The sequence below is a fragment of the Mesocricetus auratus genome, unplaced genomic scaffold (genome assembly GCF_017639785.1).
Source record: "Mesocricetus auratus isolate SY011 unplaced genomic scaffold, BCM_Maur_2.0 Super-Scaffold_100004, whole genome shotgun sequence".
Lineage (NCBI taxonomy): Eukaryota > Metazoa > Chordata > Mammalia > Rodentia > Cricetidae > Mesocricetus > Mesocricetus auratus.
The window spans coordinates 55,025,617-55,097,705 of record NW_024429189.1 but is presented as its reverse complement, the minus strand read 5'-3'; the positions used below and the strand labels follow the sequence as shown (position 1 = coordinate 55,097,705).

Here is a 72,089-nt window from a genome sequence, read left to right as displayed (position 1 = left end):
AAAGAAATAATAAAAAAACCAAAAAATAGTATCAAATTTACTTCATTGCTTTATATGTAGTTCTATAGTGATATATCCTGAGAAAGTCTTAGTAGACCTAGTCATTTTCAGGAAGAATTTTTTAATTTATTAATGGGAATGATGTTAATTGTTCTTGGGAGAAATTTTTCCATATCAAGAACCAGGCAAACAGAAAGTTCCCTGTCTCTACTTGTATAAGTGGATGGAGTTTTCCTTTTTCCAATTTCTAAGGGCTGAATTTCTTTCAGAGACTTGATTTTTGTAGGCATTTCAGCATGAACTCTTCTAAGTGGATCCAAGTACATCCATGGCTTCTGTTTTTGTGTTGGCAATGAGGCTCCAGCCAGATACCATGGCTCTCTTTATTTTGATACCACTCTTAACATCAGAACATGTCAGCATTCCATTCTTTATACCATGACTAGATGCCCATTGAATCCATGTATTTTAAAAGTAAAAAAAATTAACATCTAGAAGGGAAAATAATTGAACGAGAATGATTAAGTGGGGGCAGAGATTGCGATGGTCAGGTAGAAAAAAGAACATGAGTTATACTTAACATTAATTTTTGAAAAAGTCAAATGGGAATCTGCCAGTATACACTATACACACACACACACACACACACACACACACACACACACACACACACACACACAGACTATCCAAGAATCACTCATTCATTATTTAAGATTTCAATCTCTAGTGTTCCATAAAATAAAGGAAGTAGGAATAAATCCATATGAAACTAAGATAAGCATGCTGATACAATTATAGCCCTGAATGATGAATGATTCATTGTTATCCAGTTGTGGTGGCTCACATTCTTAATGCAAGCACTCAGGAGGTAGAGATAGGCAGATTTTTGTGAGTTTGAGGCTAGTTTCATCTATAAAGTGATTTCCACAGGACCCAGGGATATGTAGTTGCTTAAGTTAAACATGGCTAAAACCCCCTTAGATGGCTAGATTGTTGTGAGTATATTGAGATATATATTGAGCAATTTCATTAAACCTAGGAAAGAAGGCAACTGAAGAATGATGTATTCAATTTAGAGTAGGTAAAGAGAGCTTATTATAATACATAAAATTGAAAAGAATAGATTCTCAATGACGTTAATATTGCAGAGAAATCAGAAGACAGGAAGACAAAATACTAGTATCACTAGTATTTTAATACATCTGTGTTTCAATTTATTCATAGCTATATGTGATGTATTCATTATTACCTTTGACAAGCAGAAACAGAGATGCTCTTAACAAGTTACCTCTAAAATTTTGGAGTGTAGGCACTATTATCAAAATCTCATGAGATATTTTTTTCTCTGAATTACACAGACAAACATTGGGAATTATTTTAGTGGTTATTATATTTTAAAAACGTAATTTATTGATAAATGAATTTCTCTCAAACATTTTTTTCATTGCCCCTTTTACATCTTTGTTTCTCAGACTGTAGATGATGGGATTCAACATTGGAATGACAATAGTATAAAATATTGACACTATCATGTCATGTTCCAAAGCATAGTTGGAATTGGGTCTCACATACATGAAAAGAATTGTCCCATGATAAATGGACACTCCTGTGAGGTGAGAACCACATGTAGAGAAGATTTTTCTTCTCCCTTCAGCAGAACGCATCTTAAGAATCGCAAAGAGTATGAAACTGTAAGAAACCAAGACAATCAGGATGGTGATGATCTCAATGGAACCCACACAATAGAAGAGCAGAAGCTGGTTTATATGTGTGCTAGAACATGAAATAGCAAGCAAAGGAGGAATATCACAGAAGACGTGCCTAACTTCATTGGATGCACAGAAAGAAAGGCTGAAAGTAGCCACTGTGTGTATAGTAGCATGCATAATTCCACCTGCATAGGAAGCTATGATCAGAGGTAAGTAGACTCTAGGTGTCATGATCACTGCATAGAGAAGTGGGTTGTAGATAGCTACATAACGGTCATATGCCATTGCTGCCAACAGGAAGCATTCTGTGGTTCCAAAAGTAACAAAGAGAAACATCTCCATCACACATCCAGGATATGAAATGGATTTATCTTTTGAAAGAAAATTGACCAACATCTTTGGGGTGACAACTGTGGAATAACAGGTATCTAGGAATGATAAAACACTTAAGAAATAGTACATGGGGTTGTGGAGCCTGGAATCTCCAAAGACTAGCAAAACCAGTCCCATGTTACCTATAAGAGTAAAAAGATAGATGACAAGAAACAAGAGAAATAAGAAAACTTGCAGGTCGGCATCATTTGTAAAGCCTGTTAGTATAAACATGGTGATGTCTGTCACATTGTTGACTGGAATTCTTTGTACATCGTAATATAGAGGACTTCTTGATATTTCTGACATTCACCTGTTAGAAAGAAAATGCCCTTTGATAACTGTGTTCATCCATTGCATCCCTGGCTCATGTTCAAGACTTCATAAAAAAGCCTTTCTTCTTGGTGACAGTAGCAGTCATACAGAGTTTGAGAGCATGTAGAAGCATTACTCTGTTAAAAATAAATTAAAAAATATTTTCACATTTTTGCTGTATTTTTCATATTCAGTATCACACACTCTAATTATCAATTTGCCTGTTATTTTTTCCTACCTACTTTCTATACTACATTGTATTCATAAATATAAACCTCAGGATGCATCCTATGTTTCACACAGGGTCTCTAATAATTTTTCTCAATGATTAAATATAAATGTTAGCAGTCATATATAGATAGTGAGATGATTTGAATTTAAATAAGGAAAACTGTATGGGTATCAATTAGCACATATGAGGTAATGGAACATGGCATGAATTTGTCTTAAATTTCAAACTCATTCAGGTATGCCTTTATTTATTTTGGCAATGACTTTTTTCACTAATACACATTATACTACAATGAGCGGAATAGCTGCATTCAGGCATAGATGAGTGGTTTTTCTTTTTTGAAAATGAAAATCAAAATATAAAAAACAACAGCTAAATTTGAAATGTATTTTTCCTTGAAAAGTTACATTATAACCATTTTAGACACTTAGGCTTTTACTGTATTTTTAAAACAATTACAGGTTTGAAATTATTAACACAATTATAATATGATGGATCTCATTTTATATGTGCATATGAAAAAAATGTATCTTTGGGAAAGGCATGGTGGCTCATGCCTTTAATCTTAGTAGAGCTAGGACTGAACTCCATGATTTTTGTTAGCTTCATCCACATTGCCATCTCCAACCCAGTCAGGTGACCCTGTCTCAAAAAATTAAAAGAGATACATTTGTTTCAGAAATAATGCTTGATCATACTCTTGGTACCTGTGCCATAGAATTGATAAATATGCTGTAAACTAAATATCTGTCAGAATGAACATTAGTTGTTCAGAAATATTCCGCAAAGGAAATGTGATATGAACCAGAAACATACAGTGACAGGAAATCCTGACAAGATTCTTCAATCATGTATGACGCTTCCCTGGTTTAAATGCAAATTTCAGATTTAGTGTAAGCAGGAAATGTTCATGTACTGAGGCTGATTATTAAGGTTCAGTTTCCAAAGTATTGAAGTTCAGCAATAAAAAACTGCCTTTGGCTCACCTAACTAACATGCTGAAATACAATTAAACACCTCATTCTAGCATGGGGTTTCATATTTGAATTTTATAAACCACCATTTGCCTATGGGCAATATCTGTCTCCCCTCTATCTAGAACCAGTCCTTTCCACTGTCTCCCCACTGTCCCTGCCTCCCCTGGCCTCTTCTCAGAAGAATATCCTTACCCCCTTTCTCTTATTCCCTTTGCCTTGTATCTTCTCCTCTGTCCTCTATCTCATGTGTTTGCCCCTTATCCCTGCCCTCTATCCCTCTGGGGCAAATAAATCTTTGTGCTGAGAAATTGTCTTTGAGAGTCCTAAGCCAATACTTTTTCTTTCACTGACCTATAGTGAACAAATCCTGGTTTTAATCACTAAAATCAGAAAAACAAAACATCATGACTCTTACTTTCTTCTCAGGATTTCAGAAAGATCATCTTGTTACAGTTTATGAACATCCTCCTTTCATTGGCTTGACTGAGTCATTTGTAACCAGCTGATTTATATCCAATATGAAACACATGGTATTTTTTGTACTAAAATCTCTCTCTGTCAGCAGTACAGCATTTGGAAATTATTCTAAAAGAAGGGAACTGCTTGTTTTTGTATTCCAAGAAAAGTCTCTGTGATGGATGGCTACTGACAGTCAATATTGTGGCATTAAACAAAATATTCTGTGAGTATTACATATAATTTCAAAAATTGAAAATAAGATAAAGTAAAAAATCCAGATATTGTATAATATCAATAAATGCATTTTCATAATGATACACAAATATAATAACTCTTCCTTAGTTTGATTGTACTAATGAAAATTATGAAGATATAGATTAACACATATAATAAAACTGTGACTTAGCCCAGTAATATTCGTTGCCTTTTACCATTCCTTATTTTCTACTTAAAGAACCATTGACAGGCCGGGCGTTGGTGGATCACTCCTTTAATTCCAGCTCTCGGGAGACAGAGATAGGCAGATCTCCATGAGTTTGAGGCTAGCCTGTTCTCCACAGAGAGTTCTAGGATAGCTCCCAAAAAGCTACGGGGAAACCCTGTCTTGTAAAATTAAAAATGGTAAAAAGAAAGAATCATTGACAGACATGTGCAAACGATGGTTGAAACATACCAGGAATACAATCTAAATTAGGTAGGTCAGAGGGTACAAAACTACACAATTTACCACTGAGACCCTTTATGAAACACATCTTCATGTGTTGACTCACACATTTGCAGAAGAAAACTCAGCCACATTCCAAGTTTTACCTCCAAATTCCTGATATACCTGAGAAAAGATGGTTGTAAATAATTAGAAACATTATATTTTGAATGAAACTTCTGTGCTATCATCTTAAATTTATTACTTATTTACAAGGTGAGCTGGGAAAACTTGTTTCTTAGCACCAAAGTATAAATAAAATTGAATAAAATTGTTGGCATAATTATTCATTATTCTATTTTAAGGGTAAATAATTGTGGAATGTTTCTTATGATATTTATTAAAACTGTGGTACAAGACCTGAAAAAACATAAATATTAATTCATATTTTATTCAGATTTAAGAAAATAAACAAGGAATCTTAAATCACAGTCTGAGCTATTAATGGGTCACAACAAGCCAACGATTAATATTTTCACATCTAATATATATATTATGAGAGAACATATCTTAAAATGAAATTCCATGAGATTATAATTATTGTGTACCAGTCATATAAGGTTTACTGATCTTAAAAATATACTGTTACATCTGCTTGTAATCAGGTAATGATGGTATTAACTTAAATTTCCAATACACTTTTTGGATACCAAATGTCTTGCATTGAGTGATCAATTCATTTTAGCCATTTGATCATATGTTCACTTAAAATTTTTTGTTTGCTTATTCTCTTGGATTTAAAACAAATGATTTTGAAATGAACCAATATACTTTGGCTCTGCACCAAATTTCACAGAAACAGTTATCTAACTCTCCAATTCCCATTAGGCATCTGGTAAGGGTCCCAGTAGCCAAAATTAAATGTGGTGATTTAGACATTTTATCACAAATGCTCACAACACAAACATTTCAGTATACACACATCACTGCAACAGCGTCAGAAACAGAGTTAACAGGATGAAAACAGTAACTTCAGCTGCTACATTACTATAATGCTAGTAGAGGTGATGAAATGTGTGCAGGGCGTGTGTGTGTGTGTGTGTGTGTGTGTGTGTGTGTGTGTGTGTGTGTGGTTGTGTTGTCTTGTATAGTCCTTGTGACAACCTCTAAAATAAATGATTCAACGTACTTTTCTTGGATTCGGAATTGAGACTCAGTTGGACCATGCCATAGTCAGCAAAGTCAGGATTCAAATCTAGGCTTCCCTGCACCCATACCTATGCTATTTCCAGGGAACTTGCTATGTGTCAATACTCAGGAATCACTACTTCCTTGAATCAACACAAAACCATTTTATTAAAAATCTGATTTGTTTTATGAAGTAGCTATGCTTATGTAAGATATTTCTATATAAAGGCTGAATGTTTTGTATATTGAATTCTTAACATTCAGAAATAAAAGTAAATTTTGTTTAAATCACTTAATAACTAGATCCCCAGAGAGCATAAACCTTATTTTCTTGGTTTTAATTCTCTTTATCTTGCTTTCTCATGTAAATAAAACACATTCATAAACAACAACTTTTTGACCAAAGCAAGACACAATAATTTACCTAGGAGATATATGCTTCAATTGCAATATACATTTTCTTAAGGAGAATCTTATTATTACATGTTAAGGTAATTGATAAGTTCTTTGAGAAATACCAGCACCTTCAGTACCACAGTGCCAAATAGTCAGACCTGATAATATAAAAGCAACATTATATGAACTGAGCTTGCCATATTTAGGAATACATATGTATATCCATACATACAGATGCATAGAATAAGAATGAGTAAAAACTGAGGCCATAAATTTGAAGAAAAATAGGGATGGATATATGATAGGGTGTGGAGGGAAGAAGGGGACTGAAGAAATTTTGGAATTATAACTACAAAAATTAAATAAAAAAATTACAGAATTTTCAACATTAAGAAAAAATTGCATGTAATATAATTTCAAACTAAAGAATACAGTTTCTAATTATATTGCACATGATAGATTTTCCTCTTACTTTGGAAATGCTTGTCTCAGTCCCACAAGACAAGCAGTGAATATTGTGGGTTTTTTCTTGTAGCACCAGACCTTTAAACAATTCGTGAAGTATACAGGATGCCCAGGGGAGAGAACACATTGATTATCCCAGGATAGATAGAAAAGTACCCAGGTGATTTAGGTTTCTCATAATAAACAAGTGAATAATTTGCAAGTGAATGTGATATATAATGTTTGGCATCAAATAATCTCCCAGTGAATGTAGAATATACTCAGGCCCAGAAAATAAACATAATAGAATAGAGGTCCAACTCTAATAAGGTGCTTAGAAAACTGTGCATAAAAAGCTTATGTGAAATTTAGTTTCCTTCTCTTGAAAATATAACTGATTCCACTCAATAATCTACAGAAGTTATGCATTAGGATTATATGAAATCACAGCATAACTAAATTAAATATACTTCAAAAAACTATGCCTATTTGAAAGTAATTATGCCACAACTCAAGGTGGTATTCAGAATAGCTGTAAAAACTTAGTGCAACGGGATCTCCTGGCCTGGGGACTGCAGGCAGGTCAACTTTTCCCTGGCTCATCAAGCAACCAGTATCTGCTGACAGTACTATGCTAATCCAGCTCCCACCTACCAGGAGAGGGAGTGCCTTAGACCCACCTGCACTCACTGTGAGACCATCAAAGTATTGGACCTGCTTGCACACACTGGAAGAGAACCTTGGACCCATAACCACCAGGAGAGGAAAAGATGCCACCTGTACCTACTGGGAAGATGACAATATAAGAACATATTTAACAACATTTAAAGCAATATGATGCCATCAGAGTCTAGGTACTCTACACTAGCAAGAACTGAACAGACCATCACAGATGAAGCAGAGGAGGACAACCTTATAAACAACATTGTGAAGATTATAGTGACCCTAAAAGAGGAAATGAGAAAATCTTTTAAAGAAATGGAAAAAAGAACAAACCAAAAATTGCAGGAGACAACTCAAACAGTACAAGGCTTTAAAGCTGAAATAGAGACAATAAAAAACACAACTGGAGGGAATGCTGGAATTAGAAAAGGTAGATAAACAATCAGGAACTAAAAGTGCAAATATAACCAACAGAATACAAGAGTTGGAAGAGAGAAACTCAGGCATTAAAGATACACTAGGAGAAATAGATTCATCAACCAAATAAAATCTTATGTTCAACAAATTCCTAACATAAAATATCCAAGAAACAGGGAACACTGTGAAAAGGCCAAACTGAAGAATAATAGTTATAGAAGAAGGCGAAGAAATCCAACTAAAAGGCACAGAAAACGTACTCAACAGAATTATAGAAGAAAACATTCAAAACCTAAAAAAGGCATGCCAATGAAAGTACAAGAAGCCTACAGAATACCAAATAAAGTGGACCAAAAAAAGTTCCGAAGGCACATAATAATTTAAAATACCAAACATACAGAATAAAGAAAGAATATTAAGAGCAGCAAAGGAAAAAAAAAAGATAAGTAACACATAAGGGAAAACGTATCAGAATTACACCAGACTTCTCCATGGAAATTTTGAAAGCCAGAAGGTCCTGGATAGATATTCTACAAACACTAAGAGACAATGGATGCCAGTCCAGACAATTACTCCCAGCAAAGCTTTCAATCCCTATAGATGGAAAAAACAAGATATTCCACGACAAAATCAGATTTAAACAATACATATCCATTAGTTGAGCCCTACAGAAAGTACTGAAAGGAAAATTCCAACCTAAGGAAGTGAACTACACTCACAAAAACATTGGCAATAAAGGAAACAAGCTAATTGACAAAATCAGGAATAAAAGGGGAACGTAACAACAGACACATAGGAATTCCAGTTAATCTTCAGGTCATACTTTGAAAACCTGTACTCCAAAAAATTCAATAATTTAAAGGATATAGAAAGTTTTATGGATAGATATCACTTACCAAAAATTAAATCAAGAGCAGATAACCAATTTAAACAGACCTATAACTCCTAATAAAATAGAAGAAGTCATCAAAGTTTTCCAACCAAAAAAAGCCCAGGACCAGATTGCTTCAGTGCAGAATTCTACGAGAAATTCAAAGAAGAGCTAATGCCAATAATCCTTCAAAGTGTTCCACACAATAGAAGCAGAAGGTTCATTGCCAAAGTCTTTTTATGAGGCTACAGTTACTTGGTACCCAAGCCACACAAAGACATAACTAAGAAAGGGAACTACAGACTAATATCCTTCATGAACACTGACGTAAAAATACACAATAAAATACTCGCAAACCGAATCCAAGAACACATCAGAAAATCATCCACCATGATCAAGTAGGCTTTATCACAGTGACACAGGGATGTTTCAACACACAAAAATCTATAAATATAAAACACCATATAAATAAACTTAAAAAGAAAAACCAAATGATCATCTCAATAGATGCTGAAAAAGTCTCACAAAATCCAACAACCTTCATGATAAAGGTCCTGGAGAGATCAGGGATAACAGGACTCAACGGAACATAATAAAACTGACAGTCAACATCAAACTAAATGGAGAAAAACTCAGTCTGATTCCTCTAAAATCAGGAACAAGATATGGCTGTTCACTCTCTCCATATCTCTTCAATATTGTACTTGAAGTTCTAACTAGAGCAATAAGACAACAAAAGGAGAACAAAGGGGTTACAAATTGGAAAGGAAGAAGTTAAACTTTCACTATTTGCAGATGATATGACACTTCACATAAGTGACCCAAAAAAACTCTACCAGAGAACTTCTAAAGCTGATAAACACATTCAGGAAAGTGGCAGGATACAAGATTAACTGTATAATATATAATATATATATATATATATATATATTATACAGACGATCAAGGGGCTGAGAAAGAAATCAGAGAAACATCACCCTTTACAATAGCCACAAACAACACAAAATATTTTGGTATAATGCCATCAAATCAAGTGAAAGACCTGTATAGCAAGAACTTTGAGTCTTTAAAGAAAGAAATTTAATATACCAGAAAATGGAAAGATCTCCCATGCTCTTGGATAGGTAGGATCATCATAGTAAAATTGTCAATCTTGCCAAAAACAATCTACAGATTAAATGAACTCCCCATCAAAATACCAAGACAATTCTTCACAGACCTTGAGAGAGTAATACTCAACTTTATATGGAAAAACAAAAAACCCAGGATAGTCAAAACAACACTGTACAATATAGGGACTTCAGGAGGAATCACCATTCCTGACTTCAAGGTCTATTACAGAGGTATAGCTTGGTATTAGCAGAAAAATAGACAAGTAAACCAATGGAATTGAATTGAAAACCCTGATATTAAACCACACACCTTAATTCTTGAAAAAGAAGCTAAAATTATACAATGGAAAAAAGAAAACATGTTCATCAATGGTGCTGGCATAACTAGATGCTGGTATGTAGAATACTGTAGATATATACATGTCTATCACCATGCAACAAATTTCCATCCAAATGGATCAAAGACCTCAACATAAATCCAGTCACACTGAACCTGTTAGAAGAGAAAGTGGGAGGTACCTTTAATGAATTGGTACACTATAGTTCTTCCTGAACATAACACCATTAGCACAGACACTGAGATCAACAATTAATAAATGGGACCTCCTGAAACTGCGAAGCTTCTGTAAGGCAAAAGACACAGTCAACAAGACAAAAAAACAGCCCACAGAATGGGAAAAGATCTTCACTGACCTCATATCTGACAGAGGGCTGATCTCCAACACTTACAAAGAACTCAAGCATCAAGTCTCCAAAACACCAAAGGATCCAATTAAAAAGTACTAAATAGAGAAATCTCAATATAGGAGTCTAAAATGTCTTGTAGACACTTAAGAAAGTGTTCAGCATCCTTAGCCATCAGGGAAATGCAAATCAAAACTTCTCTGAGATACCATCTTACTGCTGTCAGAATGGCTAATATCAAGAACACCAATGACAGTTTATGCTGGAGAGGATGAAGAGAAAGAGGAGCAATCCTCTACTGCTGGTGGAAGTGTCAACTTGTATGGCCACTTTGGAAATCAGTATGGAGATCCCTCAGGAAAAAGGGAATCAGTCTACCACAAGATCCAGAGATTCCACTATTAAGCTTACGCCCAAAAGATGCACATTCATACAACAGGAAAATCTTTTCCACTATGTCCATAGTATTTGTAATAGCCATAACCTGGAAGCACCCTAGATGCCCTTCAAGTAAAGAGTCGATAGAGAAAATGTGGTACATTTACACAATGGAGTACTACTCAGCAAAAAAACAAAGAAACAAACAAACAATGGAATCTTGAAATCTGCAGGCAAAAGAATAGTACTAGAAAAAATCCACCCTGAGTGAAGTAACCCAGTCACAAGAAGACAAGCATGGTATGTACTCACTCATGCATGGATTTTAGACATGGAGCAAGGAAGTGCCAGTCTACAATCCCACTGCCAGAGAGCCTAGGAAACAGGGAGGACTCTAAGAGAGATATGCATGGTACCCTGGAGAAGGGAAGTGGGGCATCATCTCCTGAGTGGATTGGGAGCATAGGGGGAGGGGAGATGGACATTGTAGAAAGAGACGAAAGAGAGGGAAAGAAGAAGTGGGGATAGGAGGACATAAGGGAGCAGGAATGTTGCGTCTGGGGAAGAACAGAGGAGAGCAGGATGAGAGATAATATAATAGAGTGAGTCTTTATAGGTTTGTGGAGAGATGTGTCACTAGTGAGATTTCCAGAGATCTACAAGAATGACACAAACTGATAATCTAAGCAATATTGGAGAGCAGGCTACCTTAAATGCCCTTCCTCGAAAATGAGAATGACAACTATCATGTATGCCATCCTAGAGCCTTCATCCAGGGGCTGATGGAATCAGAGACAGACACCATCCACTAAACAATGAACTGAACTCCAGGAACCCAGTTGCAGACAGGTAGGAATTATGAGCAAAGGGGTCAAAACCAGGCTGGTGAACCCCACAGAATCAGCTGACATGAAAAGGTGGAGTTCATTGACCTCAGACTGATGTCTGAGAGGCTAGCATGGGACTGATGCAAACCCCTAAATTTGCATGTTAGTGAGGAGGCCATGGCAATCTCTGGGGCCTGGGATAGTAGGTCAGTATTTATTCCTGGCATACGAATGATCATTTGGAGCCCATTCCACAAGGAGGGATGCTCTATTAGCCTGGACACAAAGGGGAGGGCCTAGGCCCTGCCCTGGATGATATAACAGACTTTGATGATACCTCATGGAAGAGGGCCTCACCCTCCCTGGGGAGCAGAATTGGGAATGGGTGGGGAGTTGGGGTATTGGTGGGGCTTGAGGGAGGAGGAGAAGGAGAGGGATCTGGGATTGACATGTGTAGCAAAATTTTTTCTAATTTGAAGACAGCAAAACTTTATGAAAATATAAAAGTTAACCAAGGGATGCTAATAAGATATACAACCAAAGGGATTAAGACTGGGCTGTTTTAACCCCAGAAACAGCTGACCTGACAAGGGTTAGCTCTTGAATCCCAGGCTGATGCCTGGGAATCCAGCATGCGACTGATCAAGACCCACTGAATGCGGGTGTTAGTGAGGAGGCCTAGGTAATCTATTGAGCCTTGGGCAGTAGATCAGTATTTATTCCGGGTATACATATGGACTTTGGACTCCCATCCAACAATGTGAGATGCATTCTCACCCTGAACTCTTGGGGGAGGGTCTAGGCCCTGCCCTGGATGAAATGACAGACTATGGACACCCCCATGGAGGGCCTCACCCTCCCTTGGGAAATGAGGAGATATTGGGTGGGGTTGGGGGGAGTGCACGGGAGGACGGGAGGGAAACAGAGGGACCTGGAACTGACTTGTGATGCAACCTTGTTTCTAACTTAAGTTCAAAAATAAATAATAAAAAAGATATACAACCATGAATATATATTTTAATAGGACATTTAGAATATATAGAAATATAAATGTTATGATACATGATAAGTAGTATAATATTAGAGATAGTTTATTGTTTTGAATCTTTTTTCTTTCTTTAGATATCTGTCTAAGCATTTTATTGCTATGGAGAGGTACCATGACCTCAGCAACTCTTATAAAGGAGAACATTTAATTGATGGAGCTTGCTTACAGCTTCAGAGATTCAGTCCATTATCATCATGGTTGGAAACTTAGTCGTGTGCAGGCAGATGGAACTGAGAATACTACACTTTGATTCAGAGGCAACAGGAAGTTGACTGAGTCACTGTGCAGCATCCTAAGCATAAAAAATTTCAAAGTCAATTCCCACAGTGACAAATTTCCTCTAACAATGCTATACCTACTATACAAAGCCATACATCCTAATAGTGCCACTTCCTATAGTCTTATGGGTGCAAAACACATTCCATATCCAATGTAGTCATCAGGAGTAATATTCATTACATGTTTATTAATGTATATATATTCATAAACTTTTCATATCCATATACAATGTATGTTCACAAAAGGCAGACTATCAGAAATAATATTTGTAGAAATATGTCTGATACAGAAATATCATTAAAATCTATAGTCCATTAAGCCGTAATATTAAAGGATGATGAGTTTCTAGATAAATTAGATGAACTTCTAGGTCTGGCCCACCAATGTTAAATAAAGATGAGGCAAATAATGTGAACATACCTACAAAAAACAAGGTAACTGAAAAAATTATTTTCAAAATGTTCTGAAGTGACTGCTGGGGTGGCTGAGCAACTAAGAACACTGGTTGCTCTTTCAGAGGACTTGTGGTTTATTGACACCTTATACTTGGCAGCTTGCAACTGTCCACAACTCCACTTCCAGTAAATACTATGCCTTTCCAGAATCCACGAGCATTGCACCCACATGGTACACAGACATGCATCTACACAAAACATCCACACAAATAAAATGGAATAAAATAATTCTCCTGACTAAAATTTCACAGATCAACAAGTGGTCACAGCGGCTGGACAGAACATCATATAACATCCTTAAAGAAGAGTTATAGAAGAATTTTTCTCCAGTTATTCTATGACGTTAATGAGAAAGTAACATGCACAAACTCATTCTACCAAACCAGTATTGTTCCTAAACTAATACCAGATAGGTACTTGCCAGCAAGGTAATACAGATCAATGCCCTGCTTGAACAGAGATGACAAGAATCTAAAGAAAATACTTAAAAGACAAATAGGTTCATGTCAGAAAGATCATCCAGCATAATCACTGTACCAGACGTACATTTATTTCCACTGGAGCAGGCTTTACATCCAACTAAAAGAAGTATTTGGGTATGCAAGAACACCCATGCCATCATTGCATTCATGGGCATGTCTTCTCATTCTTGTCTTTTTATTGTAGCTCACAAGGTTCAAAGCAGAGTAATATTGTTGATAGTTTTTTCCCCAAGAAACGTGCATAACACCAGGCATTACTATGGAAGCTAGGAAGCAGGGAAGAAAATTCCTAGCACCATCATTTCTATTTTTTATGTCTCATAGTGAAAGAAACAGCTTCTGACTATCAAGTTCAGATGAAACAACAGCAATAGTTTTTATTGTTGGGATCTCTGAGTTAACCATGATCAAGCAATTCAAGGGAATCCTTCTCACAATTGCCAATGGGTATTGCATTTGGCAACCTATTGTTTCTGGATGAAATATTATCACATCTGTTGGGTAACTGCAACTCTTTTATATGAATATATTTGAACACATATATACTTACACTTTGTATATACGAAGCTTCTAAAATAGGCTTCCTGTGACTGTTTTACCCATCCTTAATGATGGTGATGGGAGTTGTGAAGCTTATAGGCTGATGAGTGAACCTAAAATGATTATTTTGGTAAAGGAAGACAGTATCAAAGTGTTCTTAAATTCATATTTCTGCATCTATCAATTATTACAACTATCAAACCTCATCAGTTATGTTTCATTGCTAGGTGGATAAATGCTGAGATGTTTCTCTTGAGTGCTCAGCTACAAATGGGAGTTTTATACCACACCCACAATGTTCAAAACTCAAGGCATAGAAAATGTACTAAGGTTTTGTAAAATCTAGATGTAGAGATGTTGGTGATAGACAAGGAATAGAAATCAAAATTGGTCTGATTAGGAAAATAATTTGAAAATTGTATTTTCAGATGACATGGTGCTTTACATAATACCTTCTAAAGATTCACCCAGAAAACTTCCGAAACTGATCATCATTTTCAGCAAAGCAGGAGTACAATATTGAAGAGGGATGGAAAGAGGGGACAGCCTTGTCTTGTTCCTGATTTTAGCGGAATCGCCTTGAGTTTCTGTCCATTTAGTTTGATTGGCTGTTGGTTTGCTGTATATAGCTTTTATCACGTTTAGGTATGTTCCTTTTATCCCAGATCTCTCCAAAACCTTTACCATGAAGGGGTGCTGGGTTTTATCAAAGGCTTTTTCAGCATCTAGTGAGATGATCATGTGATTTTTTTCCTCAGCTTGTTTATATGGTGGATTACACTGATATATTTTCATTTGTTGGACCATCCCTGCATCCCAGCCTACTTGATCATGGTGGATGATCTGATGTGTTCTTGGGTCCTATTTGCTAGTATTTTATTGAGTATTTTTGCATCAATATTCATGAGGGAAACGTGTCTGAAGTTCTCTTTCTTAGTTGTGTATTTTTGTGGCTTGGGTATTAATGTTATTGAAGCCTCATAAAAAGAGTTTGGCAAAGACCCTTCTGCTTCTATTGCATGGAATACTTCGAGGATAATTGGTATAAGCTGTTCTTTGAATTTCTGGTAAATTTCTGCACTGAAGCCATCTTGCCCCGGGCTTTTTTTTTTTTGGTTTGGAGACTTTTGATGACTGCTTCTATTTCCTCAGGTGTTAAAAGTCTATTTAAATTGCTTATCTGTTATTGATTTAATTTTGGCAGCTGATCCCTATCCAGGAAGTTGTTCATTTCCTTTAAATATTAGAATTTTGTGGAGCACAGATTTTCAATGTATGACCTGATGATTCTCTGGATTTCCTCAGAGTCTGTTGTTATATGCCCTTTTTCATTTCTGATTTTGTCAATTTTCATGTCCACACTTTGCTGCTTGGTAAGTTTCGAAAAAGGTTTTATCTGTCTTGTTGATTTTCTCAAAGAACCAACTCTTGGTTGCATTGCTTCTTTGTATTGTTTTCCTAGTTTCTACTTTGTTGATTTCAGCCCCCAGTTTGATTATTTCCTTGCATCTACTTCTCCTAGGTGAGTTTGTTTCTTTGTGTTGTAGAGCTTTCAGCTGTGCTGTTGATTTTCTAGTGTAACTATTCTCCAGTTTCTTCATGTGGGCACTTAGTGCTATGAACTTCCCTCATAGAACTGTTTTCAAAGTGTCCCATAGGTTTGGATATGTTGCATCTTCATTCTCATTGAATTCTTGGAAGTCTTTAATTTCTTTTTTTTATTTTTTCTTCGACTCAGGCATGGTGCAATAGCACATTATTCATTTTCCATGAGTATGTAGGGTTCCTGCAGTTTGTGTTGTTGTTGAACTCTAACTTTAAAGCATGGTGGTCTGATAAGATATATGGAGTTATTCCAACTTTTTTGTACCTGCTGATGTTTGCTATTTTGCCAAGTATGTGGTCAATTTTTGAGAAGGTACCATGTGGTGCTGAGAAGAAGGTATATTCTTTTGTGTTTGGATGGAATGTTCTATAGAAGTCTGTTAACCCCAATTGGGTCATAACCACTATTAGTTCCTTTGTTTCTTTGTTAAGTTTCTGTCTTGTAGTCCTGTCTAGTGGTGACAGTGGGGTGTTGAAGTCTCCTACTATTAGTATGTGAGGTTTTATGTGTGGTTTGAGTATTAGTAATGTTTATTTTATGAATATGGATGCCTTTGTATTTGGGGCATAGATGTTCAGTATCAGGCCTTCATCTTGGTGGAGTTTTTCCTCTGATGAATATGAAATGACCTCCTTCATCTCTTTTGATTGATTTCAGTTTAAAGTCTAGTTTGTTAGATGTTAGGATTGCTACCCCTGCTTGTTACTTGGGGTCATTTGATTGGAAACTATTTTCCCATCCCTTAACTCCTTGGTAATGTCTGTCTTTGAGACTGAGGTGTATTTCTTGTATGCAGCAGTAGGATGGGTTCTGTCTTCCAATCCATTCTTTCAGCCTGTGCCTTTTTATGGGCAAATTATGACAATTAATATTGAGGGATATTAATGACTTTGATTGCTTGTTCTCATTTGTTTTGGAATGGTTGCTCTTGGTGAAATTGTATGTGGATTTCCACTCCTTTTCTCTTTTGGGAATTGATAAAGTAAGGAGTGGATAGAGAAAATGTGGTGCATTTACACAATGGAGTACTACTCAGAGGAAAAAAAACAACAGAATCTTGAAATTTACAGTCAAATGGATGGCAGTAGAAGAAATCATCTTGAATGAGGTAACCCACTTACAAAAAGACCAACATGGTATGCACTCACTCATATATGGATTTTAGACATGAATCAGGGGAGTGTCAGGCTACCACTCCAGGTTCAGTGAGTCTGGAAAACAGAGAGGTTCCCAAGATAAATGCATTATACCCCCATAGAAGTGGAAAGGGGCAAGATCTCCTAGGCATATTGGGAACATGGGGTGAGAAGAGAGGGAACTAGGAAAAAGAGAGGTGGATAAGAAGAGGGTAGAAGAAGACATGGGGGAGCAGGAAGGTTGAGTTGGGGTAAAATAAAGAAGACCAGGATGAGAGATACCATAGTATTTGAAGTCATTATAGCTTTGAGGAGATAGCTGACACTAGTGAGAAACCCAGAGATGTACAAGGATAACACCAACTGGAAAAATATGTAATAGTGTAGAGACTACATTAATAGCCCCTACCTGATTATAAGGTTGATGACTACCTTATGTGACATCCTAGAACCTTCATCCTGTGACTGATGGAAGCAGAGACAGATACTCACAGCTAAAACACTGAACTGACCCCCTGGAACCCAGTCACAGAGATGGAGGAGTGATGAGCAAGGCTCTCAAGACTGCATTGGTGAAGCCTACAAAGACAACTGACTGGACAAGGGGGAGCTCTTGAACCCCAGACTGATGACTAAGAGGCCAACAGGGGACTGATCCAGACTTCATGAATGTAGTGTCAGTGAGGAGGCCTCATAAATCTCTAGGGCCTTGGGTAGTAGACTCGTGTTCACCATGGCATACAAATGAACTTTGGGAACCCATTCCACATTGAGGGATGCTCTCTGAGCCTGGAAACATGGGGAAGGGCATAGGTCCTGCCCTGAATGAAATGACTGACTCTGGAGATCTCCCCAAGGAGGGCCTCACCCTCCCTGGGGAATGATGTGGTGATTGGGCTGGGGGTGTGGGGGATAAAGAGGGATTGACATTTGAAGCATGCATGTTTCTAATTTAAATAAAAACATACTTAATAAAAATAATGAATGAAAAAAATCTTCATTACAGTGACTGAATATGGTGATATTAAAAAATATGTGATACTCTGTACATAAAAAACAAGAAATAAAACATTAAACCTCCAAATATTAAATACTTACAAAATTATTTAATGAAATTTTGGTTTCATACTTGTAATAATGACATTGTATACTGAGAATTTTAATATTCAGTAGCAGAGAATATATTTCTGCTTTGTTGATACAGGCTTTTTTTTAAATGTGAGAATTATTTTCATTTTAAAAATTTATCATTTTACACACAAATACCATTATCTCTACCTCTCCTCTTGCTCTCCCTGTGTCCCCTCCTTCCTGGACCATATCCACTCCTCAGAGGGGTAGGGCCTTCTTTTGGGAGTAAACAAAGTCTAGAATACCAAGGTAAGGCAGGACCAAGTCCCCCTCCCAAATCCTGTATCAAGGTGAAGCAAGGTATCCTATCCCATCATAGGAAATGGGCTCCAGAAAGGCAGTTCATGCCCATCTTGGTGCCAGGGGCCAACCCAACATTTCAAGTCACATAACTGTCACCCTCATTCAGAGGGTTTAGCTTAGTCCTATGCAGGTTCCCCAGCTGTTAGTTCATATTTTGTGATGTCCTACTAGGTCAGATCAGCTATCTTTGTAGTTTTCCCCATTATGGTTTTGGCCTACCTTGATCCCTGCTACCACTCTTCAGATGAACTCCAGGAGCTCAGTCCAGTGCTTAGGTGTAGATAACTAAATCTGCCTCCATAAGTTACTGGATGTAGGTTCTATGATGAGAATTAGGGTAGTCACTAATCTTGTTAAAGGGAAAGGTCCATTCACACATCCTCTCTATTATTGCTATTAGTCTTAGCAGGGGTCATCCTTGTGGATTCCAGCAAATTTCTCTAGCACCCAGTTTCCCCAAACACTATAATTGCTTCATCTCTCAAGATAACTTTTTCATTGCTCCCTCCATCCCTTTCACAACTCAACTAAACAAAGAATTCTCAATAGATCAAATATTATTAAATAAAATCAGGAGTGTTTTCCTCTACCTTCTGTTCATAAACCTATGGACTTACAACGGATCTATTTTTTGGATTACTCGATACTAAACTTATAAATTTTTCATAAACCAATTTACCTAAAAGACCTTTTTCATTGCATATTTTAAATCCTATTTCCTTAGACTACAGATGAAGAGATTGAGGATGGGATTAACAATGATATAAAATGTGGACACTATCATGTCATTCTCCAAGACACAGCTGAAACTAGTTGCCATATACATGAAGAAGATGGTTCCATGATAGATAGACACTCCAGTGAAATGAGTTCCATATGTAGACAACACATTGATCCTTCTGTCATCATAATGTATCTTCAGAATGGCAAAGTCAATGAAACCACTGGAAATCAGGATGAATAGGACAGTGATTAGCTCAACAATGCCCACATAGTGGAAGATAATACCCTGTTTGATATGGGTGTCAGAAAAAGAAATGGCCAGAAGAGCACAAACTTCACAGAAGACATGCCTAATTTCATTGAATCCACAAATGGACATACTGAAAGTGGCTGCTGTGTAGACAGAACCATTTATAATACCTCCAACATAAGAAGCAATGAAGAATGGCAGGTAAATTTTTGGTGACATGCTCACTGCATACAGAAGTGGATTGTAGATGACTGCATAGTTGTCATAAGCCATTGTGCTAAGAGAAAGCATTCTGTGTTCCCCAAAGCAATAAAAAGGAACATCTGTATTACACATCCAAGATATGAAAGGGTTTACCTTTTTTTTTTTTTGGTTTTTCGAGACAGGGTTTCTCTGTATTGTTTTGGAGGCTGTCCTGGAACTCACTCTGTACACCAGGCTGGCCTCGAACTCACAGATATCCACCTGCCTCTGCCTCCCAAGTGCTGGGATTAAAGGCGTGCGCCACCAACGCCTGGCTGGGTTTATCTTTTGAAAGGAAATTTACCACTAACTTTGGTGTAACAACTCTGGTATAGAAGGCATCTAATGGTGAAAAAACACTTAGAAAATAGTACATGGGATTATGGAGCCAGGAAAATCAATCCCAAGTTACTTATAAGTGAAAAAGCAAATTTCAGGAATAATACAAATAGTAAGACCTGCAGGATATGAAGACTTTTAGTATAAACTTTGTGACCTCAGTGACTTTGCTGACCTGAACATTATTATCAGATAGAATCCTTGACACTTCTGTTTTGTTATTAGGTTACAAAGGCAAAATTCTGTGAAAACTTTGTCTTTCCAAACATATTCTCATGCTTGTGTATTTCATAGTCCCCCTGGGGATTTTGTTTTTGATGCAAGCACCTGAAATGAAGGAGTTAAGTCTGAGGAAATTCACTGGTCTGCATAAGTAAAATACAGAAATTCTTTTTATAATTTGGGTAATGCCATGCTCTTAATATTGTCTAACATAATACTTAGAGTTATATTTTTGGTAGGTTTCTTTTCCACCTTTCATAATGCATTATGTTCAAACTCAAAAAGCCAGAAGATGTCTTTAGAATCACACAAGATTAAATGAATAATTTGCTTTAGTGATTTGGTCTTAGCTATGGGATCAATGAGACTTAATTGAATCTGCTCAAGAGTATGTGAACACCTTTTAGTTAATAATATCAAAACATGTGAAAACAGGAACTATTGGTTTTACATTTCAAACACATTCAGAATACCTTTCTACTAAGCAGAGCATTTCAAATCCTTTCTTTTGATAATTATTTCATTCAGTTAGGACATAAAGTATAATGATGAATAATACAATATGAGCATTCTGGAGATTAGTTATACCTCACTTGAACATAGAAACAGATTCAATATGTTCTTGTAATTTATTCTGATTTTTTGCTAGCTTCTTCTTCTTTTGGTCTCTTCTTTATGACACAAGCATTTGAAGATATCCATATGTGACTTCTGGTGTTTTCTTCTTTAAATTCTACAGTTTTTCATTTTACTGAGTAAGGTCTTCATGTAGGCCACATAAGTCTTGAAGTCAATATGTAGTCAGGGAAGACATTGCATGTCCCATTCTCTTCTTTCCACCTTTGAAGTTGTGGAATTATAAGTAAGTGCCCACCATGTCTGATTATCTGAGTTGCTGTGTCTCAAACTGAGGGTTTTATATTTGTTAAACTAAGGCTCAACATATTGAGCCACATCGATACGGTTGGCTCTTCTAATCTTAGAGTATAATTTAAAGAAATCTCAATTGAAATGGCCAATATACATGCAAAGTGGATATGTTATGAGGAATATTTGTTTCAGAAATAATTTATGGTCTTTTCCTGAATGGGTAAGATTTATTATGCAATGGATGAAACTCTCAAAGTTAAGTAACATATAGCAGTTCCCAGTAGACTTATCACAGAAGTTGTTGCTCAAAGAAAATATCAACAAATACCATATTTGTGCCATTCAGGGAAGCCTTTCACACTACAGTTTACTGACCATTTTGAATGCACAGTCATGTATAGACAATTGGAGTTTATTGTGGTTACATCTGTCTGATATCCCTAGAAAGATAAATAATTGTCTAATAGAAAATTGAAATCAGTTCCTCAAATCTCTTTCAGAACTCTTTATTTAATAATCCAGAAATACAGAGGTAATAAAAAAGGATACACAAATAGAAGCAAATGCCTCACTAATGCTAGAAGGAGTGCCATACTGTGTGTGTACTGTTTTCTTAGATCTCTGGGAAAATCTGTAAAATACATCATTCAACATTGAGAAGAAAATAGATGAAGGTAGACAGCAAGTCTGACCAACTCATGGTCACTACAGGATTTATGCCAATGCCATCCCCAACTAATTCTGTCCTATGTCAAAATTCAGAAATCATTATCTCTCAGAAATAACAAAGTAACTAAACTTAAATAGAACATAAAATAAAAACAACAACCAACATGAACTGATCATTGCATCAATCTCTTCAAATGAAGGAGTAGATTTAAAATTCACTAACATCCTTTAACTACAAAAAAAATCCCACATGAATTACATTAATGATTGGTGGAAATTTTATTTTTCTATATTCTTTTAAAATATTTTCATATTTTAGGAGCACTCTTATTTACATATCAGTCCCCCAATTCCCTTGTCCTGCCATCTTCCCTTGTTTCCCATTGAACCCCCAACCAACCGCACACCCACTCACTGGGAATGGTGAGGCCCTCCACAGGGGTGGGAGCATCAAAATCCCTCAAATCATTTGGAGGAGGGCCCAGGCCCTCTTTCATGTATCTGGGCTACAGTAATATCCCTCCATAGGGAATGGGCTCCCAATGTCCATTTGTGCTCTAGGGATAAACACAGGCTCCACTGTTAGAGGTCCCATAAACTGCCATATTCTAGCTGGTACCCACATTCAGAGGGCTTGGTTCGGTCCAATGCTGGTTCATCAGCTTTAAGATTAGGGTCTCTGTGCTCTCACTAGGTCAGGTCAACTGTTTCTGCCAGTTTATCCAGTTCTGTCTTGGCTCCTTTGCTCATGCCTCCTCCCTCCCTGACACTGGATTCTAGGAGTTTGACTCCATGTTTAGCTATGGGAGCCTGGTTCTGCTTAGATCAGTGATTGGATGAAGGCTCTAGGAATAGCAACCAAAGTTGTAACATGCATTCTTCCTGCCAGCCTTGTCCCTGAGCTGCATTAGTACCAAATGAACATGCAGGATGCTTTACTAAATATGAAGCTGTTGGCTATTTGCTATGGTTTCTTAATTGCTAGCTCTGACTTAATTATTAACCCTTAATTACTAATATATATTTTATAAGGTTTTTTCTTACCAAGAAGACAGACTTGCATTCTCTCCTCCCAGGATCATATGGCTACTCTCCATTCTTGTCTACATTTCTGAGAATACTTCTTGACTCTTAGTTCCACCTAACTTGCTTCCCTATTGGCCAATAGTGCTTTATTTATCAACCAATAAGACAAACACACAGACATGCTTCCCCCATCATCTCCTCTTTTCTGTCTGAATAAAAAGAAAGTTTTTAACTTTAACATAGTAAAATGTATAGCAAGAAATTTACTAAGCAAGAAGTATAAATACAATATTTAGTCCATTTATGTTTAGCAAGCTTTAAAGGAAATACCATCTACCCTTTCTGTGTGAGTCAAAAGTCTTATATGTAGCTTATCTTTTATCATAACTAAGGAAAACTATAACCATAACTGTCTTCAGCTCCATCAAAGACCACAGAAGGATAATATATAAACACTAGAATTGACAGAGACATCTCGCTACTTGGACAATCATACAAAGTTTTCTGTAATGTTGGGGCATCCATCTTCAGTCCATAGGCCACAGTGTGTCTGGGAGACTTCTCAGCAAAGCAGGAAATTTTAAACTGTTTGCCTGCATTGGCAGTTTGTCAGTCATTTTTCTTTGTCCTGCAAAATGTCTGCCACACTTTTCCATGAAGCACAAACCCTGTTTGACTGTCTATCCTGTTGTGTAAGTTCTATAGTAGCTTTCCTGAGGGTCCTGCATTTCCAGTTTACACAGCAACAGTCAAACAGTCCAGGCAAGAGAAGTTTATTTCCCAAATAGCTAATCTTGACATGTTGAAAGCAAACTCCATAATGACTTTCTTCAATACCCATCTTCCTCTCAGACATTGATTGATACTGTCAGGAGCAGACATTTCTCATTGTCAAGAAAAATCCTAAACAATTTAAGTGCCATGTATTCTGTAGGTCTGTGAAAGATTTGAATAATATCTATCTATCTTAAATAAATCTCTGTGTATCTAGAAAACCTAACTAAACTAAGTTTTGACTATTATAGGTAACTATAATCTGTACTTATTTGTACATTTAATTTTAAAAGAGCTGTATAAATACAATATCTAAACAAGAGGAAAATATATATATATATATATATATGTATCACAAAATTGATTTTATATTTGTATCGATAAATGAAAATCCATACCAATGCAAATTGTTCATGTCTATATCATGACATCTTTAGAAAGAGATTGACTATGATAATTACCATTTATAACAACCCCATTTAAATGAAAACAAAATATAAACAATATTTGGGAATTTGGGCATTGTTCCAAACTGCTTCCTGCTTGATGGGGGCACTGTCCATACCATGGGGATCATGACAAAACACAGAAACCTGGCTAAGTCCTTATTTATTGTAGTTTGTAAGACTACATCATCTCAGCTTTCTTAGATTTTGGATCACCTGGCACACCATTTTAGGGGAACTTGCTTCATGAAACCACAGAAGCATGGAAGGAATCTACAGCCTTTCATTTTCTGTAGAAACACAAGCAGAAACTCTTTTCCCAAGTAACCTGCCCCTATATTTAAATTTAGAAGTCAAAGTATTTTCAAAATATATAAGTTGGATTAATTCAGTAATATTTCTTTCAACAGTTGTTGTTATTTCCTTAGCAGTCAAATAATTCAAAGACAACACAATGGCACACAGTGTCCAGACTCTCTTTGTACTCTTCATCTTTATGTGACTTTTTTATTATTCTATTTTTTAACTTCACTTATTTTTTCTCTGAGGCAGGGTTTCCCTGTGGAAGTTTTCTGCCTGTGCCTCTGGAGACCTGTGATTAAATGCTTCTGCAACCATACCCAGACATTATCCTGTTTCTTTTTTAAACACACTATAAACATTTTAGAGGTTTTAGTTCATCTGGATCTGACTTTATTGTAAATCTTTATGTTTCTCTGGTCATGTGTCTGTTAACTGGTAATTAATGTTGCTAAAATCAAAGCTGCTGCAGCTGTGTTAAATGTAGTCTTTCCAATATGGTGGGTGTTGGGAGAAGTCCTGTGCATTTGTCAATAAAGTACTGTTGAGCCTATAGGGAACCAAGATAGGAGGGACTAGGAGTCCTGGAGAACTCTGGGAAGGAGAAACACAGAGAGTCGAGATGTAACTGCCATTGGGGTAGGAAGCCTGGAAACCTCTCCGGTAAGAGACATACTTAGATTAACAATTATGGGGTAATTACTTAAGTCAGAGCTATCCAGTAAGAAACAAGCAAGGCCAACAGCTTCATAATTAATATAGCCTCCTGTGTGTTTATTTGGGACTGATGCAGCTCTAGAACCAGGCTGGCGGGAAAGCAGCTCTAGAACCAGGCTGGCAGAAAAGCTTCTCACAAAGAAAAAGCTTCTCTTTACAGATTAGTGCAAACACTAGGCTTGAAAGTCTCTGCTTTTCTCTAGCAAAACAGAGCTCAGCTGAAAAAAATGCTACTACTAAGCAGTCATGCTTCTCTCTGTTCTTCTGTTTCTAAAATCTCTTTTAATTTCTACATGAAAATTCATGCCCCACATTGCAGGTGCCATATGTAACATGTACTCTTTTTCACCAGCTACCTGGGTTCCTGCTGCTGTCTCAGACCCCAAATAAATCATGAGACACTATATTAATTATAATCTGTTGGCTGGTGAGTAGGATTTCTTATAGGGGAGCTCTTACTTAATTATTAACCCATAATTACTAATATATATTTTTATAAGGTCTTATGTTACCAAGAACACAGACTTGTGTCCTTTCCTCCTGGGATCACATGGTTGACTCCCCACTCTTGACTACATTTCCCAGAATGCTCCTCAACTCCTAGTCCCACATATCTCATTTCTCATTTGGCAATCAGTGCTTTATTTATCAACAAATCAGACAAACATATACACAAAAGGGAAATAGTATCCCTCCATAGGAAATCGGCTCCCAAAGTCCATTTGTGCTCTAGTGATAGACACTGGCTCCATTTTTAGAAGTCCAATAGACTGCCCTGTCCTAGCTGGTGCCCACATTCAGAGGGCTTTTTTCAGTCCAAAGCTTGTTCCTCACATTTAAGACTGTTCTCACTAGGTCAGATCAACTATTTCTGCATTTCTCTCTAGCTCCTTTGTTCATCCCTCCTTGCTGTCCACAACTGGATTCCAGGAGTTTGGCTCAGTGTTTACCTGTGGGTGCCTGGTTCTGCTTCAATCAGTGACTAGATGAAGGTTCTAGTAATGACAAGCAAAGTAGTCATCAATATCATTATAGGGGAAGGGCATCAAAAGCAACCTCTCCACCACTGCCAAGACTCTCATGTGGGGTCATCACTTTGGATCCCCTAACATCTCCCCTGTGCCAGACTTCTTTGCAAACTTATCAAAGCATCTCCTTTCTTGTCCTCCTCTATTCAACTCATCTGGGTCCTCCTATTTTCATTCCCCATATCCTTCTCCCCCTGTAGCTTTTCCATATCCCTTCATGTTCCCAATTTGCTCAAGGGTTTGTGTTTCCCTCCCCTTCTTCAGGGGGATCATGCAATCTTCTCTTGAGGAACTCCTTGTTTTCTAGTATCTGGTCATGTGAATTGCAGGGTGGTAGTCCTTTGCTCTATGTATAATATCCACACATGACTGAGTACATACCCTGTTTGTGTTTCTGTGATTGGGTTACCTCACTCAGGATGTTTTCTTCTAGTTCCATCCATTTGCCTGAGAATTTCAAGATTTCATTGTTTTTTTCTGCTGAATTAGACTCCATTTAAATTTAACACATTTTCCCCATACATTCTTCAGTTGATGGACATCTAGGTTGCTTCCAGTTTCTGGCTGTAACAAACAAAGCTGCTATGAACATAGTTGACCATATGTTCTTGATGTATGGATGTGTATTCTTTAGGTATATGCCCAAGAAAGGAATTGCTAGATCTGGAGGTAGACTGATCCCCATTTTTCTGTGAGAATGCCATACTGATTTCCAAAGTGGTCATACAAGTTTTCACTCCCACCATCAATGGAGGAGTTTTCATGTTTCTCCACATCCTCTATATCATAGACTGTCATTGGTGTTTTTGATTTTAGCCATTCTGATAAGAGTAAGATGGTATCTTGGAGTTGTTATTTGCATTTACATGATGGCTAAGGACGCTGAGCACATTTTTAATTGTCTTTCAAACATTTTAAATTCCTCTATTGAGAATTCTCTATTTAGTTCTGTACCCACTTTTTATTTGGATTGTTTGGGGTTTTGGTGGCTAGTTCACTGTTTATTTTGGATTTCAGTTCTCTTCCAAATATGGAGTTGGTGAAGATCATTTCCCACTCTGTGGGCTGCCATTTTTTCTTGTTGATTGTGTCCTTTCTCAGTTTCAGGAGGCTCAATTATTAATTGTTGATTTCAGTGTCTGTGCTACTGCTGTTATGTTCAGGACGTTGTCTCTAACAATTTTTAGAGTACCTCCACTTTCTCTTCTAAGAGGTTCAGAGTGGCTGGATTATGTTGTGAGGTCTTTGATCCATTTGGATTTAAGTTTTGTGCATGGCAATCGATATGGATTTATCTGGAGTCTTCTACATGTTTACATTCAGTTCTGCCAGCACCATTTGTTGAAGTTGATTTTTTCATTCTATAATTTTAATTTCTTTGTCAAAAATCAGGTGTTTGTAGGTGTGTGGGTTAATATCAGTGTTTTCAATTTGATTCCATTGGTCTACTTGTCTATTTCTGTGCCAATACAAAGCTGTTTTCAGGATTATGGATCATAGAGCTTGAAGTCAGTGATAGTGATGCCTCCAGAAGATGATTTATTGTATAGTGTTGATTTCACTATCCTGGTTTTTTTGTTCTTCCATATAAAGTTGAGTATTGTTCTCTTAAGTATGTGAAGAAGTATATTGGGATTTTGATGGGGACTGCACTGAATCTGTAGGTAGCTTTTGGCAAGATTGCCATTTTTACTATGTTGATCCTACCTATCAAAGAGCATGACACATCTTTCCATTTTCTGGCATCTTCTTTAAATTCTTTCTTTAAAAACTTAAAGAGTTTGCTATACATGTCTTTCACTTGTCTGATTAGAGTTCCCCAAGATATTTTCTGTTGTTTGAGGCTATTGTAAAGGGTGATACTTTTCTGATTTATTTCTTGGCAAGGTTATCATCTGTATATAGTAGGGTTACTGACTTTTTGAGTCAATCTTGTATCCTAACACTTTGCTGAAGATAACTGTCAGCTTTAGGAGTTCACTGGTAGAGTTTTTCAGGTAACTTATGCAAACTTTCATACCACCTGTAAATAGTGACAGCTTGACTTCTGCCATTCCAATTTATATCCCCTTGATCTCCTTTTATTGTCTTTTCACTCTAGTTAGAACTTCAAGAAAAATATTGAAGAGACATGGAGAGAGGGCACATTCTTCTTTCTGATTTTAGAGTAATTGCATTGAGATTCTCTCCAATTAGTTTGGCTGTTGGATTGCTGTATATTGCCTTTATTATGTTTAGGTATGTTCCTGTTATCCCTGGTCTCTCCAAGACACACACAATAACACAGTCACCAACAAATCCAAAACAAACAAGAATGAACAATCAGTGGTCATTAATATCCCTCAGTGTCAATGGTCTTAAATCACCTATAAAAAGACACAGGCTAACAGAATGGATGTGAAGACAGAATACATGTTTCTGCTACATACAAGAAACACACCTCAACTTCAAAGACAGGCAGTACCTCAGAGTTAAGGGTTAGGAAAAGATTTTCCAATCAAATCTACCCAAGAAACAAGCTTGTGTAGACATCCTAATTTCTAAAATATTAGACTTTAAATTAAAATCAATTAAAAGAGATGAAAAAGGGCATTTCCTATTCATCACAGGAAATGTCCACCAAGATGAAGTCACAATTCTGAACATCTGTGTGCCAAATGAAAAAGCACCCACATTTGTAAAAGAAACATTACTAAAGCTCAAATATTTCTGCCAGGGCAGCTCCACTCTAAGAGAGGAGCATGCCCAGGAAGATGCAAGAAAGGGGTTGGAGTTGGGGCCCATGCAGATCCCACATTCAGTTCAATTAGAGGGCTGAAGTATTTTTCTATATTCTATGTTGTTTCAAATTGTAGATCAGCCCCATAATTTTATTACCTTTAATCTTATTTTTTCAACCAAATCATTAACAATTCTGAATTAATAACTCTTTTGAACTGTGTAAACAGGAAGTCTTCCCTAGTCTCTCTAAGATAAATATTTCATTTGTGAGCAGAGTCCCACTATAAAGTTCCAAATTCTTAAACTTAGTTAAAGTTTAGTTTAAGATATAAAACTAGAATTTCAAAATATTTCACAAAATAGATTTCCTCTTACATTTTGATATGGATTTTCAATCAGAGAAGGCATGCTCTTAACATCTTTCTCTTTCTCACACAAGCCCTTTGGGATCTTTTTAAAGGGCACATGATCCTCAGGGAGGGAACATGCTGATTCACTATGGTACAGTACGTACACAGGTGATTTTGATTATTTTCAAAGAAATCAAGAGGATATTTAATCAATCAGTCTCTACATAAAGAAATGAGTCAGAATGGATATTATGAATCGATATTTCACCATAAAATTTATGGATAAGAATCTGTAGTAAATACAATGAATCAGAGAAGAGTAACACTTCCAAAAATAACTAATATATAGGATAAATTCTCTAAAATCCAGTTTTTAACCTATTTCATACATCTAATATTTTTCAGACTTGCTCATATTAGCCTAATGGGAAATCATAAATTGTGATCAAATTTCATAGGCATCCATAATGACTACTAACAAAGTTTACTTACCATTTAATGTGCTATGATTCCAAGTGCTACAATAGGTACAGATTACTAAACATTGAATGGAGGAGTTCACTTATGCATTTTCATCATTAATATATAGATCCATGACCTCAATGATATCTTTACAAAAAAATTAGGCCATTCTATACATTGTTTTACTGTGTTATAGTATTAGTGATTTCATACAATGAATTGTCAATCATGCAAAAGCTATGATGTCATTTCTTATCTTGGGTCAACTGTGTACTACTCGGCATAATTATCCAAATGTCTTTAAAATATTGTGGAAAATATGCAAATGTCAAATGAAAAGGACACACAATTGAAATGATGGATATAAAAGACACATCTCTGGCACTGACCATGACCATTTTGGTGTGGTCACAGGTGCATACATGTGACATAGTTTACCGCCCATGTCCATATACATCTTTACATCTGTCCATATACATCTTTAGTCATGCCTAAAGTGGGTGTGGTTAGCAGTGTGATAAACTGCTCTTTTATTACCTCATCTGTATGTGCCTCTAGTAAGTCACATGGTTAATGGCGGCATTGTTTTCCTAATACAATTTCCCCTTTAGTCTAAAAAGGATATTTAAACTTAAAACAACTAACTTGCCTAAATGATCAAAGTGTATCAAACATCTATCCCATCTAGACATAAACTTATCTGAAAGAAACACCCAAGTCTGAATACCTCCTTCCAATCCCAACTCTAAAATAATTGAAAACTAACACTAACAGGTGTAAAGTATCTTATAATATCAATAGTAGGGAGAGAGGACATGGAATTCTCAAAACTACTTCCTGCTGAGATGGGAGGATTACAATCTCATGGGGACCTGTGAGAAGAAAAATGTTAGTGTAACAAAATCTTCAGTAGATCAGACAGTCTTTGTATGGCAGGAGATGCTTGATTGAAGTTCCTGACTGGAGATCTAGTGTTGATTGAAGCTCTCATCTGAAGCTCTAGCCAGATTGTAGAAGGTGTGCTGTTTCAGTTCCTTTGTCCAGAGTTGTGTCGAGTGATGTAGTTTCAATCCAGTTTCAGGATAGTGCTTGTCAGATGGAGTTGATGACGTAAGGCAATTCAGATACCTCCAGTCAAATCAGGGGGAGTCAAGGAAGTGGATCCTCATTCTTGTTATGAAGCAGTTAAAGATTGCTGTCAGGAAATCCCTGTTCTCTGGAAAACTCAAACATTAATGATAACAAAGAAATATTTTAACTTTTATATGTATGCAAACTGGAAGAGGTGACAACAGGGAAGATTGTAAACATGAAGGAAATTAGAGTTTTCATAAAAAGAAATCCACAGATAACAGTCCCTAATTTTATTTTCTTCTGTCTTATATTAATGGCTCTTTGATATGATACAGAAATTCTGAATTTTATTTAAATAATATGCTTGAATTTAGAGTAGGAGAGCCAATCCAACTCCAAAGCCAGATTCAGTTAAATTAATGGGCACTGAAGTATATGAAGAAACAAAGATAAAAGGGTACTATAAAAAACAATATAGAGAGATTTAGACTTTGATACCACACAGTGAGTTACTGTTAGTTTGATGGTCCTCAGGGTAGCTGAATTACCTTGTTGATGGCTCTAATATTAGTAAACATTCTCCACTTACCAGACTTCTTCTTGACAACAAAAACAGGTGAATTCCATGCACTAGTTGATTCCTCAATATGTCCAGCATCTAGCTGTTCCTGAACTAACTTCTCCAAAGCCTCTAACTTCTCAGATGTCATAGGCCACTGAACCACCCAGACAGGTTCATCGCTCAGCCATTTTAATGGTAGAGCTTTTGGTTGCTCTGTAGGTTTGGCATTAGCATCCTGCTTCTGTACAGCCTGTACATTTGGCATCTGTTTTCTGTACTGCCTCAATATACTCTTTCTACCACCAAGAGGTTGTCGATAACTCCTAGCTGATACAGGAGGAATGTTAATCTGTGAATTCCATTGCTGTAATAGATCACTACCCCAGCGTTTTATAGTAATATCTGCAACATATGGCTTTAACCTTCCTCTCTGTCCTTCTGGCCCAATAAAGTCAATTGATCTAATGCTCTGTTTAACTTGAGATAGGGTTCCAATACCTAAGATTTGAACATTAACCTCTTTTAAAGCCCAATTTGGGGGCCAGGACTTCTGATTTATGATGGGGATGTCACTTCCAGTGTCTAAAATGCCGTTAATCACCATATTATTTACTTTAACTAGTAACTTGGGTGTATGATATTGTATAGAAGTTTGCCAAAATATATGCTTTGTATTTCCTCCTGATATAATTGGTTCATCCTCTGGATCTAATGTATTATCCAGTGCCTTATTATTTACAATGGGCAGTGGATCTTCTAATTGTCCTGGGAGAGCCTGTTCTCCACTGTCACTGGTTATGACCAGATAATCTTTCTTTTTGGGGCCTGCTTGAGGCCCCAATTCACGTTTCCTGGCTGTAAATGTCTACCTTGTCTATCTGTAGTCGACCAGCATTCGTTGTTCCAATGTTTGCCCTTTCCACACCTCCTGCAAAGACCAGGAGGCTGAGGCCTTCTGTTTGATGCACTCCTGGTAAAAGCATTATTTCTAGGAATAAGTTGTCTATAGTTCCTACTCAGATGTCCTATTTTTACCAAAGTTAAATCATGTGGCATCTATATGTCTGTTAAAATTTTTGGTGATTGCCTTCCCTACCCAGGCCTCTATATCTTCACGGGTAGGGTATATGGCATCCTGGTGCCTCCTCAAGCCTGTAAAAACAGCTTCACCTACTCAAGCTCCCTTATCCTGACTTTTACATTCCAGGTTCACTGTATATAGGACCCATTCCTCCAATGGGGCTGATCTTATTTTTAATGGCCAAATTACCTGCCGGCATTATGGATTTGCATTGCCATATGCCAAAGATTCTATAAGGAGTCGCCTAGATTCTGGATTTGCTACCTGTACTTCTATTGCTCTGGATAATCTATCTAAAATTTCAGTGAACCTTTCCTTTGGACTCTGTACTACCTTGGTATAGGGTTGCATTATCTCTCCTGTTTCACAAACCTTATCCAAAGCATTCAAAGCAGCTGTTCGGCATAAAGGCAACATGTGCTCATCATATGCAGACTGAACCTGCATTTCAGCATAAGCATGCTCCCCAAGAATCTTTTCTTGGTGTGCTTCATGACCATTCTTTAATTCCTGAATCTTTAAGTCTTTCGGCTCTTGCCTCCATGAAGCTCTCCATTGAATTTGACAAGAATATTCGAGCACTGCCGAGGCTAATCGGGCCCAGTCTTTTGGGGTTACTCTATTTGTAGTGGCCCATGAGGTTAGGAGCTCTGTAACATAGGGAGAATGAAGACCATACAAATCAATGGCCTCCTTGATTTCCTTTAGGTCCTTAATCTATATAGGTTCCCATTGATAAGCAATAGGACCATTTGAGTGCTGTTTCGTTGCTGGTTTTTCAGTTACACATACTGTAAAAACCATAGGTGAATGCATAGCAACCTTAAGGAGATCTTTCTGGCATTTGAGAGGTGTTGGGAAACTCCTGTCCTGACCTGTTGCCTGTATGTCTGATTCTGAAGTATCAGATTAGACATCTTCTAAAACCTGCAGTCTATTCATCATTGTTTCTCTGAGCTGTTGAAGTTCAAGGGACAAATAATTTCCTAAGGATGTCATGGAATCTGTAATTTTTTTGCATTCATCATTTACACGTGATTCCAAATATTTAATATTCTCATCCTTAGAAAGTATCTCAATGGCATATAAACTGCCTTCCAGAAATGACGTTCTATCAGCTAGTTTGTCATTGCTCTCAGACATGAAACAAATCTTTTCTGTTAGCATTTCAATCTTATGTTCCAGTCTTTGTAGTTTGCTAGTGAAATCATCAAACATGGAACAGTTTTGTTGGTTAAATGTTTCAACATCATCTTCCACTTTTTCTATTCTTTCTGTTGAACACGTTTTTCCTGAAAGTAATTCAATTTTGCGTTCCATCTCTTTAAACCTGTTTGTCAGGCCTACATTATCATTTTTAATATCCTGAATATTTTCTACCAAACCTTCCTTCGTATCCTGCAAGGAATTTTCCATTTCCTGAATTCTTTGTACTAAGATTTCATAACCATCCTGCGATGACCGTAAAACCTGTATAAGTTTCGCCCTATTTTTGAACCATTTCTTTTACAAAATTATATTGATCATGAAACTATTAATTACCATCGTGGGTAGGAAGTACCTTTCAGGTAGGTCCTCAACAATTTCTAAAATCCCATCTATACAAAAAACAAGAAAATTCTTAACATCCTGCATTGTAATGTTAGTTGACACTGTATAAAGCAGTTAAGTTTGTTACCAGTGGAGTTTTATTCAGGCCGAAATCAGAGCACATGGCCACGAGAGAAATCTCGTAATACCACCTAACCTTACCAGCAGGTAGAAGGTGCTGCTTCCTGGTGGCAGGAATCGTGCCTTGCTGAGCGAAATGTGTGGGAATTGGTCTGCAGTAAGGGACAGTCTTGTTCTCTCTCTGGCTTCCGGTCAAGTCATGGAGTGTAGTCGAGCATGGATCCTCGGAGTATTGACCCTGGGTTACTGGTTTCTGATGTAAGTGATTTCTCCCCTGCCCCAAATTACCCTATCTCATCCCAGTCCCCTGTATCTTATTTTGTGTAACCACACATAATGATGGACAATATTTGGAAGATACATGTCTGATAAAAGACTGTCCTTGAAAACATTAGTATCTCTTGAATTTCAGCAAGAAGGAAAGAAAGAAGTTGACTGAAAGCTAAGTCAAAAACATTCACAGAAACTCAGTTAGAGGGAGCAGAACAATGAGTCTATTCAAGCATGATCCAATCTTAGTTCATTAATAAGGAATTGAAAATGCAAAGACACACTTGCATACCTAATATAATGACAGAATCTAAAACACAAAGATCAACAAGTCTCAAGGATATGGGAATGGATATAATATGCCCATTTAGGAGGGTAAACTACAATTTCTAAACTGCATTTTATTTCTTCATTTATTAGCATCTATTTTTATTTAAGACATTTTGTTGAAATTTGTTTAAGCAATAACTGTTTGATTCTATATCTCTTAAGTTAGGTCTGATATTGGGAAAATTTATAAATCTTTTTATACTCATTTTTTTACACCTTAGATATAATCCCATGAGGTTCAAAGACACCCTTGGTTTTCCTTACCTGTAAATGCTTGGACACCTTGATTGTCAATGTTCATAGCAAAATTAAAATGAACCAAGATAATGTCTTTTATTTCATGTTTAATAAATAACTTTCATTGATCATCACCTCAAATAATTACTTTAGTTAAATTTATTCCTAAGCATTTTTGGAAGAGTTCGGATTGGGAATTCTTTGTAGGTCCCTCTCTGATTGATTTCTGTAGACTGCATTTGCAGCTTTTTTTCTTTTCTTGTATATTTTGTCTTCTAATTTTGGTGTCCTTTCTGCCTGATTGTTAGTGATTCCTCAAAAAACAGCTACTAGTATGATTATATATTATAATAGATCGTTGTATAGCATATAGTACAATATATAACATGTGTTGTGTATTATATTAAATATTTATATTGTAATATATATCACATATATATTATAATATGCTATATTACTTTATATTACTACTTATTATACATTAGTAGTAACTATAATAATAGTATTCCATGGAATAAAAATGCTCAAATTTTGCATATTTAACTTATATCCAACATTAAATCCTTTAAACACTCATTAATAATTGTGATAGCTATTCACATGGAAATATTTCTTATCTTGAGGACTGCTATTTTTATAAAATTTGTGTTTTATTTTGTGAAAAAATGCTTGATTTTACCAAATGTTTTTGATCCATTGAGATTCCCATACAATTTCTGTCCCTTATCTTGTGGTATGCTTTATCAATTATCCTTATTGTTTAGTTTACACAGAATCATGTTGGAGCTTGACATGGTACATAATCATTATACTATGCATTTTTACTTTGTTTGTTATTGTTTTGTGGATAACTTTGCAAACTTTTAAAGAAATATTTTAAGGAATAATCTATCCAGTGACTGATAGAAGCAGAGGCAAACACCCACAGTCAAACACTGAACTGAACCCATAGAACCCAGTGACACAGAGAGAGGAGTGATGAGCAAATTGGCAAAGAATAGGCAGAAGAAACTAACAGACACAGCTGATCTGAACAAGGGGGAGTTCTTGGACCCCAGACCGACAGCTGCGAGGCCAGCATGGGATTGATACAGAACCCCTGAGTGTGAGAGTCAGTGAGGAGGCTGGGCAACCTATGGAGCCTTGGGCAGTAGATCAGTATTTATCCCTGGCATACAAGCAGACTTCGTGTGTCCATAACACAAAGAGGGATAATTTCTCAGCCTGTAAACTTAGGGGAGTGTCTGGACCCTGTTCTGAATGAAAGGACAGACTTTAGATATCCCTCGTGTGGAAGGGAGTGGGGATAGAATGGGAGGCTGGGGGGATCGTGGGAGGGGTTGTGGGAGGAGAGGAAGGAGAGGGAACGGGGATTGATATTTGAAGCAAGCTTTTTAAAATTAAAGTAATAAAAAATGTATTATCCCCTTCAAAAATTGCTATGTCTGCCTCAATTCCACTCAACTACATATTAATTATTTTTCTTTTCCATTGTAAATAATTTATATGTATAGCACTCTTTGCTCATAAGTAATATTGTTGTGTGTTCATCCTTAAATGAAGATTCTTATTAATTGTTCTCAGTTTTATGTATTGACATGTTGATAAGTTTTTGAGATGCATTATTTCTAAAATATGCTCAAACAGGTGATGATATTACACCTCATTATTTTCTCACTTTTTATCTTTATTTCTTGAGCTTGGTACTCAAATTTATCTCCATTTACAGACAACCTTCAAATTTGCTTATGAGTCTCAATATTTAACTTAACACTTAGTGTTCACTAACTCAGGATTTGTATTTACCTTGAGCTTGGTGTTATATTATAGTCCAGACTTTACTTAAATATCCAGTCTTTCTGATTTAAACTAATTGCTTAGATTATAGGCATGCAACATGTAGAAGCATGCCAAGCTGTATTAAAGTTCGAACTACTCATCTATAATATGATAGCATTGTACCCTCTATTCTAAGATGCATTTCAAATATTGGCAAAGATGGAAAATACTCACATGCCATCATATTTACCAATATATTGTTTCTCTTTTATAGTTCTGTGCATGCATTTTGTGGTCAGTTGTATCTTCTCCTATGTTCCATTGTTGTGTCTGTTCATTGCATTTGATTATAGGAATGATATATTATGTATTATATGCATTTGTCCCTGCAAATTTAGGCTTTTATTCACAATGAACAGTATTATGTGATTTATGAAGATGGAATTTTGTATTTTCTCCTCTTAACATGTTTTAGTTTTTAATTTACTTAGTATAACAATCTACTATTAAACTTTATACCTACATTTGATTTATATAAAATAGTTAGGTTATTATTTCAACAGAGTAAAAGTATTAAGGTTTAAAAGCCCATAAACACCTTCATCAGATAAAAAATGATTTGTACATCATTTTAGCTTAACATGATTACCAATTAATTGCAACATTAAACATCTTTAATTACAAGTATGAGAAATTAAAGTTTCAAGGAAGTGAAAATTGCAGCAAAGTTTCAAGTCCATGTCATAAATTTTCCCATTTATAATGATCAATTTTAAAAGGGAGAATCAATGTTATTATTCAAAATCAGAACCTAGATAGGTGTTTTATATTTTGAAATAATTTTTATAATGATAACTGACATGTTATTTTCTATTTTACTATGACATATTTCATCATGTTGCTATTTTGAACCAGGAGCTAATTGCTGTATATTCCCCAAGGGTCGTCTCCTGAGGATTCATCAGCATTTGTTTTAGTAGATATAAACATTCTGAATTAATCATGTTGATTGCACAAATAAACATGAATTTTATGTCTCTATAGGTAAGAGAAATTTTAAGTCACTTGCAAAACATTTTTGAGAATTATAGTGCATTGTCTGAAATTTTTGTACCATAATTTTGCCTATTTTAAAGTGTTAAACCCTTCCATTACTGATTATTTCACGTTTTAATAAAATGTAAGGTGTTTATCCATATCTCTTTTATATCAAATTTCATCTAATGGATGAAAAGCAAAACTTTTTAGGAAATAAAGAGGATTACAAGTATTGATTATGTACTTGGACAAAAATAAGAAATGCTCCAAATTTAACAGTCTACATTTTTATTTCCTCAAAGAAGACAGATAATTTCAAAGATGAGGAGCAACAGAAGAAATGAATAGAAAGGTTACCCTCAATATATCTGTTGTCAGGAGACCTATAGATAAATAAAGTTTCAATTGTCTTATAAAATAGAAGCCACTGTGGTTCTCTACTTGTTAATGTTTATTTGGTCTCAACCATCTTAAGAAATTCAATAACAATAATAATGATTTCTTTAATTCCTCTATGAGTGATGGTAAATTTTATGTAATTTGTAGAATGAAAAAATTATGAGTTTCCTGCTCCCTATTGAAATTGTGTTTTACATGTGTAGGTTGCAACACTCTAAGAACATATTTTATTTTTGATATTATAATTATATCATTTATTAATTAATCTCCCTTCCTCTTTATAATGTTAATGGACTCGTTTTGCTTTGATTGCTGTTACATATACGTATCTGCATGTTTATGTACACATACACATACACATGTATATGGATATATTTCTATATATTCAGTTTGTAAGTATATTTTCAAGCCTGACCTTTGATGATGATTTGCAGTATTTTTCAATATTGTTTTCGTATTTGTAGACCAGTGTAGGTAACCTGCAGCCCACTATGTTGCAAATGATGCTTCAAATTCACAATAATATTGCTGCTTCAACCTTACAGCACGAAGATGATAGGTAATGGATAGGACAAGACACATTCAACATTATTAAACTCCTAAAGAATTGGTTGTATTAATTTTATAAATTTCCTAAGTATTTGTATAAATTTCCCCTTGTATTCATTCTGGTCAACAAATTTAGACCTGTCATAGGACAGATATAGCTGAGTCTTCCAACTGCACAATATTTACAATTTTAATAACTCAAAACAAATGTAACTCACTATAATCTAATAGACTAAATTGTGGTGACCTGTGCCTAGTGGTGGTGGTGGGGATACAACCAACATTTCACATATTTTCAAAATTATGTTCTTCAATAAGTAATCCAAAAACATATATTATTAATAATTAAAATTCAAATAAAATATTCAAAATATTTTTCATCTAATATGAAATAATACAGGAATAATAAATATATTTTCTGTAGAGTTTAAGAATTAAATATTTGTCTTTGGTTGTTGTTCACATTCTTTTGATATCAAATGATTACTAATATTTTTAAATCTAATATTAGGTAATACTAGGCTGTTTCCATTTCTTAGATTTTATGAATAGTGAATCAAGAAACATGGATATTCAGCTATCTTAAGGGTAGGACATGAAAACCTATGAAATATAAAAGCAGGTGTGGCACAGAATTGATCATATAGCAGGCAAAATTCAGCCTTTTCAGAAAAATGTCACAAACTTTCATAGTGGTTACTCATGTTTCTTCACCTTCTAGATGTTTTAAGTATTTTTCTGTCTTGAGCATGTGCTGCTATTTGCTTTCTTGTTGATAGCCATCTGATTGTGTTGAGACAGAATTTCAAATCAATTTCACTTTATATCCTCTTTCTAGTCTAAGAATGTTGAACATTGTTTTAACTGCTTCTTGATTACTTATTTTTCTTTCTTTGAGAACTATCTATACTGCCCTTTGGTCCCCTTATTGTATACAAGGCTTGATTCATACACATATCATTGTAGAAGTTCTTAGTAATTTCTAGATATTAAAATACCCTGTGTAATAAGTGATGAGCAAATATTAGGGTTTTCCAGGACATTCATGATCTTCATTTTGATGATTTTTTCCATTATTAAAGCTATTTAACTTCTCATAAATCTATTTGTCAGTTTCAGGGATCATGTTCTATGCTGTAAGAGTTCTTTTCAGAATGTTCTCGCCTATATCTTGAAGTGTTTCCCTTTTATTTTCCTCTAGTATTTTCAGAAATCCATTTATTATGCTATAATAATTAACACGTTTATACTTATTTTTGAGCCAAATGACAGATATGTATCTAATTTCATTCTGCATAAGATGTCTCATTTCGGCCGGGCAGTGGTGGCGCACACTTTTAATCCCAGCACTTGGGAGGCAGAGGCAGGCGGATCTCTGTGAGTTCGAGGCCAGGCTGGATCGATAGCCTCCGAAACAACACGGAGAAACCCTGCCTGTCTCGTAAAAACCAAAAAAAAAAAAAAAAAAAGATGTCTCATTTCTCTGTCACCACCCACTAAAGAAGATTGATTCTTATATTTGTTTTGGTGACTTGGTCAAAAGTTACATTGATCTATCTATCTATGTATCTATCTATCTAGCTAGCTAGCTAGATAGATAGATGTAGATATATCATTGTATTGTAATATTGCTTAAGATCATGTATTGTTAAAAGTTTACAATTTTTTTCTGATTGAAATGCTTTGTGATGTTCAAAGTGAGACTTCGGTTGAATTTAGGATTGTTTTACTATAGTCTGTGAAAAATGTCATTGAAATTTTAATGATGACTGCATCATGCCAATAGAACACTTTAATAATGTATCCATCTCCACAATATTAAGCAGCAGTATGTTTGTTTCCATTGTTTGTAAATATCATATATGATTATACCTCCATGTCGCCATTTTTTCCTAGACTACTTAGTGCACAGAGACATGGTCTGCATTCATTGACTCACACTAGCATCTTCTGTTGTCATAGTACTATGAACAGTAAGCTGAATGTCCTCAATATTGCTTCACAAGATTCCATCATGAGGAACAACACAGGAGCTACTTCATTTATTCTCAAGGGACTCACTGACAACACTGAACTTCAGGTCATTCTCTTTTTCCTATTTCTAGCAATTTACATTTTTACTCTAATAGGGAATGTAGGACTAATTATTTTAGTCATTAGAGATCCTCAACTCCACAACCCCATGTACTGCTTCCTTAGCGTGTTGTCTTCTGTGGATGCCGGCTATTCCTCAGATATCACACCAAACATGTTGGTAGGTTTTATGTCAAAAAGCAAAGCCATTTCCTTCTATGGTTGTGCAACACAGATGTTCCTTGCTGTTACATTTGGAACCACAGAATGCTTTCTGTTGGCCGCAATGGCATATGATTGATATGTAGCCATTCACAACCCACTTATGTATGCAGTGCCTATGTCTCCTAGAGTCTATGTGTCACTCATCATAGCTTCCTATGCTGGTGGAATTCTGCATGCTGTTGTTGAGACAGTAGCCACTTTCAACCTGTCTTTCTGTCATTCCAATGAACTCAGGCGTATATTTTGTGATATACTTCCTCTACTTGCTATTTCCTGCTCTGAAACTTATGTAAATGAGCTCCTGCTCTTCTTCTTTGTGGGTTCCATAGAGCTAGTCACCATTCTGGTTGTTCTGGTCTCCTATGCTTTTATCTTGTTGTCAATTCTTAAAATGAATTCAAATGAAGGGAGGAAGAAAGTGTTCTCTACATGTGGAGCTCACCTCACTGCTGTGTCTATTTATTATGGCACAATTCTCTTCATGTATATAAGACCTAGTTCCAACTATTCCTTGGAGCACGACATGATTTTATCAACATTTTACACCATTGGCATTCCCATGCTCAACCCCGTCATCTACAGTCTGAGGAACAAAGATGTAAAAAAGGCAATGAGAAGAATTTTGAGAAAAAAAATTCATATTAAACATTAAATTAAAAATTTAAGCTAATTTTCTAGTGTCTTTTATGACAGGATCTTAATAAACAATTTTGATATATTTTCCACCAGTCTTTTTTTTTTTGGTTTTAAGACAGGGTTTCTCTGTATTCTGTATTGTTTTGGAGGCTGTCAGTCCAGCCTGGCCTTGAACTCACAGAGATCCGCCTGCCTTTGCCTCCGGAGTGCTGGGATTAAAGGCGTGTGCCACCACCGCCTAGCTTCCACCACTCTTTAATAATACATTCAAACATGATATCGTTGTGGCTTGTCACTGCTTATACCATGATAGCTTACCTACTACATCCAAGGTAATTCACAGTCTCAGCTCAGAAACTTTGTGATTGAAGGGTATATTTTCACTCTTGGGTTTATGTGAGTTCTCGGCATTCAGACTCACATCATCACTGTCATAAAGCAAACAATTTACAAACTGAACCATCTACCATCACTTCAGTGTTTAATTTTGAAAGAGCATAAACTTCCATTTATTATTAGTTTAATAATCATTATTTTCAAATATTCAGTGTTACCACACATCATTTTTAAAATTAAAACAATGATTGCATTGAACTTTCTATATGATACTTACATATCTAAAGGTGTGGCATCTGCTTGTTTCTTAAAATCTGTATATGTCCACATAGATATCCCAGAAACTATCCCATACAAATCTGCTGAAATGACTGTAGTAGCTTAATAGGACTATCATGATACTACAACATACAGCACCTGGTTTATGAAGAAAAACAAAACAAAACAAAACCAGTGAATCAACCAAGGAAACAAACAAACAAACAAAACATTATTTTTTTCTATGTCTGGATGTTAGAGATCTAAAACCTAAAAGTTTGCATAATTAAATTGCTCTTAGGCAATTTCTGTGGACTATTGTACATTTTCCCCTGTATATTATATTCTTTTTCTCTTCCTTGTTGCTTTCCTCTATATATGCTTTTTTCTAAACAGTCCTTATGAGGATAATAAGTATATTAGATTGACACCGATTAAAAGAATTCATTATAACTAATTACATTCGAAATGACTATTTCTCTAAATTCAGAGATATTCTGATGCACTTGGTATTTGGTTTTAACATTGAATCCTGTGAATATCTATGCAAACATTTGAAAATATATGGTACATATTCATGTAATCATTGCTTTAAAAAGAAATTGACTTGCTTCTCCACTGGAAAAATAGTTTGGTTCTGAACATTGTAATTATATACAACACCATGTTTGTATCTGATTAACTTGATCACTTTCATGAAGTCCTGTTACCTTACAGATAATATTTCTTTTGTATTTAATTTTCCAAGGTATGGATATTTTCATTAATATGTACAACATATATCTCAACCTCAAATACCTCAGAAACAACAAAATAAGAAAACCTTGATGTTAAATATTTGTCAGGATTTTATTCAATTTCAACAACACCAAATTATTTTGTGTAACCAAACACCAAAACATAATTGTGTAATATCCAACACATGATAGATTTTTGTCCTTCCTTGAATAAGCCTCTCCCCACTTCCTTGCCCATAGTCTTTACCCCACTCAAAATATCTCTTGGTTTTCCTTTTACACCTACAACTCTGATGAGGCTCTTGGAAATTATGTCATTCTTTATTGACCAAATCCAAGAATGATGGTGTGGATAAAGATCACTTAAATCTTCCTCTTTTTAAATACATGTCATTTTTTTAGCAAAGACATGTTTTTTTTCTGAATTTGAAACAACAGTAAATCAATTTATTCCCCTTCCTTTGCTTTCTGTAATTATTTCATTACCATTAATATCATTATTGCCTTCATTTTTAAATTTATTTTTCTTTCTTGAAATATGTTTATTGGCGTTGTATATATGTGTATTCACATTTATGTATCTGGGCTTTGAATATCTCTATGGAGGCCATGGCTTAATTTAAATTTTTTCTTCATTACTTTTCACTTACTTTTTTAATGTTTATTATTTAAGTAAACTTTTTTCATTTATGTTGAAAGCTAACCAGTTTCTCCTCCATCCTCTCCTCTCTCTCCTCCTATTCTCTCTCCTTTCCTATCTGTTCTCTTCATCCACTCCTCCTCTATGTCCATTCACAAAGGGACACACCTCACATGGCCTTGCACAAAACAGAGCACATCAAATTGAGGTAGGACCAACCTCATTCACTTATGTCAACTTGGATTTAATAATCCTGCATGAGGTTTAGACAAGCACAACTAAACTGCAGAGAGAATCCCTGCTTTCATTTAGAAGACTTACTAAAAGCCCAAGTTACACAGTTGTGAAAAATATGCAGAGGGCCTATGTCATTCTCATTCTGTTCTCTGAATGTTGCTCCAGTGTCCATGTGCTTCCATAAGCTCAGGTCAATTGTTTCTGTGGGTTCCACCATCATAACACCCTGGCTAGTACAATCTCTTCTTAAAGTCTCTCAGTGCTCAGTGAAGTGATTGCATATGGATCTCTGCCTCTGTTTCCATCAGTTACTATATAGAGAATCTCTGATAACAATTAGGGAAGTCACCAATCTGCTTACAGTAATTGGCCAGTTCAAGCACCCCCTACTCTGTTGTTAGGACTTTTAGTAGGATTCATTCTTGTGTGCTCCTTGGTATTTCCCTGGCACCAGGTTTCTTCCTATTCCATAAATGACCTCCTATCAAGAAGTTTTTTTTACTCTCCCCCTTTATCCAACATGCAGGCTTCTCCTGTCCCCACCCAAACTATTCCCTTAAGTTCTCATCCCACTTGCCCTAAACTCGTGCCCCCAGCTTCCCCAGCAGATAGATATTTTCTACTTCGCTTTCCCAAGGAAATGTACGTATCTTTCATTGGGCCCTCCATTGATATCCTTTCATTGATATCTAGCCTCTCTGGGGCTATGGATTGTAGGCATATCTAGGCAGAGAGTTCCCAATAGAATAATCTCAAATGACCTAAAATGCTTAAAGAATTGCTCAACATCCTTAGTCATCAAAAATACAACTCAAAACAATTATGAGATACCATCTTACACCTACCAGATGTCTAAGATCAAAAGCACTGATATCAGCATATGTTTGAGAGGATACAGATGAAGGGGAACATTCATCCACTACTGCTGGAAGTACAATGTTGTACAGATACTTTGGAAATCAATATTGCCATTTCTCAGACAATTGGAAATTAATCCGACTCAGAACTCTGTATACAAATTTTAGACATGTACCCAAAGGATGTACAATCATACCACAAGGACACTTGCTCAACTGTGTTCATAGCAGCATTATTCATAATAGCCAGAATGAGAAAATAACTTAGACGTCCCATAACTGAAGAACAGACGAGGAAAATGTAATACATTTAAATAAAGTAGTGCTATTCAGCTGTAGAAGATTGTGACCTCATGAAATTTGAGGGCAACTCGATGGAAATAGAAGTCATTCTCAATGAGGTAACTTAGATCAAGAAAGACAAGCATGGTATATCCACATTCTTCTTAAGACAAGTTTTCTCTTCAAAATTGTACTCTACAAAATCATTGTCTAGATTCACTATAGAGGAACTCTGGCTCAGTTTCCTCAGCAATAAAGTTATAGACTCTTGCTGTCCTATCAAGATTTTACATTCAGAATGGCAATCCAGATGATATTTCTTATGCTTATTTACATCATCTTTCAAAGAGTTCTTTTGTTCCATTAAGTCAAACTTCTAGGTAGTCTGCTACAGAGCCTGTGATAATATTGGATTGTATTAGAGGAATGGAAAAGGGGATGATGATGTGTGGTTATTGTAATCATTGTAGCTCATAAGGAAAGGGATTCTGGCACTCAGGAGCCAAAGAGTACTAAGTATCACAGATCCAATGGAAACATATTCTACCACTCAGCAAACATAGAATACCATAGTTAACACCAATGTTCTAGGGGTTATATGTAGCTACGTATGCAAGAGGGGGTAGAACCTTAGTCATTTGGCGTATCAAGCATTATAAACTATGTAAAGGGAAGTAGCAAGAGTTCTTCACTGAGTTCTGCTACACTGGAGCATAAATCCATGAACACCCATCAGTTAGGCAGAGGTAAACGTTGGAGCTGCACAGCATAGAGGGATTTTAAACATTTGGACATAGGGGCTGGATAGTTGTAACTCATGGTCAGGGTATTATTGTACTCTGACTAATCCAGTTTGCTCATAGATAGTGTCTCTGAGAAATTAAAGAAGTCTGCGAGAGAGATAAGAGATGTTATTTATGTTTGATTAGAGCAGTTAGTGAATAGCAAGTTGAGAGACTATAATAGTAAAATGGATGACGTCATGAATAGTGGTTTTGACTTTGACATGGCAGAGACATACAAACATCATTATCTAAAGTGGCCAGTCAGAGTATTATTTAGTAACTGATATGCACAAACTTGGGTCTGAAACAAGAGAAGTATGACCATGAGAACAGTGTCATCCAAGAGGTAAGACTTTGAAAGGTAAGAACCATTGATGAATGTTGAATCACTTCTATTTTTTTCTATACCTAGATATTTGTGGAAAATGTTATATGCCCTGTACTTTGATCATGTTTCTGGGTACATAATACACTTCCACAGTGATATGCTCCTCCTCTGGTATTCCATGGAACTTCAATATAAAAGTTGAAAGATCTCTCCTGTATGTAAAGATAACAATGGAAATCAGTACAGACTAGATTTGTCCAACTGTTTTTGCAGATCAATATTGTGGCCACTTTGTACAGTAATTTTCCTTTTGTTCATACAGAAACAGGAATTGTAAGTCTTGGTGAAGGAGAGATAGGAAAGTTATAAGTAAATGGATCAACCTTTAACAGCCTGATGCAGAGCAATTTCCTGAGCCTATTAGGATGTACTTTTGTACAACCATATGGAAGAGCTAGTATATGCAAGTATAGATAGGAAAAAAAGAGGAGCAGAGATCAATATTTGATACAAAAAATTTCAGATCATTAGACTATGCAGTGGTAGAAATTGTTACCATATGAGAGAATTTGAAGATTGAGCTTATACATTTTGGTCATTGAGTTATACTGAACTCATGCTGTTTGTAATAACAGTGTGAGGCCTTAGTAAATCTGAGAACTACTAATGTGGAATTACAGAAAAATGGTCACAAAATGAATTCCACAAAAAAGGAGTTTTCTAAGACCAATGTAAGAGCTGGGAAACAAGGAAGAAATCTAGGAATATATAGAGAAGCATTTAGACTCCCAGGAGGGAATTTGAGGGCAAGATAGCAAGGTCAAAGAGGATCAAAAGGATTAAAGAAGCTTCAGGACTCAGCAGGCAGGTCCTAGGGAGAATAAACATGGATGTTTCAATAGAAGGAGATGAGCAAGTATCTAAGTAACAAGAGAGTTCCTAATATAGTAGGTAGAGGGCATGCCAGGGAGATGGCATACGGGGAATGCTCCAAAGGGCATAGCTGGCTCCAGAGCCTGAGAGAGGACACTTAACAAGTAGGCAAAGAGATGTGAATGCTAGAACATGTGGAGGGAAGAAGCAGCAGAAAAATCAGACCATGAAATTTGGAATCAAATATGGTGGGTAATAGAAGCCAGCAGAACCAAATACTCCATATATACCTTATGAAGCACAAGTCAGCAGCTTGTGTCAGATCAGAGGTTTGGAGCTAATTTTAGAGTGGCCAAGTCAATTTTCTATTTAAAAGGCACATGGAGGAGCTATTAGTTTGTTCTGTTGATTAGTGGTTTGATTGGGAGGATCCAATGAAGCTTACGAAAATGTTTGGCAATAGGTACAAAGAAGACTCATATGAAGGGCCAAGGGCCAGATAGTATTGTGGGAGCAAAAAGTATGTGTCTTAGCTGGGATTTCTATTAATGTGAAGAGACACCATGGCCACAGCAAGTCTTAAAGGAAAACATTTAATTTGGGTGGCTTAAAGTTCAGAGGGTTAGTCCATTATCATCATAAAAGGACATGGCATTGTGCAGGAAGACATGGTGTGGGAGAAGGAGATGAGAGATCTGTATCTTGATCCAGGGACAGCAGACAGAGTCTGTGTCTACATTGAGCTGAGCTTGAGCAACGAAGACTTGAAATGACACTCAGAGAGACTCACTGTCTCCAGCAAAGCCCATACCACTCCAAGAAGGCCACACTTCATAAGAGTGGGGCAACCTTTGGGGACCATTTTCTTTAAGCCTACCACAGGGTATAAAAGGTGTTACATGAGCATAGAAATCTAGCCATCCCTAAAAAATACAGAATTAAATACTTGGTAGTAGGGATTATAAATGAATGAATTATGTGTTTTCTGTCTAGGGAAATGACCTTTTGAGTTGCAGTAATAGCTGGTCCTAGATAAGTTACTTGAGGTGTAGACAGGTGGATCATAGAGGGTCCCTTGCCAATCAAGAAGTTTAGTAGAGTATAGGTGTCAACCTCAATAATCTGTAGGGATGGACAAAGAGAAGAAGATTTACACATGTGTGATCTTATATTCTGGAAGAGAAAAAGAAAGTAACTCAGAGGCCAAAGCCTGGACCCATAGATTTGATGATGTTCTGTATAGCCTGGAGTAGGATAGTCCAGTAGAGTTCAGTACAAATGTAGGTGTCCAAGTCAGTCCAAGTAAAGGCAAAGATATTTTTAGGCTGGTCATCAAGAATAATGGAAAAGGAAGCTCCCTGAAAATCTAGGACTGAGAAATGGGAAGTCCCTAAGGGGATGGTGGATGGAATACAAAGTGAAGACAAACCTCTTCAAGTTAATAAATAAAGTATACCGAATCAAATAGTAGATTCCATTGAGGTTCTATTATCTCTGAGTATGGGAGTGTTTAAGGGTTGTAAGTGGCCTTCTATTAAGAGGTCAGAAATAAGAAGGTAAGTCTCCTAAAATCTGGAGAGTGGGTATTGAGTGTGGGTTATGTAATTTGAAATGAATTGATTTTGTCAAGATAGGAATGATGCTTAGTTTAGAGGGTGTTTGTGTGTCCCATATTGACATATCTTGTTTGCAGGCCAGGTCAGTAAAGAAATAAGTGTGTCAGGTCATGTAGTTTGGAGGAGAAGCAAGAGGGGAATGACTGCAAGCCTGAGGTCAAGTGGATTGGGAGGATGAAGGAAACAGAAACTCCTACTTTGGCTAAGAGATTTATTTCCAGCAAGGAAAACGAACAGGTTAGGACCACTTGGAAGGAGTGGGTTGAAGGGATAGCCCAAAAATATAATGAAAACTTGTGATTTGGTGAGATTTCTAAGGCTATTCTCATACCTGAAAATAAGAGGATAAGGAGGGAAGGTAGACTATCCAAACTCTTTAGGATTCTAATAAGTGGTCCTGTTATCCAAAAGGGAGGAGATAGGTTGCCCTGATATTGTGATGACTACATATGCCCTTCCTATTCTCAGAATTGTATGTGCTCCTCAGGAAGAAGGTTGTTGGTGAGATTCATATATAGGTTATGGAAAGCAAGGTTACAAGATAGGACATTATAATTTTTCATAATTTTTAGTGAGACATATTGTTATGATTTGTTATCATTTCTATTCTTATTCTAAGGACAAGAATCATCCCAATCCATAATATCTTGGAAATATATTCTAGCCTCCTTGGTTAGATTATACCATGTACTTACTTTTAATCAATACAGCAGTATAGTCATAAGGCATCCACATCCTCCAACCCTAGAAAAGTTGGCTGCCAGCCACATGGGAACAGCAGCTAAGATGGCTTCAAGCCTCAGGTTGGTTACATCCTAAAATGGTATCACACCACATTGTCCCATTATTATTACCTACATATACTTTTTTTTATATCCACTTGCTGTGAAAGAAGTTTTAAGTTAAACCTTATGAAACAGACTTCAAAGATTTTCAACCATACTTAAAAAACCTTTTATACAAAATATTTGCATAATAGTGTTACCAATCTTTAGAGTCACAACTTACCAAAAGTCCTAGAGAATTAAATTGAAATCAAAAGTGTATGCAATTATTAGTAATAATCCCCTTTGGTAATAGTCTATCCCTTTGTCCTTATTTGCTCTCATTTCTCTGTGACATATTCAGGTGGCCTATCTGGCACCTGACAGATTTTGGAGGTAACCTTTAATCAAGCACAATTTGGTATAGAGGAGGGGAGCTGTAAACCTACTCCAGAGTCTGCTTTTCCATTGTGACGGAGCAGCATAAAACAACAATTTCATATTACCCATACCTAAAAGATAACTGAATTCCTATAGAGCTGAATCCTGTACATGAAAAAAAGAAGGCTTAGAGATAAGAAATATTTTAATCCGTAGCTATAGATGACTCTTCAGGAACAAGCTGAAAGACACACCAGCCAAGGACTTTGTGAGTGCTTAATTCTCTGCTGTCTCCCTCCCCTGCTGTGTCAGGTTCTGGCTTCAGAACCTGCAACAACTTTACAGATTCATCACTAGTATCTTAAAAAGGTAAACATTCACACAGCCTTTGGGGAGTAGGATGGGACAGAAAAAAAAGTGAAGCAGGATTACAGTGGAGATAATAGAAGCTTGGTTATTGTTATAATTAATTAATTTATCATTCTAATTTAGAGATGTAAAATGGATAATATTTGTAGATAGTTAATAATCTTATAATTCGATGTTTATTCATTTACAATTGCTTTCCTTGATAGTCGGTTATCAATTTTTATATTATATTCTAAATAATTAAAACACATTTATCTCTTACTAAATTTTTAAAGTTGAAATACAGAATATTTTCTTTTTCTCTCCTTTTTAGATTTAGAAACAAATATTCACATATCCATCACACTGTTCCCTCTCCTTCCCATCCTTCCATTCCCCCTACTAAACCCCCAATCCCACCACCCACCCAGTCTCCAAGGACAGTGGGGCCTTCCATGGGGCATCTGCAAAATCTGTCACATCATTTGGGGGAGGGCCTAGGCCCTCCTGCCTATATCTGGGGTGAAATACTATCACTCCATAGGGAATAGGCTCCCAAAGTCCATTTGTGCAGAAGGGATAAACACTGGTTCCTCTGTTAGAGGACTCAGACTGCCGAGGACTCCTAGTAGGCACCCACATTCAGAGCTTTTGGATAAGTTCAATGCTCGTTCCCCACCTTTAAGACTGGGGTCCATGTGTTCTCATTGGGTCAGGTGAGCTGGTTCTAGAGGTTTCTCTACCACTGTCTTGAGTTTTTTGTTCATCCCTCTTCCCTCTGCACAACTGGATTCCAGGAATATTGCTCATTGCCTGCTTCTGCTTCCATCAGGTACTGGATGAAGGCTCTAGGATGGCAAATAAGGTAGTCATCAATCTCATTAGAGGGGAAGGGCATAAAAGGTGACCTCTACTGCATAGATTCTTAGCTGGGGTCATCTTTGTGGATCTCTGAACATTTTCCTAGAATCAGATTTCCCTTTGAACATATACTGTCTACATGTATTAAGGTATCTCTGTTCTTGCTCTCTTCTCTTCTTCCCCTGTCTCAGTCTTCCTGATCCCTCATGTCCTCCTCCCCTCTCCTCTTCTCTTCTTCTCTTTTTCCTCTCACCCTCCCATCTCCAATTCGCTGTCCATTTGCTAAGAATTTCTTGTCCCTTTCCTTGTCTTCTGGGGACCATACATTTTTCTCTTAGCATCCTCCTTGTTTCCTAGTTTCTCTGGTGGTGTAGATTATAGTCTGGTATTCCAGTTCTCTATGTCTAATATCCATATATGAGTGAGTACATACCATGGTTGTCTTTCTGTGACTGGTTTACCTCACTCAGCATGATTTCTTCCAGTTTCATCCATGTGCCTGTGAATTAAATTTCATTGTTTTTCCCCCTGATTAATAACCCATTGTGTGAATGTACCACATTTTCTCCACCTATTAGTCCTCAGTTGAGGAGCATCTAGGCTGTTTCCATGTTCTGGTTATTAGAAACAATGCTGCTATGAACATAGTTGTATATATGTCCTTGTTGTATGAATGCACATACTTTGGAATTGCTGAATCATGAGGTAGAGTGATTCCCATTTTCCTGAGAAACTGCCATACTTAACTTCCAAAGTGGCTGAACAAGTTTGCACTCCCCCCAACAATGCAGAAATGTTCTCGTTTCTCCATATCTTTTTTTATCATTTTTATTTTAATTTTAAATAGCTGTTTTACATGTCAATCCCAGTTCCCTCTTCCTCCCCTCTTCCCGCACTCCCCTTCCCCCCCCCCCCTCCCACCCTATTGCCAAATCCTTCCACATAGGGGATATCTAGAGTCTGTTATTTTACTCTTGGTAGGGTCAAGGCACTCCCCTAAGAGTCCAGGCTGAGAGAGCATCTCGCTTTGTGCTATAGGCACATGAAGACAGTATGTATACCAGGGATAGACACTGATCCACAGCTCAGGGCCCCATAGGTTGCCCAGGCCTTCTCACTGACACTCACATTTGGGGGATCCAGATCAGTCCCATGCTGGCCTCCCCACTGCCGGTCTGGGGTCCAAGAGCACTCCCCTGTTCAGATCAGCTGTCTCTGCTGGTTTTGCCAGCCCATTCTTTGCCAATTTGCTCATCACTCCTCTCTCTCTGTCACTGGGTTCCTTGGGTTCAGTTCAGTGATTAGTTGTGTGTTTGCCTCTGCTTCCATCAGTCACAGGATGAAGGCTCCCGGATATCTTCTCCAGCAAAAACTGTCATTGGTGTTCTTGTTTTGTTTTTTTTAAATTTAGCATTACTGACTCATGTAAGATGGTATCTCAGAGTTGTTCTGATTTGCCTGATGGCTACGGATGTTGAACACATTCTTAAGTGTCTTTCAGCCATTTTAGATTCCTCTATTGATAATTTTCTATTTATTTCTGACGCCCAATTTTTTAATTGACTTGTTTGGTGTTTTGGTGACTAACTTCTTGAAATCTTTGGGTATTTTGGAAATCAGCCCTCTATCAGATGTGGGATTGGGGAAGTTCTTTTCCCATTTTTTGGGCTGCCATTTTGTCTTGTTGACTATGTCCTTTGCCTTACAGAAGCTTGTCCCATATATTACTTGTCAATCTCAGTGTATGTGCTACTGGATTTATGATCCGGAAGCAATCTCTTGTACAATTTCTTTCAAGGGTACCTACCACATTCTCTACTAAGATGTTCATTGTGACTGAATTTATGCTGAGGTCTTTGATCCACTTGGACTAAGTTTTGTGAATGGCAACAGACAGATCTATCTGCAGTCTTCTATATGCCAGCCTTCAGTTGTACCAGTACTATTTGTTGAAGATGCTTTGTTTTTTCCATTGTTTATTTTTTTAGCTTCTTTGTTAAATATCAGGTGTTCATTAGTGAATGGGTTAATATTGGTGTGTTCAATTTGATTCCATTGGTCTACCTGTATATATTTTGTGCCAATACCAAGATGTTTTCAAGATTATAGCTGTATAATAGAGCTTGAAGTCAGTGATTCTGATGCTTCTGGACATTGCCTTGTTAAACAGGGTTGCTTTGGCTGTCCTAAGTCATTTGTTTTTCCATATAAAGTTGAGAATTGTTCTGTCAAGGTCTGTGAAGAATTGTGGTGGGATTTTAATGGGAATTGCATTGAATGTGTAGATTGCTTTTGGCAAGATTTCCATTTTTACTATGTTGATTCTACCTATCCAAGAACATGGGAGATCTTTCCATTTTCTGGTATTTTCTTTAATTTCTTCCTTTAAAGACTCAAAGTTCTTGTCATACAGGTCTTTCACTTGTTTGTTACCCCAAGGTATTTTATGTTGTTTGTGGCAATTGATTTCTTTATCAGCCCTTTTGTAGTCTGTATATAGCAGGGCTACTGATTTTCTTGAGTTCATCTTGTGTCCTACCACTTTGCTGAAGGTATTTATCAGCTGTAGGATTTCCCAGTAGAGTTTTTTGGGTCACTTATGTAAACGTACATATCATCTGCATTCAGTGAATGTTTGACCTCTTCCTTTCCAAATTGTGTCCCCTTGATGTCCTTTTGTTTTCTTATTGCTTTAGCTAGAACTTCAATTACAATACTATAGAGGTATGGAGAGTATGGATAGCCTTTTGTCGTTCTGGATTTTCGAGGAATCACATTGAGTTTTTGTCCATTTAGTTTGGTGTGCCCCTCCATTATACTCCTACCTACATCCTGATAGGAAATATGTTCTTAAGCTGGATTACATGGGTAAAATCTTCAAAGAAATCTACTAAATACATGTCAGAAAGATATTTCTTTTAAGCATTATATACCAAAATTTTCTATCATAATTGTTAAATTGTTTGTCATTATGAAGTGAAAAATGAGGTAAATATGTACAAATTAAATTATAACATGAAATGAACATTTAAAAATAATAAACAAAATTGATATAGTACTCTAAGTAGCTAAAAGGGAACACTTTGAAAGTTGTAATCATAAAATTTTATTATAAAATATTTGAGGAGGTGATGAAGTAATGTGTATGTGATTGAAACTCAGTAGGCTAAGGCATTCAATGTAAAATTTTATGTTTTTCCATATATTTTCATTTTTATTGAAACTATGTTTCTTTCATACAGTGTAATCTGATTATGGTTTTCCCTTCCTGAACTCCTCTAAACCAAGTCCACAATTTTTTCTTTCTCTCATTAGAAAACAACAGATATCCTGAAAAAATATGAAAATAAATATGATGAAATAAAAATAAACATACCAGAATAAGACAAAACAAACAAGCAAATAGAAGCCAAGAAAAACTATAAGTACATATCACACATATATATATATATATTCACACAGTACAATCCCAGAAAACACAAAATTGAAAACCATAATACATATATATATATATATATATATTTATAAGGTTTTACAAATATTCAATGCCAAGGCATTGCAAGACAAAGAACCTCCCAATGACTGATATTATGATAAAAGCCTCTTACCCTAAAGGAAAGCAAACAATCATGTTGTCTGAATCTTCTTCACAAATGAACAACCAACAAAATCTACAGGGAAGAAATCTAACCAATCTGATGGAATTTGTTCTGGTGGGATTTTCAGATGTTCCTCACGTCTGGGAGTTTCTATTTGGACTGCTGATTGTCATTTATTGCTTCATCTTATTGGGCAACGGCACCATTGTAATAATCAATCACAAGGCTGGACTCTGCTCTTCAGACCCACATGTACTTTTTTCTTGGCAAAATTTCCTTTTTAGAGATATGTTATATGTCAGATATGTTACTATTCGCAGAATTGTCTTCAATATTGGCACCCAGAAAAGAACAATCTCTTTCATGACCTGTACTACACAAATGTGCTGCACTCTTATCCTGGGGGCCACTGAGTGCTTTCTGTTGGCTCTCATGACGTAGGACCTGTATGTGGCCATCTGTAACCCTCTGCACTATCCTCTCTTCATGAACCAAAGGGTGTGTTCTCAGCTGGTGACTGGCTCCTGTATCAGTGGAATTTCAGTACAGATAGGCAGACACCGCAGGTTTTTTTCTTTCCTTTTGTCATTCCAATCAAATCAACCACTTCTTCTGTGACATCCCCCAAGTACTTCACCTGGCCTATGGGGACATCTTTGAGAATGAGCTGATGGTTTTCCTAGGTGCTGTGATATTTGCTGTTAATAACCTTTTCCTACAGTAATATCATTTCTACAATCCCGAAGCTGTCGTCAGCCACAAATCATGCCAAAGCCTTCTCTACCTCTTCATGTCATCTTGTAGTTTTGATGTTATTTGTGGATCAGCTACGATTACATATTTTAGATCCACTATTAGTCATTTGGGTTGAACGGACAAATTGCTTTCTCTTTTCTTTTTTTTTCCATATATTTTTTTTAAGTTTTTACACATGTCACCTTCAGTTCCCTCTCCCTCCCTCCTCCCCCAATCCCCAATCCTCCCCCACTCCACCCCCCTCGGCTCCCCATGGAGGGCAAGGATATCCATGAGGGATCCTCAGGGTCTGTCACATCATCCCAGGAAGGGCCCAGGCTCTTCCTCATGTGTCCAGGCTGAGAGAACGTGGCATGTGTTCCCAGAGTTCCTCAGCATAGCAGGAATAAACACTGCTCCACTCACCCAGGTTCCACAGACTGCTAAGACCTCCCCTCTGTCCCCCAGGTTCGGTGGGCGGGTGTCTGGATCATTCCCATGCTGGCCCCTCAGTCATCAGTCTGGGTTCCATGTGTCCCTCCCCAACCCCCCACCCCGCCCCCGTTCAGGTCAGCTGCCTCTGTGGGTTTGCCAGCCCGATCTTGATTTCTTTGGTCATCTGTGAACCGAATTGAACTCCTGGAACCCAGTTGCAAATAAGAGTGCTTTCTCTTTTCTATACTGTTGTGACTCCCGTGTTTAATCCCATGGTATACAGTCTAAGAAACAAGGATGTCACAATAGCATTGAGAAAATGCTTGTGAAAACAATTTACTAGAACATAATATGACTTATATTGGAAATTTGGCTTTGTATGTGTCTGTAACTTACTTTGTAACTTTGTAAAGATATCGTTTCTACATTAGTACTCACTAGGAAATAAAATTTCTTTGTAATGTTGAGAGAAATTTAACTCTTAAAATATGTCTTGGCATATATTATGAAATTAAATACATTCGTCTTCACATCTATTTTTATTGGTAACTCATTCCAAAAGAACAGTTGATACAATTAATATAAGTAAATTTATTGTCCCAACTATTCTTATATAATAACTACTTTGAATCTTATATATCTCATTTACACAGATACAATGGTTTTACAACTATGTAGTAAAATTAGTTTCAACTGTGTGTAAAGAGTCAGACTGCTTTGGCTGATGGCATGTATATTATCCTAGGAAGTCACATTGTTACAGAGCATTCATAATATTTCAATTTGTCCTCAGACTTCTATAAGTGATAGGGGATACCACTTCCCTTAAATTTACAGGCACACACACACACACACACACACACACACACTCACTCACACACAAATAAGACTACTTTAGAAATAATTCCATGACATGCTAAACAGAAGGCATTTTCTGTATTTGGATGAAATGTTCTGTCTACATTGTTTACGGTATCATTTAGGTCTAGTATTCCCGAGTTTATGATTTGTCTCCATGATCTGTCTCTTGGCAAGAGTGGAGTACTAAAGACTCACTGTGTGAAGGGCATTATGTGATTGTAGTTGCAATAGTGTTCCTTTTATGAACTTGGGTGATCTAGTGTTTGTTGCCTAGATATTTTGAGTTGAATTATGTTGTTTGTGGATTTTTCATTTGATAACATATAGTATATACTATATCTGTTCTGATTAGTTTTAGTTTGAAGTCTATGTCCTCAGATATTTAAGTGCTTACACCAATTTGCTTTCTTGTGACATTGTTGCTTAAGGCTTAAATACAAGTAAATAGAAACTGTGTTCGTTGAGAATAACGAAGTCAACAATAACTTCTTTTAAAATATTCCTTATTTCTAAAATTAAACATATTTACCTTGTTTTTATCATTTGCTTTCTTCCCTCCAATCATTGCTGTGTTATTCTGTTATTCATATGCATTCCCTCTATTCCTTTACTGCTGTCACACACACCATTTACATGTACGTTGTTCAGTTAACATAAATATACTTGTATGAGTTCAGAGCTCTTCATTTGGTATTGGATTACAATGTGTACACTCTTCATTGGAGGAGACAAATTCTCATGCTCTCAGAATTCCTTAGTTAACTCTAGTTTTTTTGTCTATGTTGGAGTTCTCATGAACTTTCTCCTATGTTACTTTATCTAGTGGTGTTGTAATTGTTTAGACAATCATATTTACAAACCTCCATGAGTGTAGCTTCTCTGATGTTTCTAGGAGATTTTCTTGTGATATTTCTATCTTCATAATCTTCATATTAAACCTGATTTTTAGTATTCTGGTTCTTTTTCCTTTCTTGTTTAAATTAGAAACAAGTTTGCTTTACATGTCAATCCCATTTCCCTCTCAGTCCCCTCCTCCCCTGCCCCCCACCAAACCCCTATCCCATCATCCCATTTCTGTTCTACAGGGAGGGTGAAGCCTTATATGGGACATCTTCAAAGTCTATCATATCATTTGGAGCATGCCCTAGGCAGTCCCCCATGTGTCTAGGCTGAGAGACTTTCCCTTTTTGTGGAAGGGTCTCCCAAAGTCCATTCATGTACTAGGGATAAATACTGATTCATTACTAGAGGTCCCATAGATCACCCGGGCCTCCTAAATGACAGTCAGAATCTAAAACACCTAGATCACCAAACTTCAAGGATGTATGAAAATTAAATTTTCATTCATTATTTGTAGGAATGGATACAATATACCCATTGAGGAGTGGAAGCTAGCAATTTGTAAAACACATTTTATTTCTTGGTTTATTGGCATCTATTCTTATTTAAGACATTCTTACGAAATTTGTTTAATCAAGATAATTATTTGATCCTATATCCCTTAGGTTAGGTCTGATTTGGGGAAAATTTATAAATCTTTTTGTAATCATCTTTTTACACCTTAGATATTATACCATGAGGTTCAAATACACCTTTTGGGTACCTCTACCTGTAAATGCCCTGGACACCTTGATCATCAGTGTTCATAGCAAAATTAAAATGAAACCAAGATACTGCCTTTTCCCTATGTTTAGTGAATTTCTACATTGATCATCACGTAAAATAATTACTTTACATAAATTTATTCCTAAGCATTTTTGGAAGAGTTATAAGTAGAAATTCTCTCTAGGTTTGATTTCTGTAGACTGCATTTGCACTTTTTTCCTTTTCTTGTACATCTTCATGTCTAATTTTGGTAGTCTTTCTTGTCTCACCTTTCCTGGTTCCTCAGAAAACAGTTATTAGTATGATTATATATTATAATAGGTCATATTATATAGCAAATAGTATAAAATACAGCATATGTTATATATTATATATCATATATATTATAACATATATTATATTATATATTTTATAGTATAATATCTAGTATATATAATATAATATTCTATATTACTTTGTATTATGACTATTTTATGCTAGTATTAAATATGATACAAGCAGGATATGAGAATTTTTTTCATTGTTATCACTTTTTATTTTAATTTTAAGTAGCTTGTTTTACATGTCAATCCCAGTTCCCACTCCTTCCTCTCCTCCCGCACTCCCCATCCCCCCCAGCCTCCCAACCTATTGCCAACTCCTTCCACATAGGTGATATCTAGAGTCTGTCATTTCACTCAGGATAGGGTCCAGGCACCCCCTAAGAGTCCAGGCTGAGAGAGCATCCCTCTTTGTGCTATGGGCACACGATGACTGTTTGTATTCCAGGGATAGACACTGATCCACTGCTCAGGGCCCCATAGGTTGCCCAGGCCTTCTCACTGACAATCACTCATATTCGGGGGGTCCAGATCAACCCATGCTGGCCTCCCCGCTGTCGGTCTGGGGTCCAAGAACTCTCCCCTATTCAGATCAGCTGTCTCTGCTGGTTTTGCCAGCCCATTCTTTGCCAATTTGCTCATCACTCTTCTCTTTCTGTCACTGGGTTCCTTGGGTTCAGGTCAATGCTTAATTGTGTGTTTGCCTCTGCTTCCATCAGTCACAGGATGAAGGCTCCAGGATGGTTACAGAGATCAAGTTCATTATCAGGAATGGGCATTCGAGGTGGTCTCTCCACTATTGCTTAGCTTGCCAATTGGTGTTATCCCTCTAGATCACTAGAGGTCACTTATCTGTCTTCAAACCTATGATTCCCTCTTCCCCCTATTCTACACCCACCCACTCAAACTTCCTGTTCCCCCATGACCTACTCTCTCTTCCTCTTCTTCCCCCTCTTCTTCTCAGCTCCCACTCCCCCCACCCCTCGCCATGTTCCCCATCCATTCAGAGGATCCTGTCTCAATCCTCTTCTCTTGGGTACTATGCACTATGCATATATGCATATCTTTTAGGTTCTTTCCTGTTTCCCAGACTCTCTATCAGTGGAAGTGCAGACTGGCACTATCCTGATCCATGTCTAAAATCCATATATGAGTGAGTACATACCATGTTTGTCTTTTTGCAACTGGGTTACCTCTGTCAGGATGGTTTCTTCCAGTGCTATCCATTTACCTGCGAATTTCAAGATTCCATTGTTTTTTTCTGCTGAGTAATACTCCATTGTGTAAATGTGCCACATTTTCTCTATCCACTTTTCAGTTGAGGGGCATCTAGGTTGCTTCCAGGTTCTGGCTATTACAAATAATGTTGCTATGAACGTAGTGAAGCAGATGCCCTGGTTGTATGAATTTGCCTCTTTAGATATATGCCTAAGAGTGGAATTGCTGGGTCTTGTGGTAGATTAATTCCGATTTTATTGAGGAATCTCCATACTGATTTCCAAAGAGGCTGTACGAGTCGGCACTCCCACCAGCAGTGGAGGAGTGTTCCTCTCTCTCCACATCCTCTCCAGCATAAATTGTCTTCGGTGTTTTTGATTCTAGCCATTCTGACAGGGGTAAGATGGTATCTCAGAGTTGTTTTGATTTGCATTTCCTTGATGGCTAAGGATGTTGAGCACTTTCTTAAGTGTCTCTTGGCCGTTTTAGCCTCCTCTATTGAGACTTCTCTGCTTATTTCTGTACCCTACCTTTTACTTGGATCCTTTCATGTTTTGGAGACTTGCTTCCTGAGTTCTTTGTAAATTTTGGAGATTAGCCCTCTGTCAGATGTGGGGTTAGTGAATATCTTTTCCCATTCTGTGGACTGTCTTGTTGACTGGGTACTTTGCCTTACAGAAGCTTTTTAGTTTCAGGAGGTCCCATTCGTTAATTGTCGATCTCAGGGTTTGTGCCACTGGTGTTATGTTTAGGAAGTGGTCTCCTGTACCAACTCGTTGAATAGGATCTCCCACTTTCTCTTCTAATAGTTTCAGTGTGGCTGGATTTATGTTGAGATCTTTGATCCATTTGGACTTAAGTTTTGTACAAGACGATAAACATGGATCTATCTGCAGTCTTCTGCATACCAGTACCCAGTTATGCCAGCACCATTTGTTGAAGATGCTTTCTTTTTTCCATTGTATAGTTTTAGCTTCTTTGTCAAAAATCAAGTGTTCATAGGTGGGTGGGTTAAAATCAGGGTTTTCAATTCGGTTCCATTGGTCTACCTGCCTATTTTTGTGCTGATACCATGCTGTTTTCAGGACTATAGCTCTATAATAGACCTTGAAGTCAGGTATGGTGATTCCTACTGAAGTTCCTTTATTGTATAGGGCTGTTTTGGCTATTCTGGGCCTTTTGTTTTTCCATATAAAGTTGATTATTGTTCTTTCCAGGTCCTTGAAGAATTGTGATGGAATTTTGATAGGGATTGTATTGAATTTGTAGACTGCTTTTGGCAAGATTGCCATTTTTATGTTGATCCTACTAATCCAAGAGCATGGAAGATCTTTCTATTTTCTGGTATCCTCTTTGATTTCTTTCTTTAAAGACTCAAAGTTCTTGATATACAAGTCTTTCACTTCCTTGGTTAACATTATCCCCAGATATTTGATGCTGTTTATGGCTATTGTAAAGGGTGATGTTTCTCTGATTTCTTTCTCAGTCACTTCATCATCTGTATATAATAGGGCCACTGATTTTTTTTAGTTTCCCTTGTATCCTGCCACATTGCTGAAGGTGTTTATCAGCTCTAGGAGTTCTCTTGTGGAGTTTTTCTGGTCACTTATGTAAACTATCATATCATTTGCAAATAGTGAAAGTTTGACTTCTTCTTTTCCTATTTGTATCCCCTTTATCTCCTTTTGTTGTCTTACTGCTGTAGCTAGAATTTCAAGTACAATATTGAAGAGATATGGAGAGAGTGAACAGCCTTGTATTGTTCCTGATTTATAGGAATTGCTTTGAGTTTCTCTCTATTTAGTTTGATGTTAGCTGTTGGTTTACTCTATATAGCTTTTATTATATTCAGATATGTTCCTGTTATCCCTGATCTCTCTAGGACCTTTATCATGAAGGGGTGCTGGATTTTGTCAAAGGCTTTTTCAGTATCTAGTGAGATGATCATGTGGTTTTTCTTTTGCAGTTTGTTTATATAGTGGATTACATTGATAGATTTTCTAATATTGAACCATCTATTCATTCCTGGGATGAAGCCTACTTGATTATGGTGGATGATTTTTCTTATGTGTTCTTGAATCTGGTTTGCAAATATTTTATTGAGTATTTTTGCATCATGAGGGAAATTGGTCTATAGTTCTCTTTCTTAGTTGTGTCTTTGTGTGGCTTGGGTATCAAGGTAATTGTAGCCTCGTAAAAAGAGTTTGGCAGTGAGTCTCCTGCTTCTATTGTGTGGAATACTTTGAGGAGTATTGGAATTAGCTCTTCTTTGAATTTCTGGTAGAATTCTGCACTGAAGCCATCTGGGCCTGGGCTGTTTTTGTTTGGGAGTCTTTTGATGACTGCTTCTATTTCATTAGGGGTTATAGGTCTGTTTAGATTGTTTATCTGCTCTTGATTTAGTTTTGGCAAGTGATATCTATCCAGGAAATTGTCCATTTCCTTTATATTTTCAAATTTTGTGGAGTACAGATTTTCAAAGTATGCCCTGATGATTCTCTGGATTTCCTCATAGTCCCTTGTTATGTCCCCTTTTTCATTCCTGGTTTTGTTAATTAGCATGCTCTCTCTCTGTCCTTTCGTTAGTTTGGACAGAGTTTTGTCCATTTTGTTGATTTTCTCAAAGAACCAACTCTTTGTTTCATTGATTCTTCTCAGTGTTTTCCTGGTTTCTACTTGATTGATTTCTGCCCTCAATTTGATTATTTCCTGGCGTCTGCTCCTCCTGGGTGAGTTTGCTTCTTTTTGTTCTAGAACGTTCAGCTGTGCTATTAATTCTCTAGTATGATTGTTCTCCAGGTTCTACATGTGGGCACTTAGTGCTATGAAGTTTCCTCTCAGCACTGCTTTCAAAGTGTCCCATAACTTTGTGTACGTTGTGTCTTCATTCTCGACGAAGTCTTTAATTTCTTTTTTTTTTTTTCTTCCTTTACCCAGGGATGGTGCAATTGTGCATTGTTCAATTTCCATGGGTTTGTAGGGTTTCTACGACTTGTGTTATTGTTGAATTCTAATTTTAATGCATGGCAGTCTGATAAGATACAGGGGGTTATTCCAATTTTTTGTATCTGTGGAGATTTGCTATGTTTCCTATTATGTGGTCACTTTTAGAGAAGGTTCCATGTGGCGCCGAGAAGAAGATATATCCCTTTGTGTTTGGGTGGAATGTTCTATAGATGTCTGTTAAACCCAGTTGGGTCAAAATTTCTATTAGTTCTTTTGTTTCTTTGTTAAGTTTCGGTCTGGAGGTCCTGTCTAGCGGGGAGAGCACAGTGTTGAAATCTCCTACTATTCGTGTGTGAGATTTTATGTACATTTGTGCTTTAGTAATTTTTCTTTCACGAATGTGTATTTGGGGCGTAGATGTTTAAAATTGAGACTTCATCTTGATGTACTTTTCCTTTGATGAATATGAAGTGTCCCTCTTCATTCTGATTGATTTTAATTTGATATCTAGTTTGTTAGATATTAGGATTACTTTACCTGCTTGTTTCTTGGGACCATTTGATTGGAAGGTCTTTTCCCAACCCTTTACCCTGAGATAACATCTGTCTTTGGTGTTGAGATGTGTTTCTTGTATGCAGTAGAAGGAAGGGTTCTGTCTTCGTATGCATTTTGCTAGTCTGTGTCTTTTTATAGGCATATTGAGGACGTTGACATTAAGGGATGTTAATGACCATTGATTGATGATTCTTGTTTGTGCTTAATTTATTGTTAGTGAAGTTATTTTGTGTAGTTTCTCCTCCCTTTTTCTTTTCGTGTTTTGTAAAGTGGGATTATATATTGCCTGTGTCTTTGTGAGTGTAGTTATCTTCCTTGTATCTAGATTTTTCCTTCTAGCACTTTCTGTAGAGCTGGATTCATGGATACGTATTGTTTAAATCTGGCTTTGTCATGGAATATTTTGTTTTCTCAATCTATGGTAATTGAAAGCTTTGCTGGATATAGTAGTCTGGGCTGGCATCCTTGTTCCCTTAGCATTTGTAGGACATCTATCCAGGATCTTCTGGCTTTCATCGTTTCCATTGAGAAGTCAGGTGTAATTCCGGTAGGTCTGCCTTTGTATGTTACTTGGCCTTTTCTTTAGCTGTTCTTAATATTTTCTCTTTACTCTGTAGGTCTGATATTTTGATTATTATATGGCGAGGTGACTTGTTTTTCTGGTACAGCCTAGTTTGGTGTTCTGTAAGATTCTTGTATTTTCATAGGCATATCTTTCTTTAGGTTAGGGAAGTTTTCTTCTATGATTTTGTGGAATATGTTTTCTGTACCTTTGAGTTGTATTTCTTCACCTTCTTCTATACCTGTTATTCTCAGGTTTGGCTTCTTCAAGATGTCCCATATTTCCTGGATATTTTGTGTTAAGGATTTGTTGGTTTTGAAATTTTCTTTGGTTGACAACTCTATATCCTCTAATGAGTCTTCAACACCTGAGATTCTCTCTTCTTTCTCTTGTATTCTATTGGTGATACTTGCATCTGTAGTTCCTGATCATTTACCCAGCTTTTCTATTTCCAGCATCCCCTTGTTCTGTGTTTTCTTTATTGTTTCTATTTCAGCTTTCAATGCTTCAACTGTTTGAGTTGTTTCCTTCATTTTTTGTGGTTGTTTTTTCTTGGTGCTCTTTAGATTCTTTGAGAGATTTGTTTATTTCTTGAATTTTTCCCCCATATCATGGATTTTTTGTTTGTTTTTCCTTCTATTTCTTTAAGGGATTTCCTCGTTTCTTTTTTGAGGTTCTCTATCATCTTCATGAAATAATTTTTAAGGTCTGTCCCCTCTGCTTCGTCTATGTAGTGCTTTTCGGGTCTTGCTGGTGTTGGATCCCTAGATTCTGGTGGAGTCACGTTGGTCTTTCTATTGCTGAGTGAGCTCTTATTCTGTTTTTTCTCATCTCTTTTTCCAGTGGGTGCTGGTGGGGTCTTCCCATCTCCACTGGTCTCCTTCCTTCCTGAAGCTGAAGCTGGGGAAGCTGACATGGAGTTTGGGGCCTGGAAGGGCTGATGTCTTTCCTGAAGCTGGGATTCCCTGGGGTTTGGGGCTTGGAAGGGCTGATGTCTTTCACATGTGGGTGGGTCTTCTGGAAGCCAGGAGTGGCCCCGGAAGATCAGAAGATCAAGAGGATGGGTGTTGGGCGGAGGATCCCCGCCAGAGACCCAATCTCACCTGAAGCTATGAGTATTACATGGAACAAAAATGCTGAAACTGAGCACATGTAAGTTATATCCAACTTTAAAACCTTTAAGCATTCATTACTTCATTGTGTTAGCTCGTCACATGAAAATATCATTCCTTATTTTGAGGAGTGTTCTTTTTATATAAATTTGGGTTTTATTCTGTAAAGAAATGCTTCATATTACCAAATGTTTTTGATCCATTGAAATTCCTATACAAAGCCTGTCCTTTATTCTTGTGATATGCTGTATCAATTATCCTTACTGGCTAGTATATACAGAATTAATTGAAGCATAATCATTATAGTATGCCTTCTTACATGGTTTGTCATTTTTTGTGGATAATTTTACCAAAATTTTAAGAAATATATAAGTAATAATCTGTTTATTAATAATAATTAAAATTTGCTAGCTCAGCTTCAATTCCTCTCAGATTATATAGTATATTATATTAATTGCTTCTCCTTTCAATTGTAGAATACTTGTGTATGTATAGTATTCTTTGCTCATAAATAATATTGTTGTGTGCTCATCCTTAAATGAAGATTCCTTTTACTGTTACTTATTCTCAGTTTTATGTATCGATATTTTGATAAGCTTTTATTTTTTATTTAAATTTAGATTAGAATTAAGGTTGCTTCACATGTCAATTCCAGGTCCCTGTCCCTTTCTCTTCCCTCCTCCTGTGCCCCCACATCAAACCCTCCAATATCCCTTCATTTCTCCAGGGAGGGTGAGGCCCTCCATGGGGGTGTCCATAGTCTGTCATTTCATTCAGGGCAGGGTTTGAGATGCATTATTTTTAAAATACGCTCAAACCGGTGACAATATTACACCTCATTATTTTCTCACTTTTTATCTTTATTTTTTGTGCTTGGTACCCTTAAATTTATCTCCATTTCCAGACATCTTTCAAATTTAAATATGAGTATCAATATTTAACTGAACACTTAATCATTTCACTAACTCAAGATTTGTATTTGTTTGTCTTGAGGTTGCTGTTATAATACAGTCCAGACTCTCCTTAAACATATAATCTTTATGATTTAACCATCTAATTGTGTAGACTATAGTCATGCAGCATGTACAATCTTGCACAGCTATATTAAACTTCTAACTATTAAATGAGAGCATTGCATTTTCTATTCAAAGAAGCATCTTGAATACTGGCAAAAATGGAAATGACTTCATGCCATCATATTTACCAATATCAAGTTTCTCTATTATAATTCTGTACATGAATTTTGTGGTCAGGTATATCTTTTCATATGTTCCATTGTTTTGTCTGTTAATTTGATGGTAGGAATGATACATTATATGCATTTATCCCAGCAAATTTAGGCTATTATTCGCAATGAACATTATTATGTAACTTATGAAGATGGAATTTTGTATTTTCTCCTCTTTACATATTGTAGTTTTCAGATTACTTAGTTTAATAATTTACTATTAAACTTGATATCTACACTTGATTTATATGAAATAGTTAGGCTATAATTTCAACAAAGTAAAAGTATTAAGGTTTAATAGCCCATAAACACCTTCATCAGATAAATGATGATTTGTGCATCATTTTAGCTTACCATGATTCCCAATTAATTGCAACATCAAACACCTTTTATTACACATATGAGGAAGACAAGTGTCAGGGAAGTTAAAATTACAACAAAGTTTCAGGCATGTCACAATTTTTCCCATTTCTAAAATGTCCTTGCTAATAATCTGTATTTTAAAAGGGAGATTCAAAATTATTATTCAAAATCAGTAACTAGACAGGTATTTTATATTTTAAAATAATGTTCATAATGTACTCTGTCATATTATTTTATAGTATATGAACAATTTTTCTATGAAACATTTCATCATGTTGCTATTTTGAACCAGAAGCTAATTGCTGTATATTCCCCAAGGGTCATCTCCTGGGAATTCATCAACATTTGTTTTAGTAGATATAAACATTCTGAATTAACCATATTGTTTGCACAAACAAACATGCGTTTTATGGCTCCACAGGTAAGAGAAATTTTAGGTCACTTGCAAAACATATGATCGGAAGTTTTGTACCATAATTTTGACTATTTTACATAGTGTTCAACCCTTTAATTATTTATTATTTCATGGGTTAATAAAATGTGACATGTTCATCCATATCTCATTTATGTCAAGTTTCATGTAAGGAATGAAAAGTGAAGCTTTTTAGGAAATATACAGAACTACAAGTATTGATTACATACTTGGGCAAAAGTAAGATTGCTCCAAGTTTAATAGTCTACATTTTCATTCCCTCAAAGAAGACAGATGTTTTCAAAGAATGAGGAAAAACAGCAGAAAGGAATAAAAAGGTTACACTGAATATACCTGTCATCAGGAGACCTATAAATAAATAAAGTATCAATTGTCCTATAAAATGGAAATCACTGTGGATTGCTACTTTTTTCTAATGTTTATTTGGTCTCAATAATCTTAAGAAATTATATAACAGCAATAATGCTTTCTTTAATTCCTATGTGAATGATGGGAAATTTTATGTAATTTGTAGAATGAAGCAATTATGAGTTTTCTGCACCCTATTGAAATTATGTTTTACAGGTATAGGTTGCAACACATTAAAATACTCTTTTATTTTGATTTTATATTTATATAATTTCTTTCCCTTTTTTTCCTACCCTGAACACTCCCAATTAACCTTCCTTGCTGTTTGTAATATTAATGAGCTCTTTTTTCTTTGATTGTTGTTACATACAAATATGTGCATGTTTATATAAACAAACAAATATATGTATATGAATATATTCCTATATATTAAATCTGTATGTATTTTTTCAAAGCTGTCCATTTTATGATGATTTGGAGTAAATTTCAATATTGTTATCATATTTTTAGAACAGGGTAGGTAACCTGCAGCTCACTATGCTGCAAATTATGACTCAAAGTTCACAATAATATTGCTGCTTCAACCTTACAGCACTAGGATGACAGGCAATGAATAGGGTAACACATTAAACATTACTAAATTCTTAAAGAATTCGTGATAGTTTCCTTTATATCATTATAAGTGTTTTATGTATTCATTCTGTTCAACAAATTTAGAGCTGGTATACAACAGATATATATAGCTCAATGGTTCAAATGTACAGTGTTTGCAGTTTAGTTAATTCAAAACAAATGAAACTCACTCTAATGTAATAAACTAAATTGTGGTGACCTGTGCCCAGGGGTGATGGTGGTGATAATATCAACAGATCACACAATTTCAAAATTATGTTGTTCAATAAGTAATTCAAAACCAATATTAATAATAAAAATATAATATTCAAAATATTTTTAATTGAATCCTGACAAAATAATATTGGAATAATAAAATATTTATTGTTAGTTGACTAATTGAATATTTGTCTTTGGGTTCTGTTCAAATATTTTTGATTTTATGAATTTATTATTAATATTTTAATCTAATATTAGATAAGTACTAGGCTGGTTACATTTCTTAGGTTTTATGAATAGTGAATCAAGAAATATTGATATTCAGCTATCTGGATGGTAGGACCCAATACGTTATGAAATATATGAGCAGGGGTTACACATATGTGATCATATGTCAGGCAAAATTCAGCTTTCTCAGAAACATGACACAAATTTTTATGGTGGTTACACGTATTTCTCCACCTACTAGATGTTTTAAGTATTTCTCTTTCTGCTGCTATTTGTTTCCATATTGATAACCATCTGATTGTGTTGAGACAGAATCTCAAATCAATTTCACTTTGCATCTTCTTTCCTGTCTAAGAATGTTGAACACTGTTTTAATTGCTTCTTGATCATTTATTTTACTTTCTTTGAGAACTACCTATACTGTTCTTTAGTACACTTACTGTATACAAGGCTTGATTCATTGCCATATAATCATAGATATATAATCTCTAGATATTAATAATGCTGCATCTAATAAATAATGTGAAATATAAGGGTTTTCCAGGACATGGATGTTCTTCATTTCAAGAATTTTTTCCATTGTTGAATAAAGCTATTTAACTTCTTATAAATCTATTTGCCAGTTGCAGTGATCATATTATATGCTAAGAGAGTTCTATTCAAAATGTTCTTGCATATATATCGAAATATGTTGAAGTGTTTCCCTTGTATTTCCCTCTAGTTTTTCCAGTAATCCATTTATTATGTTTTAATAATTGAAATATTTAGAATTATTTTTGAGCCAAGTGAGAGATTTGTTTCTAATCTCATTCTCCTTGAAAATGTCTCATTTACCCATCAACACCCACTGAATGAGACTGATTCTTATATTTGTTTGGGTGACTTGGTCATATATACAAACATATACATACATATATATATTATTGTTTTATAATATTAATCGAGATCATGTAGTATAATAACATTACACTTTACAATTGTTTTCTGGTAGAACAGCTTTGTGTTGCTCAAAGAGAGAATTTGGTTGAATTTATAATTGTTTTACTGTAGTCTGTGAAGAAACTTTAATGATGACTGCATTATGCCAATAGAACACTTTAATAATGTATCCATCTCCACAATTTTAAGTAACAGTATGTCCACTTTCATTGTTTGTAAGTGGCATATATGATTGTACCACCATGTCACCATTTTTTTCTAGACTACCGAGTGCATAAAGACACAGTCTACATTCATCGACTCGTACTGACATCTGCTGTTGTCATAGTACTATGAACAGTAAGCTGAATGTCCTCAATATTGCTTCACGAGATTCCATCATGAGGAACATCACAGAAGCTACTACATTTATTCTCAAGGGATTCACCGACAACACTGAACTTCAGGTCATTCTCTTTTTCCTCTTTCTAGCAATTTACATTTTTACTCTAATAGGGAATGTAGGAGTAATTATTTTAGTCATTAGAGATCCTCAACTCCACAACCCCATGTACTGCTTCCTTAGCGTGTTGTCATCTGTGGATGCCGGCTATTCCTCAGATATCACACCAAACATGTTGGTAGGTTTTATATCAAAAAACAAAACCATTTCCTTCTATGGCTGTGCAACACAGATGTTCCTTGCTGTTACATTTGGAACCACAGAATGCTTTCTGTTGGCCGCAATGGCATATGATCGACATGTAGCCATTCACAACCCACTTATGTATGCAGTGACCATGTCTCCTAGAGTCTATGTGTCACTCATTATAGCTTCCTATGCTGGTGGAATTCTGCATGCTCTTATTCACACAGTGGCTACTTTCAACTTGTCTTTCTGTCGTTCCAATGAAGTCAGACATATATTTTGTGATATACCTCCTCTACTTGCTATTTCCTGCTCTGAAACTTATGTAAATGAGCTCCTTCTCTTCTTCTTTGTGAGTTCCATAGAGCTAGTCACCATTCTGATTGTTCTGGTCTCCTATGCTTTTATCTTGTTGTCAATTCTTAAAATGAATTCAAATGATGGGAGGAAAAAAGTGTTCTCTACATGTGGATCTCACCTCACTGCTGTGTCTATTTTATATGGCACGAGCCTCTTCATGTATGTAAGACCTAGTTCCAACTACTCCTTGGAGCACGACATGATTGTATCAACATTTTACACCATTGGCATTCCCATGCTCAACCCTGTCATCTACAGTCTGAGGAACAAAGATGTAAAAGAGGCATTGAGAAGAATTTTGAGAAAAAAATTTCATATTAAACATTAAATTAAAATTTAAACTAATTTTCAGTGTCTTTTTATGGCAGGTCCTTAATAAGTGATTTTAACATATTTTATTGCTTGTTTGCCATTGTATTTTTTCCATTAGTCTTTAATCATACATTGAAACATGAAATCATTTTTACTTTTCATTGCTTATACCATGTTAATTGGTCTACTGCATTCATGGTAATTCACCCTTCTCAGCACAGAAGCTTTGTGATTGAAGAATATGTTGTTATCCTTTGGATTATGTGAGTTTTAGGTATTCAGACTCAAATCCAAACTGTCATATAGCAAACACTTTACAAACTGAACTATTACCATCACTTCAGTGTTTAATTTTTTAAATAACATAAAATTCCATTTATTATTTGTTTAATAATCATTATTTTTAAATATTAATTGTTATTACACATCTGTTTTTAAGATTAAAAGAATGGTAAATTCAATTTTTAAAATGATATTTACATATCTAAAGGTGTGGCATTTGAATGTTTCTTAAAATCTATATGTATGCACACAGATATCCCATACAATTCTGCTAAAATGATTGTATAGCTTAATAGGACTCTCATGATAATACACCATACAGCACCTGGCTTATGAACAAATAAATAAAACAAAACCAGCCAACCAACAAACCTAACAAAGAAAACATTATTTTTTTCTATGTCTGGATGTTAGAGATTTAAAACCCAATAGTTTGCACAATTGAGTTGCTCTTATGCATTTTTTGGTAGTTTATTATACATTTTTCTCTGTAGACTTTTTTCTTTTTTCTTTTTTTAATTTTATTTTCCAGTTTAAATTTAGATAAGAATCAAGGTTGCTTCACAAGTCAGTTCCAGGTCCCTCTCCCATTCCCTCCCTTCCTCCCGTGCCCTCCCCCCCCCCCCGTTATCCCCTCATTTCTCCAGGGAGGGTGAGGCCCTCCATGGGGGTGTCCATAGTGTGTCATTTCATATAGGGCAGGGCCTAGACCCTTTCCCAAGAGTTCAGGGTGAGAGTGCACCTCACATTGTTCTATTGGAGTCCAAAGTCCGTGTGTATACTTGGGATGGGTACTGATCTGCTGCCCAAGGCTCAATAGATTCCCTAGGCCTCTTCACTGACACCCAGATTCAGGGGGTCTTGATCAGTCCCATGCTGGCTTCCCAGGCTAATGCCTGGGATTCAAGAGTTAACCTTTGTCTGGTCAGCTGTTTCTGGGGGTTAAACCAGCCCAGTCTTAATCCCTTTGATCATCAGTCCTCCCTCTCTGTTACTGGCTTTCTTGAGTTCAGCTCAGTACTTAACCAAGGGAGTCTGCCTCTTCTTCGATCAGCCACTAAATAAAGTTTCTGTTTCCCAGACTCTCTGGCCATAGGATTGTAGGCTGGCACTCCCCAGATCTATGTCTAAAATCCATATATGAGAGAGTACATG

The 72,089-nt window shown here is 36.2% G+C and overlaps 2 protein-coding genes and 3 pseudogenes across 2 annotated transcripts; 3 read left to right on the top strand and 2 right to left on the bottom strand.

Moving 5' to 3' along the window:
• Positions 1-1,394: 1,394 nt before the first annotated feature.
• LOC101827724 (olfactory receptor 1094) lies at positions 1,395-2,390 on the bottom strand. The gene has a single exon (XM_005065031.2). It carries the CDS (start codon positions 2,388-2,390, stop codon positions 1,395-1,397), a length of 996 nt encoding a protein of 331 aa, XP_005065088.1.
• Positions 2,391-19,319: 16,929 nt separating this feature from the next.
• LOC101843910 lies at positions 19,320-40,675 on the bottom strand (annotated as a pseudogene).
• A 136-nt stretch (positions 40,676-40,811) lies between these two features.
• LOC101827981 lies at positions 40,812-41,747 on the top strand (annotated as a pseudogene).
• A 12,916-nt stretch (positions 41,748-54,663) lies between these two features.
• Positions 54,664-56,132, top strand: LOC101844163 (annotated as a pseudogene).
• Positions 56,133-69,732: 13,600 nt separating this feature from the next.
• Positions 69,733-70,668, top strand: LOC101828243 (olfactory receptor 141-like). Its single transcript, XM_013120596.1, has one exon. The coding sequence runs from the start codon at positions 69,733-69,735 to the stop codon at positions 70,666-70,668; it is 936 nt and encodes a 311-aa protein (XP_012976050.1).
• Positions 70,669-72,089: the final 1,421 nt, after the last annotated feature.

Coding starts and splice junctions, on each gene's coding strand:
- LOC101827724 (XM_005065031.2), bottom strand. CDS start 2,390: ATGTCAGAAATATCAAGAAGTCCTCTATATTACGATGTACAAAGAATT.
- LOC101828243 (XM_013120596.1), top strand. CDS start 69,733: ATGAGGAACATCACAGAAGCTACTACATTTATTCTCAAGGGATTCACC.